The 72,089-nt window shown below is 42.2% G+C and overlaps 2 protein-coding genes and 1 long non-coding RNA gene across 7 annotated transcripts in view; 2 read left to right on the top strand and 1 right to left on the bottom strand.

Annotated features, from left to right (window-relative positions):
* LOC132891283 (uncharacterized) overlaps positions 1 to 722 on the top strand; it is a 2,020-nt gene extending 1,298 nt beyond the window's left edge. For all 4 annotated transcript variants that reach the window (XR_009655303.1, XR_009655302.1, XR_009655301.1 and 1 more), the window contains one exon: positions 373 to 722. This is a non-coding gene — a long non-coding RNA (uncharacterized LOC132891283). The remainder of the gene's footprint in view (positions 1 to 372) is intronic.
* A 12,909-nt stretch (positions 723 to 13,631) lies between these two features.
* gtf2f2b (general transcription factor IIF, polypeptide 2b) lies at positions 13,632 to 64,687 on the bottom strand. Of its 2 annotated transcripts, XM_060929915.1 has the most exons (8): positions 64,611 to 64,679; positions 64,422 to 64,495; positions 64,303 to 64,321; positions 63,466 to 63,610; positions 16,825 to 16,906; positions 16,633 to 16,732; positions 16,413 to 16,556; positions 13,632 to 13,807 (listed from the first exon to the last, which is right to left on the bottom strand). In XM_060929915.1, the coding sequence occupies exons 1-8, from the start codon at positions 64,677 to 64,679 to the stop codon at positions 13,667 to 13,669; spliced, it is 774 nt and encodes a 257-aa protein (XP_060785898.1). In that variant the 3' UTR covers positions 13,632 to 13,666. The 2 variants fall into 2 exon arrangements, with proteins under 2 accessions (XP_060785898.1, XP_060785897.1); XM_060929914.1 differs by lacking the exon at positions 64,303 to 64,321 and having other exon boundaries at positions 64,422 to 64,687.
* On the top strand, positions 55,207 to 56,643 carry kctd4 (potassium channel tetramerization domain containing 4). The gene has a single exon (XM_060929913.1). It carries the CDS (start codon positions 55,343 to 55,345, stop codon positions 56,117 to 56,119), a length of 777 nt encoding a protein of 258 aa, XP_060785896.1. The 5' UTR covers positions 55,207 to 55,342; the 3' UTR covers positions 56,120 to 56,643.
* Positions 64,688 to 72,089: the final 7,402 nt, after the last annotated feature.

Below are 72,089 nucleotides of genomic sequence, written 5' to 3'. Positions count from 1 at the left end.
TCAGATAAGAAGTTAATCAAGCAGTCCTGAGTGAGATGTGCAAGGATGAACCCCAAACTGCTGAGGTTATAACTAATGAAACTGCATGTATTACCTGAGCACATATATTGGTTCTCTTGAGTGTAAAGGACTGTAGGGGATTTTTTTTTTGTGTGTGTGTGAGAACCTCCACTTTTTGATGGAATTTGGTGTTGGGTTTTGTGGAACTACGGTCGTGGTGATACCAATACAGAACCTTATGTAAGTGGAGACTGGAAAAGTATGTGTATCACAGGGGTTCTGGAGGTATCCTACTCCCCTGTTTTCACTCAACATACTAGCATTGATTTTAAATAAAACTAAGGTAATTACTGTTTTTGTACTCTGTTACAGGTGCAGACTGGGATTGATCTACATCTCTGAACTTTGCATGCTATATTGGCTACAAGCTAAATTTTATACATTTAGAACTGGACCAGCAGTTCATTTGGAATTTGGTTCCAAGGAGAATGCAAAGTATTATGCAGATGGACTTAAACACCAGTGTAAACTAGATGTAATGGATGAAAAGCCAAATGAGGCATGTTGGAGGAGAGATACTAATTTATATTTTTTAAAAAGAAACCTGGAATGGCACTCTGGACCCTGCTGTTGTGCCAAGTGAGTTGATTTCATTGGTAGTAAATGAGTTGTTCATATTTAATTTTTAAAGTCTCTTTGTTAATAAATTGAACTGGATCTGGTCTGTTGCTTGTTCTTTTTTTAAAATAATTCACTAAAACGCAAGCAGAAATTCTATGACCTATAGAGAGCACCTCAAACATTGCTGAATAATCACAAATATTCTATAAAATCAGCATTAAAGAATTTAATTTCCACTCAAAGTAATTCCTTTTTTATTTTTAAAGTTAGGACTTTACATGATGTGCTATTCTCAATTATGTGCCATAAATTCTTTCCTTAAAGACATGATAGGTTATTCATTTCAGAAGGCTTTTTCCCCCCTCCCTTCTGAAACTTTTTTTACATCCTGCCAGCATTGAATAAACCAAGTGCACTGGCATTGAAACAATTTGATGGCCTATCTACCTACCTGTGTACACGCTGCTCAGTGCGCGCATGACCCTTGTCCTTCAGCGGTAGTCAGGCAGTGTGTGTTTATGCCTTTTGAAGGAGTACTGTAGCTTTGGGTAGAGCACTGAAGGGAGGAAGTGGGGTGATGTGGTCTCCTTCCCTAGATACTGAGTTTCTTCTTACGGGTTTCTCAAATTTACTAGCCTATCTTCATAAGGAATGCAAACATTTTTTCTTGGAAAACATTTTGTTCAGTTGCTAGGAACTGTTTATCCACATCCTTTTTCCCCTGGATCCCATACCACATAAAATCAAGCATTTACAACACCTATGTTCTTCCTGTAGTTTTATATGGACTAGAATGTGTCAACTGGACTTCTGCTGCACTACAGAAACTGGAAGTCTTTCAAAATCCTGTAATGAGACTTAGGACTAACATCAAGCTCTCAGACCATGTCAGAATTGAAGATCTTAAATAACTTAATTGCCACAAATCATCTCTGTCATCAAGAGTAAAGTACTCAAACTGTTTGGCCAAATAAAACGAATGGATTGTGGCATCAAGATCTGTTTGGAAGGCATGATTAATGAAAAGAGAAACAGGAGCTGGCAACCTAAGAGATGGATATATAATGTCACAGTATGAACAGGTCTTGATATAAATTCCCTGAATGCTCTTGCCAAAGATCGAGATCTATGGAAGCAACTGTCATGTTAGTGTGCATTCTGCCACAGCTGGAGATAACCGTTAATGATTTTCCCCTGGGGAATAAGTTTGATTAAATATCAATCCTTTTTTTCCCCCCTCCTGTTACTACCCAGAACAAAAGCAACACTTTTGTTGAAAGCTCTTTGAATATAACATGTATGAAACAGTTGGAAATTTGCCAGGAATTGGACCCTTGACCACACTGATCACCCACACAGTGAGGAGGATGGTGGAGAGAAAGAGCCTAAAGACCGGTCAAGACCAACCATGAAACTTAAAAGAATAAATAAAAATATGAATGTTCTTTCAAACAGCTTCTTATAAAAGTAACAAGAAAGAAACCCTTCTTTAGCGTGTCTCACAAATGCGAGCACCTGAACTTCACTTGGCATCATTAGAATTACACTTGGCATTGTGTGTTGTTGCGTGGAACAAAAATCAATTTTGGTTATGCAAACCTTCAGCATACTTGGTGGCAAAAGGGAACTGTACACTGGCATGCAAAAGTTTGGGCACCCTTACTGAATGTGTCCGTTACTGTGAATAGTTAAGTGAGCAGAAAATGAACTGATCACCAAAAGGTATAAAGGTAAAGATGACATTTCTTTTCAGTATTTTCTGCAAGACTTGTGTATTTTTTTGTACAATTGGAGAGTGAAAAAAGAAAAGGAACACCATGCAAAAGTTTGGGCACCCCAATACATTTGAGTTCTCAGGTAACTTTTACCAAGGTTCCAGACCTTAATTAGCTTATTGAGCTGTGACTTGTTCAAATTCTTCATTAGGAAAGATCAGATGATGCAGATTTCAAAGCTGTATAAATTCTCTGACTCCTCAAACTTGTCCCTAAAATCAACAGCCATGGGCTCCTCTAAGGCTACGTTTACATTAGACTGTATCTGTCTCGTTTTCTTCGCGGATGCACTGTCCGTTTACATTAAACCGCCTGGAAACGCCGGGAAACGGGAATCCGCCAGCGTCCACGTATTCAATCCAGATCGTGTCAGCTCCGGTGCTGTGTAAACATTGAGAATACGCGGATACGCTGTGCTGAGCTCTAGCTGGCGTCTCATTGGACAACGTCACTGTGACATCCACCTTCCTGATTCGCTGGCATTGGTCATGTGACGCGACTGCTGAAAAACGGCACGGACTTCCGCCTTGTATCACCTTTCATTAAAAAGTATAAAAGTATGAAAATACTGCAAATACTGATGCAAATACTGCCCATTGTGTAGTTATGATTGTCTTTAGGCTTGCCATCCTTCCACTTGCAAGTGGTAAGTGATGTGCGCTGGGATCACACACACAGCGGCTCAGTCCCGAATCACAGCTTGTTCACTTCACTCGCGTGCTCTGTGAACTGCGCAAGGCCGGAGTGCGCACCCTCCAGAGGGCACTCGCTGTTCAGGGCGGAGTGATTTGGAGCGCAGGATGCCTGCGGAGCCGAGCGTATCCGTGTATTGGTATTGCTGTGTGCACGCAAATCGTGTATTGGTGTTGCTGTGTGCACTAATCGTTTTAAAAACGTTAATCTGATGATCCGCTGATACGGTCTAATGTAAACATGGGCTAAGCAACTCCCTTGCATTCTGTATAATAAAATAATTGATGCTCACAAAGCAGGAGAAGGCTACAGGAACGTAGCAAAGTGTTTTCAGGTAGCTGTTTCCTCAGATTGTAATGTTATTAAGAAATGGCAGTTAACAGAAACAGTGGAGATCAAGGTGAGGTCTGGAAGATGAAGAAAACTTTCTGGAAGAACGGCTCGTTGGATTGCTAGAAAGGCAAATAAAAACCCCTGTTTGACTGCAAAAGACCTTCAGAAAGATTTAGCAGACCCTGCCATGGTGGTGCACTGTTCTACCGTGCAGCGACATCTGAACAAATATGACCTTCATGGGAGAGTCATCAGAAGAAAACCTTTCCTGTGTCCTAGCCACAAAATTCAGCATCTAAAGTTTGCAAATGAACATCTAAATAAGCCTGATGCATTTTGGAAACAAGTCCTGTGGACTAATGAAATCAAAATAGAAATTTTTGGCCATGGGAATGAGTCATCTTTAACTTTGTGCCTTTTGGAAATCATTTCATTTTCAACTTGCTTAACTGTTCACAGTAACAGCAATTTTGACCAGGGGGTGCCCAAACTTTTGCATACCACTGTATACAAAGAAAAATCACCAGGTACCTCTTCTAAGATATGGTGGAAAAATCATTGATGCATTCTGAATCACCACAGAAATGCTTAAACACCATGTTTTGCAAAGACTTAAACAACCAATTTTTTGTAAATCTGTTTAGTGCCAATGTCCATTGTTAAAAGCACTTGATAAATAAAATCGAATCCTAAAGAAAATCTGTGGTCTGAACTGGTCCACATGCACAGAGCTAATAACAAGGGAGGATGCAATGTTCTCTTTGAAGATCCTGCTACATCTGTCTACAATCCACTGTAGCAAAAGAATGGGGTTTTTTGTCCAAGCCATGTAATCAAATATTAATTGTAAGGGTACAGATAATCAGATCATTTTGAAACCAGTGGTAGAAAAACACATAAAATGGTTCAATAAAACTTATCTATTTTTTTTTTAAATATTCTCTCTGAGACAATCTCCCCCCTACAAGACTGTCATATATTTTTTATACACACACACACACACACACAGTGGTATGTAAAGGTTTGGGCACCCCTGGTCAAAATTGCTGTAACTGTGAACAGTTAAGTAAGTTGAAGACGAAATGATCTCCAAAAGGCATAAAAGATGACTCATTCCCTTTATATCTCATCTCATCTCATTATCTATAGCCGTTTTATCCTTCTACAGGGTCGCAGGCAAGCTGGAGCCTATCCCAGCTGACTATGGGCGAAAGGCGGGGTACACCCTGGACAAGTCGCCAGGTCATCACAGGGCTGACACATAGACACAGACAACCATTCACACTCACATTCACACCTACGCTCAATTTAGAGTCACCAGTTAACCTAACCTGCATGTCTTTGAACTGTGGGGGAAACCGGAGCACCCGGAGGAAACCCACGCGGACACGGGGAGAACATGCAAACTCCACACAGAAAGGCCCTCGCCGGCCCCGGGGCTCGAACCCAGGACCTTCTTGCTGTGAGGCGACAGCGCTAACCACTACACCACCGTGCCGCCCATTCCCTTTATATTTTAAGCAAAATCAATTTTTTTATTTTCATCTTTTACATTTTCAAAATGACAAAAAAGGAAAGGGGCCCAACGCAAAAAAAGTTTGGGCACCCTGCATAGTTTGTACCTAGTAACACCCCCTTTGGCAAGTATCACAGCTTGTAAGCACTTTGTAGCCAGCTAATAATCTTTCAGTTCTTACCTGAGGGATTTTCACACATTCGTCCCTGCAAAAGGCTTCCAGTTCTACAAGTTTCTTGGGCTGTCTTGCATGCACTGCTCTTTTGAAATCTATCCACAGATTTTCAATGATGTTTAGGTCAGGGGACTGTGAGGGCCATGGCAAAACCTTCAGCTTGTGTCTCTTGAGGTAGTCCACTGTAGATTTTGAGGTGTGTTTTGGATCATCAACTTATTGTAGGACCCATCCTCTTTTTAACTTCAACTTTTTTATAGATGTGTGATGTTTGCTTCCAGAATTTGCTGGTATTTATTCGGATCCATGCTTCCGTCGACCAATGAAATGTGCCCTGTGCCACTGACTGCAACACAACCCCAAAGCATGATCAATCCACACCCATGCTTCAGAGTTGGAGACGTGTTCTTTTCCTGGAATTTGGTACCCTTTTTTCTCCAAACATACCTTTGCACATTGTGGCCAAAAAGTTCTATTTTGATTTCATCAGTCCACAGGACTCGTTTCCAAAATGCATCAGGCTTATTTAGATGTTCATTGCAAACTTCAGACGCTGAATTTTGTGGCTAGGACACAGGAAAGGTTTTCTTCTGATGACTCTCCCATGAAGGTCATATTTGTTCAGGTGTCGCTGCATAGTAGAACAGTGCACCACCACTCCAGGGTCTGCTAAATCTTTCTGAAGGTCTTTTGCAGTAAAACAGGGGGTTTTATTTGCCTTTCTAGCAATCCAACGAGCTGTTCTTCCAGAAAGTTTTCTTCATCTTCCAGACCTCACCTTGATCTCCACTGTTTCTGTTAACTGCCATTTCTTAATAACATTACAATCTGAGGAAACAGCTACCTGAAAACACTGCTACGTTCTTGTAGCCTTCTCCTGCTTTGTGAGCATCAATTATTTTATTATACAGAACGCAAGGGAGTTGCTTAGAGGAGCCCATGGCTGTTGATTTTAGGGACAAGTTTGAGGAGTCAGAGAATTTATACAGCTTTGAAATCTGCACCATCTGACCTTTCCTAACGAAGAATTTGAACAAGCCACAGCTCAATAAACTAATTAAGGTCTGGAACCTTGGTAAAAGTTACCTGAGAACTCAAATGTATTGGGGTGCCCAAACTTTCGCATGGTGTTCCTTTTCGTTTTTCACTCTCCAATTGTACAAAACAAAAATACTACACAAATCTTGCAGAAAACGCTGAAATGCATCGTCTTTACCTTTATGCCTTTTGGTGATCAGTTCATCTTCTGCTCACTTAACTGTTCACAGTAACAGACATCTCCGGGTGCTCCGGTTTCCCCCCACAGTCCAAAGACATGCAGGTTAGGTTAACTGGTGACTCTAAATTGACCGTAGGTGTGAATGTGAGTGTGAATGGTTGTCTGTGTCTATGTGTCAGCCCTGTGATGACCTGGCGACTTGTCCAGGGTGTACCCCGCCTTTCACCCATAGTCAGCTGGGACAGTCTCCAGCTTGCCTGTGACCCTGTAGAAGGATAAAGCGGCTACAGATAATGAGATGAGTAACAGACATTTTCAGTAAAGGTGCCCAAACTTTTGCATGCCACTGTATATTTTATTTATACGAGAGCGAGAGGATATTAAATGGTGGTGAAGATATTTCACGAATGAGCGTAACAAACTTCATATCTTCAAGCCAACGTATAACATTCTTTATATTATATGGACACGCATCCACAAAAAATACACAAATTAATCAAAAGAATTTTAATTTTGAACCAGTTTACCATTTTGACAACACATGTCAATCAGTGGGAAAATACTGGAAGTGACATTATCGATATCCTCATGACTGAAGCTTCTGGAAAATATGTTATTCGGGTCCAGGATGTAATTTCTATGAGAAATGTGTAGTTGTGTCCATACTTTTGTCTGGTACTGTGTGTGTTAGTTATTTAGCGAGCGAAACAAAACATCAGTGTGTGGCTGGTGAAGGTTCGTTCACTCTCTGTAGTTTTCAAAATATTAAATTGGCTAGATTATTTACTGTTGTACTTGTGACTATTTGAAAAAAATTGGTTAACGTAAAAATAGTGTAGTCCTGCATTTTCTTCCCCAAAAGATTCCTAAGTATCTAGCCCAACAATGGGGAAAAGCATCTGGATGAGGAGTTGGCAAACTGAAAATAGCCAAGTAAGCATCATTCCCCTTATACACAGCCTCATCAATCCTGTATTTTTGTCAGAATAGTTCTGACTTCCATCCCAACCTCTTTTTCCTCCACCTCTACAAGACAACAAGGAAGAACAATGGTGAGTATTTATTTCATCAACAGACAGACATTCAGTGATGTTTTAAAGCCACTTTCTTCAGAATCATAAATATAACAAAAATACAGTGAAGCTTGAAAGTTTGTGAACCCTTTAGAATTTTCTATATTTCTCCATAAATATGACCTAAAACATCATCAGATTTTCACACAAGTCCTAAAAGTAGATAAAGAGAACCCAGTTAAACAAATGAGACAAAAATATTATACTTGGTCATTTATTTATTGAGGAAAATGATCCAATATTACATATCTGCGAGTGGCAAAAGTATGTGAACTAGGGCTGTCAAAAGATTAATTTTCTTGATCGCAACTAATCTCAGAAATTTCATAGTTAATCGCGATTAATCTTGATTTACTTTGCATGTGTAAAATTGATATTTTGCAGTAAGACCGTTCGAATCTAAAGTTAAACCCACAATGCAAAGTATTTCTGACCATTGTGTCTTAAATTGGAATAAAATGAAGACAGAGACAAAAGCAGAATTTATCTTTTGGCCTTTTTTATTTCAAAAAGAGTGTAGAGAAAGGAAAACAAGTATTAAGAATGAATGACTGGCTACTTTGGAGAAATTGTAAATAAATGAACACAAGAAAAAAATCAGAAAAAGTGCCATGTAGACCCACTTGTCTCTACTTCAGATTTGACTATGAACAATGTAATGTCAGGCCACTCTCTTCTTCAAAAATAAAATGTCACCATAAAAAAATAAATAACCATACAAAGCACTTCATAACTTAAATTCAAACAAACCATTCAGAGGTCCAGAAAACCGTTGCTTATCCATCACAAAAGAGGACTAAACTGAAGACAACAGCGTGTCCTTCCATGCCAATGCCAACGACTCGATGGAAACCACACGCTTCCGCTCGAGCTGCCTACGGATGCGTAGAAGGAACAAAAGACTAGCAAACTCGAAATAGCGCGTTTAACCGAAAATGAGTTTAATTAATACAACCAGAGGAGCTGCATGTGGATGGTAGAAGTGCGGAAAATGCTGGTAAACTCTGATCGCGATTAAAAAAAATATTCGCGATCACAATTTACATTAATCTAATCGCGATTAACGCGTTAATATTCCCAGCCCTAATGTGAACCTTTGCTTTCAGTATCTGGTGTGACCCCCTTGTGCAGCAATAACTGCAAATAAATTTTTCCGGTAACTGTTGATCAGTCCTGCACACCGGCTTGGAGGAATTTTAGCCCATTCCTCCGTACAGAACACCTTCAACTCTGGGATGTTGGTGGGTTTCCTCACATGAACTGCTCGCTTCAGGTCCTTCCACAACATTTCCATTGGATTAAGGTCAGGACTTTGACTTGGCCATTCCAAAACATTAACTTTATTCTTCTTTAACCATTCTTTGGTAGAGCGACTTGTGTGCTTAGGGTCGTTGTCTTGCTGCATGACCCACCTTCTCTTGAGATTCAGTTCATGGACAGGTGTCCTGACATTTTCCTTTAGAATTCGCTGGTATCATTCAGAATTCATTGTTCCATCAATGATGGCAAGCAGTCCTGGCCCAGATGCAGCAAAACAGGCCCAAACTATGGATACTACCACCACCATGTTTCACAGACGGGATAAAGTGCTTATGCTGGAATGCAGTGTTTTCCTTTCTCCAAACATAACGCTTCTCATTTAAACCAAAAAGTTCTATTTTGGTCTCATCCATCCACAAAACATTTTTCCAATAGCCTTCTGGCTTGTCCATGTGATCTTTAGCAAACTGCAGACGAGCAGCAATGTTCTTTTTGGAGAGCAGTGGCTTTCTCCTTGCAACCCAGCCATGCATACAGTCGTTGCTCAGTGTTCTCCTGATGGTAGACTCATGAACATTAGCCAATGTGAGAGAGGCCTTCAGTTGCTTAGAAGCTACCCTGGGGTCCTTTGTGACCTCGCCGACTATTACACGCCTTGCTCTTGGAGTGATCTTTGTTGGTCGACCACTCCTGGGGAGGGTAACAATGGTCTTGAATTTCCTCCATTTGTACACAGTCTGTCTGACTGTGGATTGGTGGAGTCCAAACTCTTTAGAGATGGTTTTGTAACCTTTTCCAGTCTGATGAGCATCAACAACGCTTTTTCTGAGGTCCTCAGAAATCTCCTTTGTTCGTGCCATGATGCACTTCCACAAACATGTGTTGTGAAGATCAGACTTTGATAGATCCCTGTTCTTTAAATAAAACAGGGTGCCCACTCACACCTGATTGTCATCCCATTGATTGAAAACACCTGACACTAATTTCACCTTCAAATTAACTGCTAATCCTACAGGTTCACATACTTTTGCCACTCACAGATATGTAATATTGGATAATTTTCCTCAATAAATAAATGACCAAGTATAATATTTTTGTCTCATTTGTTTAACTGGGTTCTCTTTATCTACTTTTAGGACTTGTGTGAAAATCTGCTGTTTTAGGTCAGATTTATGCAGAAATATAGAAAATTCTAAAGGGATCACAAACATTCAAGCACAACTGTAAATTAATAAAGTGGCTAGAAGCTAAAAATTTCATTTTTAATCATGTCCGATATATTGGTATCTATATTTTTTGTCTATATTTACAATTGCATTAAATGATGTGAACTATATGGCTTCAGGAAAAAAGTGTGACTTGAATGATTTCAGTTTGCCACCTGATGTAACTGGTGATTTATTATATAAGAGCAGCGTATTGAACCATTATTTACACCAGAAGTCTTGGAAAATGCATTTGACTTTGTAACAGAACATGGCAGAGTTTGTGTGATTTGTTGTGTCTCAAGGTATCATTCAATCTGAATGAAGAGCTGAGTTTGGTTGAACATTTGGGGGAGAGGACCGTGTCAGTGCAAGCGCCCAGAGAGCATCCGTTCACCATGCAGACTGTGGAGGATCAGACCCTGGCCATCTTTACCGAGAACTCCTCAGGTGAGGCTTGACATCAAAACACTTCTAATGGAAAGGAGGAGTCTTAAATAAAATTGAATGGAATCTACAGTAGTGGTGTGCAGCAAGGTAGCCATTAAAGGAGAGATCCACCATGGAAGGCTTCCAGATCAATGTTTATGCTTAATGTGTGATATTCAGTGGGGTCCAAGATTGACATTTTTTGTTTAAACGTCTTTCATGGACATGTTGGTCTGTTCTCTCTTTGGTTAACAGTTTCCTGCATTACCTACAATGCCATTCAGCCACTTGTTGATAGTTGTGCCAGTGGGAAATGGCCCTTATTTCATCGTTCCCTAAAGAGATCAGTGCAGCAGCACTTTAAATCTTTTAGTCTATCTAACTCTCTCACCTCTGTCTGTATACTGTGCTCACCAATCAGGGTCCAAAGATTCAACTTCCATGCTTCTGCTGTCCTCAGTTAAAGCCACTGTGTTTTCAACCAAAGCAATCAATTGGATTCCCATCAATCCCGTCGACTGCTTTGGTTGCCCACCATCCCCCCCAAAACTCTGTGCAAATTAATCATAGAGCTGCACTGTCCTCTGGAACCTGGAGTCAAGCTTTTGTTGTTTTTCCGTGTTGAATCAGTCGATCATCAGTATGATACTGAACATTGCTAAACAAATTGTGAGTGAGAAAAAGGAGCCAAGGGCGGCACGGTGGTGTAGTGGTTAGCGCTGTTGCCTCACAGCAAGAAGGTCCGGGTTCGAGCCCCGTGGCCGACGAGGGCCTTTCTGTGTGGAGTTTGCATGTTCTCTCCGTGTCCGCGTGGGTTTCCTCCAGGTGCTCCGGTTTCCCCCACAGTCCAAAGACATGCAGGTTAGGTTAACTGGTGACTCTAAATTGACCGTAGGTGTGTGTGTGAATGGTTGTCTGTGTTTATGTGTCAGCCCTGTGATGACCTGGCGACTTGTCCAGGGTGTACCCCGCCTTTCGCCCGTAGTCAGCTGGGATAGGCTCCAGCTTGCCTGCGACCCTGTAGAACAGGATAAAGCGGCTAGAGATAATGAGGTGAGAATGAGAAAAGGAGCCAACAGTGAAAGGTAATGATCACTTCTGTTTGAGTTCCCTGAAATTTTTTCACCTGTTAAACATACAGTGGTGCTTGAAAGTTTGTTAACCCTTTAGAATTTTCTATATTTCTGCATAAATATGACCTAAAACATCATCAGATTTTCACACAAGTCCTAAAAGTAGATAAACAGAACCCAGTTAAACAAATGAGACAAAAATATTATACTTGGTCATTTATTTATTGAGGAAAATGATCCAATATTACATATTTGTGAGTGGCAAAAGTATGTGAACCTTTGCTTTCAGTATCTGGTGTGACCCCCTTGTGCAGCAATAACTACAACTAAACGTTTCTGGTAACTGGTGATCAGTCCTGCACACCGGCTTCGAGGAATTTTAGCCCATTCCTCCGTACAGAACACCTTCAACTCTGGGATGTTGGTGGGTTTCCTCACATGAACTGCTCGCTTCAGGTCCTTCCACAACATTTCGATTGGATTAAGGTCAGGACTTTGACTTGGCCATTCCAAAACATTAACTTTATTCTTCTTTAACCATTCTTTGGTAGAACGACTTGTGTGCTTAGGGTCGTTGTCTTGCTGCATGACCCACCTTCTCTTGAGATTCAGTTCATGGACAGATGTCCTGACATTTTCCTTTAGAATTCACTGGTATAATTCAGAATTCATTGTTCCATCAATGATGGCAAGCTGTCCTGGCCCAGATGCAGCAAAACAGGCCCAAACCATGATACTACCACCACCATGTTTCACAGATAGGATAAGGTTTGTATACTGGAATGCAGTGTTTTCCTTTCTCCAAACATAACACTTCTCATTTAAACCAAAAAGTCCTATTTTAGTCTTATCCGTCCACAAAACATTTTCCCAACAGCCTTCTGGCTTGTCCACGTGATCTTTAGCAAACTGCAGATGAGCAGCAATGTTCTTTTTGGAGAGCAGTGGCTTTCTCCTTGCAACTCTGCCATGCACACCATTGTTGTTCAGTGTTCTCCTGATGGTGGACTCATGAACATTAGCCAATGTGAGAGAGGCCTTCAGTTGCTTAGAAGTTATCCTGGAGTCCTTTGTGACCTTGCTGACTATTACACGCCTTGCTCTTGGAGTGATCTTTGTTGGTCGACCACTCCTGGAGAGGGTAACAATGGTCTTGAATTTCCTCCATTTGTACACAATCTGTCTGACTGTGGATTGGTGGAGTCCAAACTCTTTAGAGATGGTTTTGTAATCTTTTCCAGCCTGATGAGCATCAACAACGCTTTTTCTGAGGTCCTCAGAAATATCCTTTGTTCGTGCCATGATGCGCTTCCACAAACATGTGTTGTGAAGATCAGACTTTGATTGATCTTGGTTCTTTAAATAAAACAGGGTGCCCACTCACACCTGATTGTCATCCCATTGATTGAAAACACCTGACTCTAATTTCACCTTCAAATTAACTGCTAATCCTAGAGGTTCACATACTTTTGCCACTCACAGATATGTAATATTGTATCATCATTTTCCTCAATAAATAAATGACCAAGTATAATATTTTTGTCTCCTTTGTTTAACTGGGTTCTCTTTATCTACTTTTAGGACTTGTGTGAAAATCTGATGTTGTTTTAGGTCATATTTATGCTAAAATGTAGAAAATTCTAAAGGGTTCACAAACTTTCAAGCACCACTGTATCTGCACTAGCAATGTCCTGCATCCACCAACAGATTAGCACTAGAATCTGTACACGCATTTCATATCGCAAATATCTGTAATATAATAAGGTAATCATATTTACTGTTTCATTGTGGAGTTTTCCTTTAAGGCATGCATGCAAGTTGTCTGAAACTCAGAATAGGTGTCCTTGAAATGCATCCAAAAGCTGAAGAATATTTCTCTTCATTTACAGTGTTACAGTGTGATGTACCTGAACATATTTAGAAGCTTGAGATACAAAATAATCCTCCAAATCTTGCACATCTTACACCAGACTTTGGGTTTGTGTCGCACCTTTAGTTGAAAATGAACAGTATCTTGTGGGTTTTGTTTTTTTAAATGCGCTAATTACACTTAAATTTAAACATAATCCATGTGTTGAGTAAATGTCCTGGTATGTTTAACAGTAGTGCACGAAAAACAAAAAAGTTATTAATCCCAGCAGTACATTTTATTTCCATTTCTGTTCAGAACTATCCCATTTCACACAAAATTATTCTAAATGGCATCTATTGCCCAAACAAAACTGACAAAAAGCAAACAAAATAAACAAAAATGTCACCTTAGTGTACAAGTGCAGCTATGGTCATGGTAAACGTTAAACCATTTTTTCTTCTTCCTCTTCTTCATTTTCACCTTCTTGGTAGTGGCGATATTCTGGTTTCAGCTCCCAGGTGCTTTTGTGAGGCCCTCTAGGATTGTAAACTGCAATCTCACGCAGAATTTCTTTCAGGTAAATCTAGGAATGTTTGACCTGGTTAGCAATCAGGAGTCATGTGTTTATCCATAAAAATGGTGCTATAATCAAGCAGCTGGTTTAAAAATGCTCACGATGATCCTTCTTCAGGATCTATAAAGCTTTGCTCCCTGATAGAGTGACTGGTTTCAAAATAGCTGGCTTCCAGCTGGCAACAACTGTTCATTCAAGCCCCCAAGAACAGGTGATATCTGGAGCTCGATGTCATTCGGTCACCACAGCAACAAATTTTTACATGAACACCATTAATATGACCGGTGACTACTGCAGTGTGGGGTTTTTTTTCCATTATTGTTAAAAATTGCTTCTGTAACAATAAATGAAAGGAGTTTCAGCAACGCTCCCTGCAAAAGAATAACTTTCCATTGTGCATGCAATTGTTTGATAAAACATGTATATGATACAGTTATGCATCCATAATGTTCCCAAAATCCTCCAGAAATGTCATTATTTCAAATCATAAGCATATTTTATGAATGTGATTCTGTATGGCTCTTATGCTGTTTATTTAACGGTTTCTTGAACTAGAAGTGTAGGTCAAGACTGCAATCTCACAGGACACAAGAAAAGAGGTTGCAGGAGTAGGTGGTCAGATATGAACCTCATGAGACAAAGCAATACCACTTTGACATGGGAGCATGTCAAATGCAATGGGCTGCTCGGTCCATCTTCAGCAAATGTTTTATCCTGGTTTGGGTCAGTGTAGATTAAATTGCCGATTTGTTAAATAATCTAAAATAACAGGGAGTGGGTGGGATTGGTTAAGAAGAAGTATTGAGTCCTTTATTATCACATGCACACTCAAGCACAGTGAAATTCATCCTCTACATTTAACCCATCTGAAGCAGTGAACACACGCTTTGAGACAATATCAAGGAATATTCTTATGTATACTACTATACACTTAAATTTTATTTACAGCAATTTGCTGTAATTACAAACAGTGTCCACTGGGGGTCAGTAGTTAGCATGGTTTTGACGACCATAGGCTTTAAAAGTTTCTATGCTCCTGATTAGTTTCATAATTCAGTATTATTGATACGAGTCATCCAAGTTCATGACATTTCCATCTCAAGTAGGGAGAAACCTAGACAGTATTCATGTGGTGGTTATACTTGAGAACGGCAAGAACCCTTAACAAATGATAATGCAATCAAAGAGCAGTACAAAGCCAACCTGAGGAGAAACTGTGCTCTAATCATGGCGCACTGCATTATAATACAAGGATCCAGAGCAACTCTCTCAGTGCCTTTTAATATCAAGCCATATTTGTTACAAATACTAATATGAATTGATATTACAACATTCTGAACATCTACAAGGTGCTCAGTAGCTCAGGAGCAGTAAAGCCTAGAGTGGTGGATTAGGATTCCAATTAAATTAGTGCTTCAGTATTTTAGAAATGTATGCATCAGCCTTGTGATAGGGCGGCACAGTAGTGTAGTGGTTAGCGCTGTCGCCTCACAGCAAGAAGGTCCTGGGTTCGAGCCCCATGGCCGGCGAGGGCCTTTCTGTGCGGAGTTTGCATGTTCTCCCCGTGTCCGCGTGGGTTTCCTCCGGGTGCTCCGGTTTCCCCCACAGTCCAAAGACATGCAGGTTAGGTTAACTGGTGACTCTAAATTGACCGTAGGTGTGAATGTGAATGGTTGTCTGTGTCTATGTGTCAGCCCTGTGATGACCTGGCGACTTGTCCAGGGTGTACCCCGCCTTTCGCCCATAGTCAGCTGGGATAGGCTCCAGCTTGCCTGCGACCCTGTAGAAGGATAAAGCGGCTAGAGATAATGAGATGAATGAGATGAGCCTTGTGATAGACTGCCATCGCATCCAGGGTGTACTCCCAACATTCTCCAGATCCACCTCAGCCCTGACCAGAATAAAGCAGTCACTGAAGATGAATAAATGATTGTATTGGATTCTACTGTTAAAGCTTTAGATATCATTGTGATCCTTCAAAATACAGCACTCGCAAGTTACTGTGCTTTAATACTGAGCTACAAACAAAATAAAACCAATTATGCGCATTAAACCAGCACAGGAAGGGTAAATTGGATTCGGAAATTTGGACCTCTCATGCATAAAATCAAAACAAGCATCTTATCCAGAGGTCATGTTCAGAAACCAATTAAATCCCTGCTCTGCATTACAAAACCCAGAACTATTTTAAGACACATTTTTAAACTCCCTGCACCAACCACTGGCTCACATCCATTTACAGAGCTGTGGGGTTTGCAAGGCACAGAGGTACAAGCCTGTGGGGTGTAAATCTATTGATACAGAATATGCATGTACACAGCTCATCATCGACTGCTTACATTACAAATGATTCTTTCTCTTTCATCTCTTCTGTGATGAAGTCTTTCGGAAATTATGTAAGGATTCAATCCCATTACACTGTCAAATTTATGTCCTGGAGGGAGCTTAATTTCTCCTGCATTACATTTAATTTGTATTTAGTTGCAGCATAAAAAGTAGAATATTACATTGACTGACTGAATACTGGAGTCTGACACCAAGTATATAATCATTATTTTTGAACATATTGGTTGGGCCACATGAGTCTGGCTGACTCAAGAACATTGTGACTCACCACAGGTTGCTTAGTGATCTCCACCAAGTCCTTAATGTTGTAATACTGGTGTTTCTCGAAAGCAGAGAAGAGCATTTCCAGAACTTTCTGCTTGTCAGCCCTGGCTCTCTTTCCTTCCTCTTTCTTTTTCTTCTCATATTCCACCTGTAAGTAGAGAACCCATGTAAGTACGTGCAAAACACAGATAAACACAAAGACAAAACTACAGAAGCACACCTACATTATAGGTGTGGTTAGACACAGGTTTGTAATTGGTGGTAATTGCTTTCTCCAGCTGCTGGGACAACCGGAGTGGCTTCATCGATTCCTTAATCTGTAGCCTGCAAACAATATGCTTAAGTTACTACCAATTTAAACTTTGCAGGTTTGAAGACTGAATACTAGTTGTCTAAACACCACTGGATATCCTCACTTCTTTAACTTCATGTAACTCTCATTGACTGCAGGCCTGCATTCAGCACGTTGTACCACCATGCCTTCAAGTGTAATCTGGTCTTTGAAGCAGAAAAAAAAAATCATCATTATTCATTAACGCGTGTTAAACATACAATAAATCCATTATGACTTGTATAAACAAACCCCAAACATTATATATTTAACGTTTTATATTGTTTTTTAAAAAAAGCCCTTTTCAACATCTATTTGTACCATGAATGTGTAGTGCCACTGGATAAAATTAGCAAGAGAAGTGCCGAATAATTCTTTTCAGAAACAAGTACCCTCAAATGTAGTGTTGGCATACAACCCCTTTTCAAAATTCAACTTGACATTTGCAATCTTGTGATTCAGACAGGTACTTTTTATGCTTCAATACTTGTGTTTTGTTGTTTTATTAATAGTGTTCTGACAAACCAGTGATACATTTAATCTACTGAGCCTCAATGAACTCTGCATAGAAAGCCATTATATTCCTCAGCAGGTACATCACTTGACATTTGTGTTGGGGAGGGGGGATGAGCCATCAGCATGACTGGGTGAGGGGGCACAAGGGCATGCATCCCCCTTACGGGTAAAAAAAAAAAAAAAAAAAACCTCAACCTCAATGTCTGTCATTACTTTTACAGTAAAGCACATAAGGCCCTGTAGTAGATGTCATCACAATTTCTTTTTAGCACAGATCTACGAATATAAAGTGTTATCCATCAGTTTACAACAGTTACAGAGCAATGGCTTTGTGACTTAGAATCTCTCCTTTATTAAAGTCATTTGTCCTAAGAATGTTACTCATTTACACAGACAACAGATTTGTTCAGTTTTAGTTGGTTCAAATCAGAATAAGTGTAACTTACAAGGGGCAACAAAACAGACATTTACTTATCAGCATAAATCTGCAACATCCCTTCATAAAATGACCCCAAAAAAGTCTCAACTGAAAGCTACAGTAGAACCCATTTAAAAAAAAAAAAAAAAAACTATTAACCTCCATCAAACCTGCTCCTTTTAGCCTGCTGCTGGTCTCCCTTTCCTCTCTCTCTCTCTCTCTCTCTCAGCACTTGCTGGCATTAAGCATTAAAACAATTAAAACTCTGATAATCTGAAACAAGCACGAATCATTAAATTCTGTATACGAGATTGAACTGGAAATGTTTTCTCACCAGACCGGGCTTACACAGAGCTGCTGATGCTGAAGAATTTTTGTATATCCGTCAAATAACCAAGGAAACTCAGGATTTGCAGCTTCAAATGAGAGGTTACTTGGGATCACAACTGTTACCACACAAGACACAAAAATCTCACATTATCTAGCAAGTTAACTTTTCTTTAGCAATAGGCTAATAAACAACCGCAAATAAGATTTTGGGTGGCACGGTGGTGTAGTGGTTAGCACTGCCGCCTCACAGCAAAAAGGTTCTGGGTTCAAGCCCAGTGGCCAACGGGGGGCCTTTCTGTGCGGAGTTTGTATGTTCTCCCCATGCCTGTGTGGGTTTCCTCCGGGTGCTCCGGTTTCCCCCACAGTCCAAAGACATGCAAGTTAGGTTAATTGGTGGCACTAAATTGACCGCGAGTGTGAATAGTCTCTGTGTCAGCCCTGCGATGACCTGTCGACTTGTCCAGGGTGTACCCCGCCTCTTGCCTGTAGTCAGCTGGGATAGGCTCCAGCTTGCCCGCAACCCTGCACAGGATAAGCGGCTACAGATAATGGATGGAAGGAAATTAGATTTTATTTTCAGTGTTTATTAGGCTATATATTGCCACAAATCAAATGTTAGGTAGGCATTTTAAGTACTTACTATTGAAGCTTACAGTGGTGCTTGAAAGTTTGTGAACCCTTTAGAATTTTCTATATTTCTGCATAAATATGGCCTAAAACATCAGATTTTCACACAAGTCCTAAAAGTAGATAAAGAGAACCTAGTTACACAAATGAGACAAAAATATTATACTTGGTCATTTATTTATTGAGGAAAATGATCCAATATTACATATCTATGAGTGGCAAAAGTATGTGAACCTTTGCTTTCAGTATCTGGTGTGACCCCCTTGTGCAGCAATAACCGCAACTAAACGTTTCCGGTAACTGTTGTTCAGTCCTGCACACCAGCTTGGGGGAATGTTAGCCCATTCCTCCAGAGAGAACAGCTTCAACTCTGGAATGTTGGTGGGTTTCCTCACATGAACTGCTCGCTTCAGGTCCTTCCACAACATTTCCATTGGATTAAGGTCAGGACTTTGACTTGGCCATTCCAAAACATTAACTTTGTTCTTCTTTAACCATTCTTTGGTAGAATGACTTGTGTGCTTAGGGTCGTTGTCTTGCTGCATGACCCACCTTCTTTTGAGATTCAGTTCATGGACAGATGTCCTGACATTTTCCTTTAGAATTCGCTGGTATAATTCAGAATTCATTGTTCCATCAATGATGGCAAGCAGTCCTGGCCCAGATGCAACAAAACAGGCCCAAACCATGATACTACTACCACCACCATGTTTCACAGATGGGATAAGGTTCTTATGCTGGAATGCAGGGTTTTCCTTTCTCCACACATAACGCTTCTCATTTAAACCAAAAGGTTCCATTTTGGTCTCATCTGTCCACAAACATTTTTCCAATAGCTTTCTGGCTTGTCCACGTGATCTTTAGCAAACTGCAGACAAGCAGCAATGTTCTTTTTGGAGAGCAGTGGCTTTCTCCTTGCAACCCTGCCATGCACACCATTGTTGTTCAGTGTTCTCCTGATGGTAGACTCATGAGCATTAGCCAGTGTGAGAGAGGCCTTCAGTTGCTTAGAAGTTACCCTGGGGTCCTTTGTGACCTCGCCGACTATTACACGCCTTGCTCTTGGAGTGATCTTTGTTGGTTGACCACTCCTGGGGAGGGTAACAATGGTCTTGAATTTCCTCCATTTGTACACAATCTGTGACTGTGGATTGGTGGAGTCCAAACTCTTTAGAGATGGTTTTGTAACCTTTTCCAGCCTGATGAGCATCAACAATGCTTTTTCTGAGGTCCTCAGAAACCTCCTTTGTTCGTGCCATGATGCACTTCCACAAACACGCAGTGTTTCCGCTATGTACAATTGGCTGCGACGGGCCGCCGCACCTTGATTTTTGCCGCCGCACCTTCAGGAATTCCTGAAGGGGGGCCGTGGCCCAGGTAACTTTTTTAAAATTATTTTTGAAAATTATTTAAAAAATAGGCTAAACCAGTATTTTTTGACGTTGAGCAGACTCGAGCCTGGCATGAACCGCTCCGACGCGCTATAATGACACCAATCTATCACCAGCCAATCAGGAGACTTAATCAAACGCATCCCCCGCCCACCAATCTATCACCAGCCAATCAGAAGACTTAATCAAACGCCTCTCCCACCCACTTGTGTCCGCGTCTGAGACGTTGAATTTTCACAGAAGGAGGGAAGTTGTTGACTGAGGTAAGACTGTGTGATAAATTAAACGAACGAATAAGAGAGGAATTTCAACATATAGGGCTTAAGTTTGTTACCGTTAAATAAGCATTGCTTGTACAGTAGCATTATGTCGTTACAACGTTGACCCACTTTTAACGTGCCGAGTACCGACTGTAGCCGGTAACAAATGCTAATTAGCTTGCTGTCAAAAGTGCAAAGACCTTAAATTGCTCTGTGTAAATTAGAAAATGGCGCAACTTCCTCTGTAGCCGTCAACTCAACTTGTCTTGAGTTTTGAGCCAATCACAACAGGGCAGCACTGTGGCCTGAGGTAAAACATGATAGTTTAAGTTTCTTTAAATTACAAAAATGAGTAACCCAATGACTGTCTCATATACTCTTCATATACTCATACTGTTTAAGTAATGCAATAAAACTAATCTTTAAAAGTGGAATTTACTCAAACTGTTTGCACAGAATGAACTTTGGGGTTAACAATGTAATAGTGTTGCAGTGTTCTGCAAATTTGCAATTTAATATTTCAGATCTTGAGACATGAAAGTGCCATTTTAAAAAATAAAAGGTCAGAAATGTTTTCTTTGTCGTCTATTTAGTTCATTTTATTTCCTCAATAATTTTCCTTGATAGAGAAATTGGTCTGGGCGCTTATGGGTTAATCAGTAGCCTGCATGCTAGTATATGTTCCATTTACAGTCAAACATTTTGATGTGCTCCAGGCTCAATTTTGATTCATCAAAAATCTGCGTAGTAGTACAGTCTGAAGATGCTCTTGCACATTCGGTGTCAATTGAACAAAAATTATGGGAGGATATAGGTTTAATAAGTTTTACAATTTTTGAAGTGAGTGATGGATTGATAAGTTTAGATGTGTTCAATATTTTCTTATCTTCAGACATAATATTGTAGATGTTTCTTTACCTGCTTGATAGTTTTGACCGGGACTCCAATCTTCCTCAGAAGAGTCATTAGTCCTTAAATTAAATTCATTATAGACATGAACTTAAAATCATTGTTTTATTTTATGGCCTCGGTGCCCTGGCTTTTGGCCTTCGTGCCCTCGGCATCAGCAGAGCGTTCGTTTTCCACACTTCGTCGACTGAAATCATACCTCCGATCCACAATGACACAAAAGAGACTGAATGACTTGATGAACTGCCATATTCACCGTGACATTCTGGAACAAACTGACATGACAGCCATCGCAAAGGAGTTCGTGCAGGCCAATGACAGACGCAGGCAGGCCTTTGGGAAGTTTTAAGGGTAAGTCATTGGTTACTTCTATTAGCACCGCCGAGTGCACTGCTTCCTCTGTTTTCAATGTTTCTATACTGCATTGGTACTGATACAAGCAAGTTGTTTGAGTTAGCCTACTACCGAGGTGCTTTTGTTGTGTACTGTTGGCTGTTTTAGCATTTTATTCCGCGCAGTTATGTGCTGGCATGTTGTGGGCTAAAGTCATGACCGATGGATTAATCTATGTATAGCCTTCTGTGCTGTTGGCTGTTTTTATCCTCGTACTGGAGTGGGACATCTGAGCGCAGGTCTTGCCACCGCACCTTCAAACATTTTCTAGGGGAAACACTGAACACGTGTTGTGAAGATCAGACTTTGATAGATCCCTGTTCTTGAAATAAAACAGGGTGCCCACCCACACCTGATTGTCATCCCATTGATTGAAAACACCTGACTAATTTCACCTTCAAATTAACTGCTAATCCTAGAGGTTCACATACTTTTGCCACTCACAAATATGTAATATTGGATAATTTTCCTCAATAAATAAATGACCAAGTGTAATATGTTTGTCTCATTTGTTTAACTGGGTTCTCTTTATCTACTTTTAGGACTTGTATGAAAATCTGATGTTTTAGATCATATTTATGCAGAAATATAGAAAATTCTAAAGAGTTCACAAACTTTCAAGCACCACTGTATCTATATCCCACATGAGCCACGATAAAACGCAAGTGTCCCTTCTTTATAGAGCGTGTGATACAAAAATGAAAAAGATAATGTTGCAAATCTCTCAGTGCTCTGAATGCAAAATCTGTGCATTAACATTTCCAGTCTCAACAGGCTCTTTTTTTGAAGGTGTATCTATGGTAATTCTGTGTTGTTTGTGGTGATTGTTCCAGTGAGCCGGTGAAAGGTTAATTTTCTCTGTCTTAATGTTGATGGATCATTTTCTTTAACAGTAAAAACAAATCAGGATTAGATTTTTTTTGAATAACTAATTATATCAAATATTTTAGAGATTTTACACTTCCAAGGCACATTTCTTTGGGTGGGGGGTTCTAGAGCAAGTTTTGCGAGGGCTAAATCCTCCCCAAAATATGCCTAGTGATGCCCATGCTCCTCAGCTCTTTGCTGCCTGCATTTCTTTTTAATTAATAAAGATGGCCGATTATCCAACCTCTACAGACCCTGTATAGTTCCCCTGACTGCAAGAATATGTATACGCGCACGCGCGTGCGCACAAAAAAAAAACAAAAAAAACCTCCCACCCACACAAATCTATATATTTAGTTTTTTCACTTTAGTCTCCCCATTCCAGTTTTATACTGCATAATGGCTCTTGTAAAGCACTTTGACTGAAAAGCGGCATATAAATACATTTTACTGACTTAACATGCAAGCATTCTTTTCTTTGTGCGAAACCCTTATCTACAGCACTGCGTGGTCCACACATCTGTGGTCTTGTGATTAAATGCCTTGATGTTTGATAAAAGTAAGTGTTCACGTATCAAACAATACCACTAAAGGTCATGGTTTTGAAGGCTCTCTGGTCTAACAGAAAACCTTTTAACAGCATCACAATTTCACCCACAAAATCCATCACCGGTCTTGCACACAATTATTAGCAATTACTGACTGACGAGTGCAGGAGTACTTGTTGGAGTGACTTAATAAATACACCCACTTCTATTTTGAAGCATCCATTTGCCTCACAGTAACACACCGCACAAGAGGCCATGCGATTTGGATTTGGGGAAAAAAAAAATGTTACACAAGAATGATCATAGAAACAATATCCAAAAAACCTCCAGTTATGTAGCAGGAGGCATTCACATCCACGCTGAATAGAGTTGGGGGTGGTGTGGGCTGCGAGCTGCCAAACCACTGCCGAGATGTTGGCAAGGTTAGAGGTCAATCTTCCACCCCCTCACAGGTTACCATCCGCTCTGCTCTGCCTGGGCTCAAAACAATCAAACATCTTGAGCCACACACACACACACACCAACCTGTATGCACCAGTGCCTTGAATCTCCAGACTTCTCGGTTCATTTGCATATGACTGCAGAAGATGAACATTTCAGAGCAACCTGAAGCATCTTCCCATCAGCCAATTCAGCCATCATGAACAGACATTGCTTCAGCTGTCTTTTTGTACAATGTATCACATACAGAGCTTTGTGATAAATTTTTCAGTGGGTTATTTATGCCTTCCAATTAATCTGAGAAACAATTTCTCACTTTGGGTTGCTTTTGGCACCCACTTTTAACTGTGAATATTGCTCTCTTGGGTTTCAATCTCAAACTCAGTAGATGCTGAGGAGAAGGCGGGGTGTCAACCATACTTTTCCATATAGAACTGGAAATATGAAGAGGGTTTAGGAAAGAAATACTGTTGTGAAACACCACAGGCATCTGAGCGGTCTCAGTTGGAAAAGGTGGAGGCAATCTTGATCATCTGTGTGACATTTTCTTTAGAATGTCTTCTCTTGTTGCCACCCACCACCTCCATGTTATGCAATGACGGTCAACTGTAATTTGCAGCTTCAAATGGCAAATGTCTCATGTAAAAGTCTTTCCTCCAACAACTGCCAATCAAGTGATTTAACCAACACCTCAGCAAACTATGAATAATTTAACAGCATTACCATTTATTAAAAAAAAAATAAAAATACTGGCACAGCAAATGATGACTGTCCTATAATTATCATCAATTACCCTTAAAAACCATTTAAAATTAGAGTGACATCTGGTCATGTGTGTACTCCGTTTTAAGAGAACTTTAGCTGAAATTTTTCACATTTTCATTTGTAACTCAATGGGTCATCACGTTCATATGTATGATCTGCATTGTGAAATCTATCACAATACACAGTAATTCGATAACATTTCCCCCCCCCCCGATTACTGCTAAAGGCCCACAACAGGGGCTTTCAAGGCCGGGGACACACAGCAGTGCAGTGTTGCTAGGTCAGAACTGAGAAGAGGCATCAGAGATGCCAAAGCAGCCTAGAGGAGGAGGATTGAGGGCCACTTTGATAACGCAGATCCCCGTCGGGCATGGCAGGGTATACGCCACATCACAACACAAGGCAACACCACCAACCTGACCACCAGCAGCAGTGCATCACTGGCAGAGCAACTCAACCACTTCTTTGGTCGTCATGAGAGAGACAGCATAAGGACCATCACGACCACTGCTCCAGCCACAGGCATGAGCTGCCTCATCATACAGTTTGCAGATGTCACACATACTCCGTAACAAACATACAGAAAGCAGCTGACAGCTGGCCTGGATGGTCTCCTAGGACGGGTCCTCAAAGTCTGTGCTGTGGAATTAACTGAGGGATTTACAACCAGAACGTCAAGGACGTAGTAGCTCATCTGGTCTGGCATCAAAACAACCATGACTATCAAACAGAACTGAAATGTGACAAATGTAGGAGAGGACAAACCTCCACAACAAATTGTTTACAACAGAAAAATCAACAAAGGACTAAATTGTGTTCCCCAAGGGAAGATCTATCCAAAACATCAATCAGAACTGAATTCACACAATAAATGAGAGAGGAGATACAGTTCTAGTCAGAAGAAAATTTGTTAAGTTGACCCAATTACTAATTTGTTAGCAAAAAAATTGACAATACAATGACCAAGTTTTGTGCACAAGGTCTAGTTCTTTCAAATAAAACAATCAGAACTGAAATCCATTGAGAACTGAGGGAGGAGACATGATTTAACTAAAAATAAAAGTTGGAAACAAAGTTGGAAACAAATTATTTACAACAAGAAAAAAATCAACAAACAACCAAGTTTTGTCCCCAGAGGGAAGATCTACCAAAAACATCGATCAGAACTGAAATCGGGTGAGAACTGCGAGAGGAGATACACTTCTAATGAGAAGTCCCAAAATTCGTGAAGTTGACCTAATTAGCAGTTTGTTAGCAAAAATTTGACGATACAATGACCAAGCGTTGTACAGAATGACTAGTTCTTTCGAACAAAACAATCAGAACTGAATCAGTTCACATACACAGGGTTTCGTCTAAACGGGGGAACAGGGGCGCTGCGCCCTCTTACTCTCGGCGTGCGCCCCCTTACCGACTCCGTGAAAACATCCCAGCAACACTACGTGACAATGTGTCTGATCATCAAATACGTTATAATTGCTCCAAAAATATTCCAATCATAGTAGATACACCACCAGACGGTGCAAAAACAATCCGAATTGGCGTTTTCCAGACTGAGGCGCCATGTTGTTTAGTTGTTTACTTGTCGTGGCTGCTCTCGCGAGATTTAACATGGGTTACATACAAGGTCAGCTGACTTGTAGAGCGAGATTTCTCGAGACTGAATGACCTTTCACCCACCGGCGCAGGAGCTTTTGACAGAAGTAGTTGCGAGTTGTTTTTGTTGACACTTGTCATCCCGCGGCACGAAGCGGAAGAAAGCCAAAGACTGTCCGGGGCAGAAGATGATTACTTCTTTCTTTTTCAATGTTGACAGACAATTTGTTACAATTTCCCTCTCAGATAGCTAGCCTCAGAATGTCCCATTGGAGCATTTTTCAAAGGCTTTGCACGGCGGGGGGGGGGGGGGGGGGGGGGGGGACAACCGGCACCATCTCCCCCCCTGCTTCACTCCCTCGCCATGGTGAGCGCCCTCATACTAAATTTTTCTAGAAAAAACCCTGCATACAGAACCAACAGATCAACGGATGGCGCCCTCCCCACTGTACTGCACCACCTAGAACAACAAGGAGCATGTGCACGATTGTGGTTTGTGGATTACTACTCTGCATTTAACACAATCCTCCCCAGCAGACTGGTCCACAAGATGTCTGACCTAGGCCTCAATCATAATATCTGCCTGTGGATACTGGACTTTTTAAGTCACCAGCCACAATCAGACAGGATGGGTCCTCACCGCTTCTCCACTCTCTCACTCAGCACAGGAGCCCCACAGGGCTGAGCTCTTTCCTGTACACACATGACTGCATACCAATCACACAAACACCATTTTAAAGTGGGTCTGATCATTGGAGATGAATCTGCCTACAGAGAGGAGGTTCAGGGGCTGACAGACTGATGTGCTGAGAACAACTTCGCTCTGAATACCAAAAAGACCAAGGAGCTGATAATTGATTTCAGAAGACATCAGGATGTTCACCTGTCACTGAGCATAAATGGAGAAGAGGTAGACAGAGTCTCTAGTTTCAGATTCCTGGGTACACACATCAGAGGACCTTACACGGACATATAACACACACTGCCTTATTAAGAAAGCATAACAAAGAGACACTATTTACAGAAAACTCTCAGGAAAATCAACCTGGTCCAATAGCTGTTGATGTCCTTCTACTGCTGTACCACTGAGACTTTCCTCACACACGGCATCTTGACATGGTATGGTAACAGCTCTGTAACATAAGAAGGGACTGCAAAGAGTCAAAGACTGCACACACAAAATAAAATAAAAAATTAACAACCATCAACAAGCAATTGCCTGCTCTTGAGAACATGTACACATCCCACTGCTTGCAGAGAACACACTGCATTCTAAAGGACTCATCCCACCCTGCCCATCAGCTGTTTAAATGTCTGCCCTCAGGCAAACATTACAGATCAATCAAAGCACGCACCACAAGATTCAAAAACAGTTTCTATCCCAAATATATCACCACACTCAACTCTGCTCTGAAGTCTTTCTCACACACAACAAATCAATAAGGTCAAGCTACCCACATTTTGTGCAATATTTATACTTAGATAAATCACCATAATATATTACCAAGTGCAATATCCTTCACAAGCACTTAGTTTCACTGTGCTTAAGCACGTGATGTGAATGTCTGTACATTTGTAAATCTTTCATGTTTGTAGATTTTGTCTGCATCTTTGTAAATCCTTATGTCTGAACATCTTTCATGTTCGTAAATCTTGAATCTTTTATGTATATATCTGAGGACCATTTTGTAAGGCAGTGCACTGAATTTTGTTGTGCATCTTACACAATGACAAAGCAATCTTGACAGCAGTAATTAAAACATAGCTCAGATAAGCTGTTACTCATAGATCAAAATGTCACAAATTTAATATACAGAATATGCAAAGTAAAGAGTATGAATTTAACATTTACTGTGAAAGTCAGCATCAAGTGTCTCTCCACATTAAGCAGGTCTATCTTACTAGTGGTTTCAAAAAGGCTTTCTGTAAACATGAGTTAATTAACACATGGTCACATGGGCTGTACATTACTGTTAAACCATCAGACCTTTCCTAAGAGCTGGATACTGATGCAGTGCCTTAGAACTGCCTGAAAACTAAGGCTACATCCACACGACAACGGCAACGAGATTTTATTAATATATATTTTATATATATACAGTGGGGCAAAAAAGTATTTAGCCAGCCACCAATTGTGCAAGTTCTCCCACTTAAAAAGATGAGAGAGGCCTGTAGTTTTCATCATAGGTACACTTCAACTATGAGAGACAGTATGGGGGAAAAGAATCCAGGAAATTACATTGTAGGATTTTAATGAATTAATTGGTAAATTCCTCGGTAAAATAAGTATTTGGTCACCTACAAACAAGCACAATTTCTGGCTCTCACAGACCTGTAACATCTTCTTTAAGAGGCTCCTCTGTCCTCCACTCGTTACCTGTATTAATGGCACCTGTTTGAACTCGTTATCAGTATAAAAGACACCTGTCCACAATCTCAAACAGTCACACTCCAAACTCCACTATGGCCAAGACCAAAGAGCTGTCAAAGGACACCAGAAACAAAATTGTAGACCTGCACCAGGCTGGGAAGACTGAATCTGCACAGCTTGGTGTGAAGAAATCAACTGTGAGAGCAATTATTAGAAAATGGAAGACATACAAGACCATTGATAATCTCCCTCGATCTGGGGCTCCACGCAAGATCTCACCCCATGGGGTCAAAATGACCACAAAAACGGTGAGCAAAAATCCCAGAACCACACGGGGGGACCTAGTGAATGACCTGCAGAGAGCTGGGACCAAAGTAACAAAGGCTACCATCAGTAACACACTACGCCGCCAGGGACTCAAATCCTGCAGTGCCAGACGTGTCCCCCTGCTTAAGCCAGTACATGTCCAGGCCCGTCTGAAGTTTGCTAGAGAGCATTTGGATGATCCAGAAGAGGATTGGGAGAATGTCATATGGTCAGATGAAACCAAAATAGAACTTTTTGGTAAAAACTCAACTTGTCGTGTTTGGAGGAGAAAGAATGCTGAGTTGCATCCAAAGAACACCATACCTACTGTGAAGCATGGGGGTGGAAACATCATACTTTGGGGCTGTTTTTCTGCAAAGGGACCAGGACGACTGATCCGTGTAAAGGAAAGAATGAATGGGGCCATGTATCGTGAGATTTTGAGTGAAAACCTCCTTCCATCAGCAAGGGCATTGAAGATGAAACGTGGCTGGGTCTTTCAGCATGACAATGATCCCAAACACACTGCCCGGGCAATGAAGGAGTGGCTTCGTAAGAAGCATTTCAAGGTCCTGGAGTGGCCTAGCCAGTCTCCAGATCTCAACCCCATAGAAAATCTTTGGAGGGAGTTGAAAGTCCATGTTGCCCAGCGACAGCCCCAAAACATCACTGCTCTAGAGGAGATCTGCATGGAGGAATGGGCCAAAATACCAGCAACAGTGTGTGAAAACCTTGTGAAGACTTACAGAAAACTTTTGACCTCTGTCATTGCCAACAAAGGGTATATAAGAAAGTACTGAGATTAACTTTTGTTATTGACCAAATACTTATTTCCCACCATAATTTGCAAATAAATTCTTTAAAAATCAGACAATGTGATTTTCTGGATTTTTTTTTCTCATTTTGTCTCTCATAGTTGAGGTATACCTATGATGAAAATTACAGGCCTCTCTCATCTTTTTAAGTGGGATAATTTGCACAATTGGTGACTGACTAAATACTTTTTTGCCCCACTGTGTGTATGTATATATATATATATATATATATATATATATATATATATATCGCGTCCACATGGGCAACGGATCAGTAAAATATCAGGTACATATGGCAACGCAACGCTTGCTGAAAACGATGCAATACACATGCCACACCTCTACGTGCGCTGTAAGACAGTCCCATCGGAGACACCAGAACAATAGAAGAAGTAGGATGCATGCGCATGAACCCCTTCTTCTACCCGGCGTGAAGCACTCTCAGGAACAAACACACAACAACAAGAAGATGGCTGCGACTACGCGAGGAAATCGTGCCTTCTGTGTGTACAAATTAGTTTTATTAGTGTGCATAGTTTTATATAACTTAATTTTCTTATTGTGTGTGAACATTTTGAAAAGCATTTTTATATAATTTATATAACATTGTGTGAACATTTTGAAAAGCATTTTTATATAATTTATATAACTTATATTGTGTGTGAACATTTTGAAAAGCAGTCTTATCCAATAAAAAAAAGAAATTCAAGAAATGGTTCAGTTATTTGTTTATTTAAAAGAAAAGCTGTATACAAAAGTGAATGCAATGCAGTGGTTCATACAAAACAGCGAGAGTGCTGCTTGTTCTAGTCATGTGGTTGTGACGTCATCGTAAACAAATCCGTTCTACTCATCCAGACGACTTCGCAACGGCGCCGTTGCCAGATTTTTCCACTCTGGAACCCGTTCTCAAAAAATATCGTTTTGGGGCACCCAAAACGCCGGTGCCGTGTGGACGCCAGGCCGAAACGATAAACAATTTTATCAGATTCACCTGAATCCGTTGCCGTGTGGACAGCCTCTAAGTAGATGTGGAACACAAATGTACTGTTAACGGGTGGGGAACAATTCATCTAGGGACTAAAGGAAGCAAGTAGAATCTAGTCCTTGTAACTAATTTGGGGGGGACACACCAAAAAAAAAAAAAACCACCCAAAAACTTAAAATATGCTTCAAAACGGAAGGAAGCTATGGAAAAGAAAAAAAAAAAAAAAAAACATTTGACCTTGCTGTTTGGATCAATTCCAAACATCTAAAAAAGTTCATCTGCTGGTTACAATGATAAGTCAACCACTTACTCTTGAAATACCGGGCAGTTGAACAGATGGGCAGGCAACCTGAAAACAATCCCTCCACAACTCAGTGGCAGAGGCATAAAGGTTAAAAATGTATGGATACTAGGGTTTTGTAAAACCCACACCCACCCGACCTGTTACGAGAGCCATCCTACAACACCACACAACCCACAAAATATGCATTAATCAACCACCCATAAACCATCAACTTTAGCCAAACAGTGATGCTTTAGCACTTTTTGAACTGCCCAAACCCGAGAAATATTTTTTTCTAGAAAGCTTGCCATCAACTTGGGTATCACTACTAGGTGTGTAACAATATACATATTTTCAGGTTTGATAAAATTTTTTGCTTGAAATAAAATATATTAATCTGAAAGAACTTTATTTACACTACACAAACTGATCTGGTTGTGTAAAATTTAAATATATAAAACTGAAAATATAATCTATAAAATAGAAGCCTTTATTTTGTCACATACATTGAAGTACAGTGAAATTTTTTTCCTCGTATATCCCAGTTGATTAGGAAGTTAGGAACAGATATGATATGTTAGCCTTAGAGCAGAGAGGGTTAAGGCCGTGCTCAAGGTGGTAGTGCATGGCAGTGGTTTTAAATAGTGGTTTTATTTAACTAAAATGAAGGGTGGCATGGTGGTGTAGTGGTTAGCACTGTTGCCTCACAGCAAGAAGGTTCTGGGTTCAAGCCCAGTGGCTGACGGGGCCTAATGTGTTTTAAGGACATTAGACACTGGATGCTTATTAATTTCCTTCTGCTTAACTCTGACAAGACTGAAGTACTTGTACTAGGACCACATATAGCTAGAAGTAAGTTTTCTGATTACACAGTAACTCTGGATGGCCTTTGTGTTTCTTCACGTGCAGCAGTAAAAGACCTCGGGGTGATTATTGACCCCAGTCTTTCATTCGAAACTCACATTGATAACATTACCCGGATAGCTTTCTTTCATCTCAGAAATATTGCTAAGATAAGAAATTTAATGGTCACTACATGATGCGGAAAAACTAGTTCATGCTTTTGTTACCTCCAGGTTGGATTATTGTAATGTCTTACTGTCTGGATGTCCCAATAAGTGCATAAACAAGCTCCAATTAGTTCAAAATGCAGCAGCAAGAGTCCTTACTAGAACTAGAAAATATGACCACATCACCCGTCTTATCCACACTGCACTGGCTCCCAATCAAATTTCGTATTGATTATAAAATACTACTATTGACCTTTAAAGCACTAAATGGTCTCGCACCACAGTACCTGAGTGAACTTCTGCTCCTCTATGACCCACCACGCCTACTTGATGGTATGTTTTCGTCGCGTTTGTCCATCCCGAGGCGCACATACAGCCGTGGGACTCTGACATTGGCAACGCTTTTTTCTGTAAGTTAAACCCGGCACACGCTAAGGGGCTACATGACCTCGGCCTACTCCGGCGGCCCGCTTTGACATCGACCCCCACTACTCAGAGGAAGCGCCGTAGGCGGTGCGAGAGGAAGCAGAAGCAGGGAAAGCGCGGGGGTATCTGAGCCAGGCTAATGGCTAATCCACACAAGCTGGCTATACCGTCAATCATACTCGCCAATGTATGCTCCTTGGATAACAAAATGGATTATATTCACCTTTTGAGAGCGACCCAGCAAGCTGTGAGAGAGTGCTGCGTTTTTGTGTTCACGGAAACATGGCTCAACGACAGCATACCGGACTCCGCCATCCAGCTCGACCAGCTAATATGCTATCGAGCAGACCGAGCCCTCATTGAAGGAGGTAAGACCCGCGGCGGCGGGGTCTGTGTTTACATCAGGGATGCTTGGTGGCAGGACGCTGTGGTAGTTTGCAGACACTGTTCACTCCTTGTGGAGTTTATGATCATCAAATGCCGGCCCTTCTATCTACCGAGGGAGTTTTCTGCCATCCTGCTTGTTGCAGTTTACATTCCTCCCAGCTGCAACAACAACGATAGGGACAAGGCACTGAGTGAACTGACAGCCCATCCAGAGGGACTTCTCATCGTAGCTGGGGATTTCAACCACGCAAATCTCAAAACAGTGTTTCCTCAGTTATATCAACACATTTACTTTACAACACGGGGAAACAACACACTGGACCAGGTTTATACTACACTCACTACGTTTACATGCACATGGAGAGAATCGAATTTCTGCCGTTGCTCGAGTGAAATCGAAGTTCAAAATGCCATGTATACACCTTAATTCGGCTGAAATTGAACCGAACTTGATTTCTCGGAATCGAGCTACACGACCTAGTTTATGCGATTTCTGCCGAGCTACTTTGTGCATGTATACCCTATCGAGCTAGTTGTCGAGCTACTTCCGGAAGTGACGAGTGACGAGACCACAAGCGGGAAACACAACAGCCTCGGTCGGCATGACAACAGTAGTAGCGAGCAGCAGAAGAGGTCAGGAGGAACAAACGGAGAAGAGAAAATGGCGATGTAGAGCTCTCTGAAGTGTGGGTGGAGCACAGAGGACGGCAGGACAAAGCTTCTGGTACTAATAGGCTTTTTATTGTCAGACTTTTCAGTTTAACAGCCTACTTTTATTCTTGAGAGAAACACACACACGCGCACGCTGTGTTCTAGTCCCGGGATGAGCTGTCCCCTCTGCCTCCTTAAATAGGGCGCGGTTACTGGGAAGACACACAAACACAGGTTAATTACCGTCAGGTGTAGTGGTTCTGCCACTCACCTTCCCTGGCTCCGCCCTCCTGTCACAGACCGGCGCTTGACCACGCCCCCACTGCCACAGGCAAGCAGAAACGTGCACTTCTGGAGCAATGAGGAGACAGAGTTCATGCTCATTCAGCTTAAGGAGTTGAATATATTAAAATTCATGGACGGGAGAAAAACGCGCAATGGAGAACACGGAACTGATAACTTTGTTTACACTCTTGAATAGCTCTTCTTCATGACGACAACCGGAAGTGTACCAACACGATGGGGCATGTTGCGCCACCTGTGGCTCGGGTGCACAATGCACCTCACACAATAGCCCGATTTCAGTTGTGTGCATGTACGATTGGATTTCTCTGGCACCCTGCTGGGACCTTCAGCTCGATTACCGACAGCAGCTCGATTTGGATGTGCATGTAAACGTAGTCACTGAGAAGAGCATTACAAGGCCTCACCCCTCCCCCATCTCGGTGCTTCAGACCACATCACTGTTATGCTAATGCCAGCATACAGGCCGAAGGTCAAAGTCACCAGACCGGTCCAGAAGCAGGTACGGGTGTGGCCAGAGGGTGCTTCCTCAGCACTTCAGGACTGCTTTAACATCACAGACTGGGACATGTTTAAGCAGGCAGCCACTTACAATCACCAGATCAACATCCAGGAGTATTCAGACACTGTTACAGCCTACATTAGTAAATGCACTGATGTCGTCACAGACATTAAGACCATCACAGTACGGGCCAACTAGAAACCATGGCTGACGGGGGAAGTCTATTGGTTACTGAAAGGTTGGAACGCTGCTTTCAGAGCAGGTGATTAGGCTGGTCTGAGATCAGCAAGAGCCAACTTGTCCCGTGGCATCAGACTAGCAAAGAAGCAGTACAGTAGCAGGATAACCCATCATTTCACTGACAGCAGAGACACAAGGAGCCTGTGGCAGGGGATACAGACCATCACGGACTATAAACCTCAACCACAGACCTGTGACAAGGACATCACTCTGCTGAACAGTCTAAATAACTTCTTTGGACGGTTTGAAGCCAACAACAGCATGCCTGCACAGAAAACACCACCCCTTCCAGATGACCAGATGCTGTCCCTGTCTCCAGCCAGTGTGAGGAGATCCCTCTCCAGGATCAACACCCGCAAAGCTGTAGGACCTGACAACATTCCAGGTCGTGTACTAAAGGACTGTGCAAAGGAGCTCACAGAAGTGCTCACAGACATCAACACCTCCCTGAGCCAAGCTACTGTCCCCACCTGCTTCAAGAGCACCATCATCATCCCTGTTCCAAAGAAGGCCTCTCCATCCTGCTTCAATGACTACCGCCCTGTGGCACTGACCCCCATCATTATGAAGTGCTTCGAGCGGTTAGTCATGCAGCATATCAAATCCATCCTCCCGCCCTCCATGGACCTGTACCAATTTGCATATCGGGCCCATCGGGCCCATCGGTCCACTGATGATGCAATCTCCACCGCTCTCCACTCAGCTCTCACTCACCTGGACACTAAGGACTCTTACATGCAGATGCTGTTCTTAGACTTTAGTTCAGCATTTAACACAATCATCCCCCAGCAGCTGATACAGAAACTGGACTGTCTAGGACTAAACACCTCCCTCTGCAACTGGTTGCTGGACTTCCTGACCGGAAGACCACAGGCAGTCCGGGTCGGCAACAACACATCCAGCACCATCATTCTGAACACAGGGGCTCCCCCAAGGATGTGTGCTCAGCCCCCTTCTCTTCACCCTGCTGACCCACGACTGCACACCAACACACAACAGCAACCTCTTCATCAAGTCTGCGGATGACACAGCTGTGGTGGGACTCATTAACAACAATGATGAGTCATACTACAGGGACGAGGTGAGCCAACTGGCCGCGTGGTGCAGAGACAACAATCTCTCTCTTAATGTGGAGAAGACGAAGGAGATGGTTGTCGACTTCTGGAGAGCCTCCACCCAGCATCCTCCACTGACCATCAATGGTGCCGCTGTGGAGAGAGTGAGCAGCACCAAGTTCCTGGGTGTGTACCTCACCGAGGATCTCTCCTGGAGCAGCAACACTGCATCGCTGGCCAGGAAAGCTCAGCAGCGCCTCTACTTCCTCCGCAGACTGAAAAGAGCTAGAGCACCAGCCCCTATCATGCAGACCTTCTACCGCAGAACCATCGAGAGCATCCTGACCAGCTGCATCACTGTGCGGTACGGCGGCTGTACTGCATCCTGCCGGAAGACCCTGCAGCGCATAGTGAGAGCAGCTGAGAAGATTGTCGGTGTCCCCCTACCCTCCCTTCAGGATATTTACAACACACGCCTGGCCTGCAGAGCACTCAGCATTGCGGGCAACTCCACCCATCCCAAGCACCACTTCTTCAGCCTCCTGCCTTCTGGGAGGAGAATGAGAAGCCTCCGGGTGAGAACCAGCAGACTGAGAGACAGCTTCATCCACCAAGCCGTCAGGATGCTGAACTCCCTCCCAGGCCAGTACCCCCTTCCCTTAATACACAAACCAAATGTCACCAGCCACTTTAACGAACTATAACGGAATTCAATTGCACTATGTTAAAACTGTTTACGGAGGCACTGTCGAGCAGCTAATGGAGTAGGTCGTGAGTTGGGTGAGCTCTGCAGAAAATATGATTTAAATTTTTTTTTGGCGCCTTACATCAACAGTAAGATACAAGAAAACCATCTAAAGCACCACCTAAGGTTTTGGATGAACCCCCGTCTCTCTCATTTCCACTTTCTCCTTGTAAATGGCAAGTAGAACTAACCTGCGTAAGTACAGCTACATCGCTGCTAGCAAGACAGGTGCTGTTACACCTAGCAACATGTCCGAGCCCACTGAGCAAAATGTGATAGATATGAAAACTGAGATACTTTCTTCTCTCAAAACAGAGATAACTAGTATTTTCCAAGCAGAACTGAAGAGTGCGCTCACTGCTGAGTTTAATATGATTAAGTTGGAGCTACAAGCACTTAAAACAGACAGACATTGCAAACAACACCGCGGCATTGTGAGCCGACATGGAAAAAGTTAAAACGACAGTGTCGGACATGGAACAAGGCCTCTCTGCCTGCTCAGATGAGATAACATCACTGCAGGACGCCGTGCAAAAACTCGAGAGAAATGTGGAGACTCTACAGGGAAAATGTTTGGACATGGAGGGCAGAATGAGGAGGTCAAACATCCGCATCCTGAATGTGGCTGAAGAGGCTCGGTCAAGTTCCCCGGCCTCTGTCTCGAAGTTAATCAAAGAGGCCTTGAAAATGGATAAAGATGTGCTGATTGACAGATCCCATCGCACTCTCCAGCCAAAGAGATCAGCTGGAAAGCCCCGAGCAATAATCGCAAGGCTACACTATCATCAGGACTGTGTTGAGATCCTTCGCCGGGCCAGGGAAGCCGGTCCCCTGCAGTATAACGGAGCCACTATTTTCGTGTTCCCCGACTATCCACCGAGCATTGCTCGAGCAAGATCGGCTTTTAACGAGGTCAGAAGGCTGCTTCGAGGACGGGACAACGTTCGTTATGACATCCTACATCCAGCCCGGCTCCGCATTACACATAATGGGACCGAGAAAACGTTCCAGGACGCGGCTGAGGCTATGGCGTATGTGAAAGCAAACATCTGAGCTTTCCCTCTTTAGACTTGTGTCTCTCTCCACAATGGTCACCTTCGTTTTATTTCCTCAAGAATGTAGAATGACCAAGAAATGCCCAGAGAGGTTGGATTTTTGTTCTGTGTTTTCTTATTTTTTGGATAAGAGTCTGTTTTCTGTGAATTATGTAAAGACCTGAAACTTGCTTTATATGTTTAGTGAACTGGTCCTCTCCTCTCTTTATTAGGGCCCGAGCCCTATAGGGCGAAGGCCCTATTGTTCTTGTAAGAGTTCACTATTATTATTCTTCCGTCTTCTTCTTTATTTTTCTCCGCTGTTGGGCCATTTTCGGGGCGCTTGCCATGGGCGAAAACGCACGAAATTTGGCACCACTTCCGAGAATTGCCACCGCTACTCAGACCCAAAAGCCCAAACTTGGCCGGGGTTCATGGCCTCTATAGCGCCCCCTAAGTCGTTGTGATTTTGGTCTCCCGCATTAAGGTGCCTGGTTGCCATATAGTTTGTAGTAGTGGCATGCCATTTGGTACGCATATGTATCTCACTAACCCGGACAAAAATGTAATGCCAATGCATTAGCCACGCCCAACAGGAAGTGAGGTAATTTCACTTTTGTGCGAAATGCATGGCCACGAAGACGGCGCAACTCCTCCTAGACCGTTCATAGGAATGTCACCAAAATTGATACACGTCATCTACAGACATGGCTGACAAAAGTTACTAAATACGTTTCACGTAGGATAAACCGTTCAGAAGTTATACGTCAATCAATTTTCACTTCAAAATTTTACATGCTAAAAAATTCATAACAAATCTTCTAATTGCTCAAAACTGCTCATACTTCACACGCACGTCACTCATTGGGCTTCTGACATGTTACCCAATTTCTGTGATATTTCGCCACTGGGGGCGCTATTTTTGGGCAAAAAATCCAATCTTTCCTCAAATTTGGTCACACTTCACGGCCACCCTCTTACTACCTCCCATGTCATGTATACCACATTTTGGGAATTTTTGTCCATGGGGGGCGCTGTTTTTGGCCGACGCAATTGCTCCAAAACGGGTTTTTGGTAAATAATTCCATAATGCTTTTCCTTCACACCACTACCTTTTGATAGTACGTTGCTGTTGTAGACACTTATTTTTCCAACTCATGATCGCTCATGCACAGCATAGCGCCACCTACTGACATGGGAAAAACCAAAAAATTTATTCTTCAAAAATCTATATCTCATCTTCTATTTACTCAATTGACATCAAACTTCATACGCAAACTCTTCATAGCTCACCTGACATATACGCCAAATTTTGTGCACTTTCGCCCCTGGGGGTGCTGGTTATGGCAAAAATGATATTGCAGCTTCTCATTTGTCAAACTTGGCAAGCAAACTCTTTACAAGACCCTTATTGGGGCGCTTGCCATGGTCGACAACGCACGAAATTTGGCTCCTTTTTCTTAGACTGCCACCGCTACTGAGAACCAGAAGCCCAGATCCAGGCGGGCCTCAGGGCCTCTATAGCGCCCACCGTGCACCGTACAGTGCGAGACCCTATTGTTGCCATGTGTCCAATTCTGTGCTTTGTCGCCATTGTGGGAGTAATGTCTCTTGCCGAACAAGCTGTGGAAGGTATTTCGCGGGGACGCATGCCCACGCCCCCCTTGGCCGCTGGCGCGAGGGCCCGTCGAGGCCGCTTGCGGCTTTAATTATTTTTATTATTTCCATTTTTTATTTTTCTATTAGTCTTCATGACTCTCATTTGATTAGTCATTTATATATTGCATATATGGACATGGAAACAATATTTGGACTATTTAGGGGAGATGAGTGTAATCACCACCTGATTCTGATGACCACAGCCAATAATTTGTCAAATTAACCATTTGAATCATTAGTCATTTTTGTTATATAATTGTACTCAGGGACACAGAATGATTAAGAAATCCCAGGGGGTGCTTGATTATTGTTTAATAGGCGCCACCTTTACTTTTTTTTTTTATTAAAAAAATGTCAAAACCTTAAAATTACTTGTTGAAATTTTATAAGAGCAGAGCAATCTGTTAGACTAGTAGTTCCTCATACAAGTACTTAATATGTGGATATTTTTGCGAGGGGTTTAGTAGTCACTGTGTTCTTTTAAGTGACAGGGGAAGGGAAACCATTGCACCAAAGTTTTACTTTTTTTTCTCTTATCTTTCTTTTTTCTCCGTCAATATGTTAGAGGAGGGGTCCCTCTTTACACATGCTCAACTAACCAAGACCATCATACACTACTGTATCTTGGAATGTATGTTCTCTACAACAGACTATGGCTAGGCCACATCATGTGAATGTGAATAAATCAAGAGGTTGTCAGGTCACCTTTGTTAGCTGGAACGTGAAATCCTTAAACCATCCAGTAAAATGTAAAAAAGTAATTTCACATCTGAATCAGCTTAATGCAGGGATTGCCTTCCTCCAAGAAACCCACTTGACCACCTTTGATCATTTTAGACTAAGAGGGGGGTGGGTGGATCAACTTTACCATTCAAATTTTCATTCCAAATCTAGAGGAACTGCCATTCTCATCAATAAAAACGTTCCATTTGTTATGTCCAATGTAGAGGCAGATTCTGCAGGTCGTTATATAATAGTGGTAGGCAAATTAAATAACACCCCTATCATAGTAGCAAATCTGTATGCACCAAATTGGGATGACTGTACTTTTTTTACTAGTTTTTTTTCCGCATCTTCCTAATATTGAGGTATTTCACCTGACGTCACAGGGTCACGTGACGCCCCAGTGTCCGCCATTTTGAAGGTCAAGCTAGCTAATGTCAACAACATAGTAGCTACAGTAGCATGTTACTGTAGCAATGTTTACGTTCAGTCATTTGGATGACTGTTAAAACCTTTCAGTCTCAAGTTTTTCCTTTACTGTATTTACTAGTTTACTGTAATTATGATCCGGCAGCTATTTACACCGGATCCAGTGTAAATAGCTGCCGGAGCGCGCTCCGGCTTGCTCCCCCTCAAATTAAGCAGCGCGCTCCGGCTTGCTCCCGGAGTGCTCCGGAGCAAGCCGGAGCGCGCTGCTTAATTTGAGGGGGAGCAAGCCGGAGCGCGCTCCGGCAGCTATTTACACTGGATCCGGTGTAAATAGCTGCCGGATCATAATTACAGTAAACTAGTAAATACAGTAAAGGAAAAACTTGAGACTGAAAGGTTTTAACAGTCATCCAAATGACTGAACGTAAACATTGCTACAGTAACATACTAGCTACTATGTTGTTGACATTAGCTAGTGCTAACAGCTAGCTGCTAGTACACTGCTACAACACAGACACCGACCCTAATAATACAGTTCTTGGTCATTGCCTGGTAACAGCAAATTTATAACGGGCCATGTCTCAACAGACTAAGAAGTTATTTCAATGACATTTAATAACATTTTGTTTATCCTGAGGACCGAAAGTAAATGAAAATGTGAACAAACCTTAGCTGTAATAAGATGGCGACCACCGGCTCCAGGGACGACCCACTGATGTAGGCATGTTACCCAGCCTGACACAAAATATTTGTAGGCATCCAAACTCTTATACGCTTTCAGATCAATACCTGTGTATGGCGATGGGTTTTTAACGACATAGGTATACAGATCATGTGGGCCGAAGTCAGGTAAAGACGAGGGCTTCGTGTACTTCCATACATCAGTGAACAATCCTGGTGGAAGCAGGTAAACGTCGTTCTCTAAGCCTGCTAACCTCAATTTTTGCAAATACCTCTCCCTCTGCTCGCCCTGTAAATGCCCTACTTCGCTGGATAGTGAAGGTGTCTTCTGCATCTCGCTCCTTTTTCTTTTATGTTTTTCATTTGTCGCCTTCCTCGCATTCAAACTGATTCGAGCCGTGACGTCCAAAATGGCAGCCTAACGATGCATCACATGACTTGGTCACGTGGGTGAAAAACCTCAATAGACACACATCATCTCATATTAGGAGGAGACATGAACTGTGCGTTATCATCCACTCTAGATCGCAGCTCACCTGCAGTCCATTTTCCAAGGAAGAATTTATTACTGTGGTCAGGTCCATGCAAAATGGGAAATCCCCTGGACTGGATGGATATCCGAGTGAATTCTTTAAAAAAAAAATTTGCCAATGAACTTGCTCCAATCCTACTTCTAGTCTATGAAGAATCATTTGACTCTGGCTCACTACCTGAAACTACGAGACAAGCTGTTATATCATTAATCCATAAAAAAGGTAAAAACAAACTAGAATGTAGTTCTTTTCGACCAATCTCTTTATTGAATGTTGACAGTAAATTGTTAGCCAAAATGTTATCCCTCCGCTTAGAAAATGTTCTACCCTCTGTGGTTTCCGATGATCAGACTGGTTTTATTAAAAATCAGTCATTTTTTAATATACGCAGATTAATGAATATCCTTTTGTGGCAGTTCAGTATGCGTGGGTGGAGCACAGAGGACGGCAGGACAGAGATCAGGTTCAAAATAGGCTTTATTGCCACACTTTTCAGTGAACAATCTGAACACCAAACAGACACACACACACACACACACACAACCAGCGTCTAGTTCAGGGATGAGCTCCTCTGCTCTCGCTCTCCCTACCTAAATAGGGCGCGGTCACTGGGAAGACACACACAAACACAGGTTAATTGCCGTCAGGTGTAGTGATTCTGCCACTTACCTTCCCTGACTCTGCCCTCCTGTCACAGACCGGCGCTTGACCACACCCCCGCTGCCACACCTTTATAATCCCACTCCACAAGACACTCCTGAGGTGCTTTTATCACTCGATGCTGAGAAAGCGTTTGATTGGGTGGAGTGGGATTACCTCTTTTACACTCTAAAAAAATTTGGATTTAGTGCAAAGTTCGTATCTTGGATTCATGTTCTCTATTCTCTCCCATTAGCAGCGATTTGTACAAACAATAACTTATCCTCCTTCTTCCCATTGCGCCGTGGGACCAGGCAAGGCTGCCCTCTATCGCCACTCCTATTCGCTCTGGCGATTGAACCTCTAGCGATTGCCCTACGTGACAATATCTTAATCAAAGGCATACAGAGGAATAACACTGAACATAAGGTATCCCTTTACGCGGACGATATGCTTTTGTACTTATCTGAACCATTAAGCAGCCTACCATTAACACTTGCCCTGTCAGATACATTTGGGAAAATATCTGGTTACAAAATAAACACACAAAAAAGTGAGCTTATGCCTATAAATCTTGCTGCCGAACAGACTGTGCTTAATTCACTGCCCTTTAAAATAAGTAAAGATAAATTTAAATATTTAGGTATCTGGGTTACACATAATTTTAAGCATCTCTACAAAGCCAATTTCCCCCCACTTGTCCAATCTATGAAAAATGATCTTGATCGCTGGAATCTATTACCATTAGGAGGCAGAATTAATACTATTAAAATGATTGTGCTACCTAGATTTTTGTATCTGTTCCAGTGTATTCCTATCTTTTTGACAAAATCCTTTTTTTTGTTTATTGATAAATTATCTTCATTCATCTGGAATAAAAAAATTCCACGAATACAAAACATTTTACAGCAGCACTGTGAACATGGAGGACTATCTTTACCCAACTTACAATATTATTACTGGTCGGCTAACATACACGCTATGGTACATTGGCTTAATCCATCACAAGATAGTGACCCAAAGTGGTTGCGGCTGGAAAAGTCGACATGTGAACCTGCCTCTTTACATGCTTTACTTTGCTCTAAGCTCCCACTATTAGAACCTATATCCAGATATTCTATAAACCCAGTTGTTAAGCACTCCTTGAAGATATGGGCACAGTTCAGACGAGCATTTTCACTTAATAACTTGTTAATTAATGCCCCTATATCGAGAAACAATATGTTTAAACCTTCCATCATAGACGGATCCTTTGATATCTGGACCAGGAAAGGATTAGTTACTTTAAAAGACCTCTATATTGATAAGAATTTTGCATCATTTGAGCAACTGAGATTGAAATATGAAATTCCCAACACACACTTCAAGTACCTGCAACTTCGCAACTTTGTTTCCTCAGAATTGGCTCAATTTCCAGCTATGCCGCCTTGACTCTCTTTTAGAGCTTAGCTCCAACCATAAAGGGCTTATCAGAAAAATTTACACGTCACTCATTTCTTATGACATAGAACCCTTGACACGTTTAAAAAACCAATGGGAAGAAGAGTTAGGCATGGAAATTACTGAGGATATGTGGGATTCCACATTAGATGGGATACATTCATCTTCAATTTGCTTAAGACATAAAGTAATACAGTTCAAGATTGTACAGAGGTTACACTGGTCTAAAGCGAGACTGGCAAAGCTGACACCCTGACTGTGACCGCTGTGGAGCAGCAATAGACACTATCACACATGTTCTGGATCTGCCCAAAATTAACAGAGTTCTGGCAATCTATATTCAAATTCTTTTCTGACCCATTAGGAATACCCATGGAACCTCTTGCCATAACAGCAATTTTTGGTGTAGTACCGCAGGATTTCTGCCCCACTCGACATAGCAAAAACATGATGGCCTTTGCTGTGCTACTGGCTAGAAGACTCGTATTGCTTAAATGGAAAGATAAATCTCCTCCAACCTTCAATCAGTGGATCAGAGACCTTCTGCACCATTTGACTTTAGAAAAAATCCGCTATACCACAAGAGGCTGTGCCCTCAATTTCTATACTATATGGCAACCAGTTTTAGATCATGTTGAAAAGATGAATGCCTCAGATATCTTAAATGTGTAGATGTAACCCCTCCTTTTTTTGTGTGTGTGTGAGATTGTTTGTTTTGTTTTATTTTTTTTTTTTAATTATGTACAATTATTATTGAACCTGTGCTGTATTATGGATTTGTGGTGGTGCAGTGGGGTGGGGTTGTTTGTGGGGTGGGATTGTATTGAAATGCATGTCAAACTGTATCTTTTATAACTGGAAAAAACAAAAACACTTTGTTTAAAAAAAAAAAAAGTTTACAATACTGTCTACACAGGTATTTTTTTGTTAATTGCACTATATAGAAACTGTTTACATTTTTCACATATTTGCCATATTTATACTTGCACTGAAAATTCTGCTCATACTGCCTTTTTTTGCACTATATAAAAACTGTTTACAACACTTTACACTTTATACATCTTTAATCTTTGATAGACTTCACTGCTACACTGTTTATACGGTCATATCTGCCATATTTAGGGCCCGAGCCCTATAGGGCGAAGGCCCTATTGTTCTTGTAAGAGTTCACTATTATTAGGGCCCGAGCCCTATAGGGCGAAGGCCCTATTGTTCTTGTAAGAGTTCACTATTATTATTCTTCTTTATTTTTCTCCGCTGTTGGGCCATTTTCGGGGCGCTTGCCATGGGCGAAAACGCGCGAAATTTGGCGCCACTTCCGAGAATTGCCACCGCTACTCAGAACCAAAAGCCCACACTTGGCCGGGGCTCAGGGCCTCTATAGCGCCCCCTAAGTCGCTGTGATTTTGGCATCCCGCATTAAGGTGCCTGGTTGCCATTTAGTTTGTAGTAGTGGCATGCCATTTGGTATGCATATGTATCTCACTAAGCCGGACAAAAATGTAATGCCAATGCATTAGCCACGCCCAACAGGAAGTGAGGTAATTTCACTTTTGTGTGAAATGCATGGCCACGAAGATGGCGCAACTCCTCCTAGACCGTTCATAGGAATGTCACCAAAATTGATACACATCATCTACAGACATGGCTGACAAAAGTTACTAAATACGTTTCACGTAGGATAAACCGTTCAGAAGTTATACGTCCATCAATTTTCACTTCAAAATTTTACATGCTAAAAAATTCATAACAAATCTTCTAATTGCTCAACACTGCTCATACTTCACACGCTAATCACTCATTGGGCTTCTGACATGTTACCCAATTTCTGTGATATTTCGCCACTGGGGGCGCTATTTTTGGGCAAAAAATCCAATCTTTCCTCAAATTTGGTCAAACTTCACGGCCAGCCTCTTACTACCTCCCATGTCATGTATACCACATTTTGGGAATTTTCGTCCATGGGGGGCGCTGTTTTTGGCCGACGCAATTTCTCCAAAACGGGTTTTTGGTCAATAATTCCATAATGCTTTTCCTTCACACCACTACCTTGTGATAGTGCGTTGCTGTTGTGGACCCTTATTTTTCCATCTCATAATCACTCATGTACAGCATAGCGCCACCTACTGACATGGGAAAAACCAAAAAATTTATTCTTCAAAAATCTATATCTCATCTTCTGTTTACTCAATTGTCATCAAACTTCATACACAAACTCTTCATAGCTCACCTGACATGTACGCCAAATTTTGTGCACTTTCGCCCCTGGGGGTGCTGGTTATGGCAGAAATGATATTGCAGCTTCTGATTTGTCAAACTTGGCAAGCAAACTCTTTACAAGACCCTTTTTGGGGCGCTTGCCATGGTCGACATCGCACGAAATTTGGCTCCTTTTTCTTAGACTCCCACCGCTACTGAGAACCAGAAGCCCAGATCCAGGCGGGCCTCAGGGCCTCTTTAGCGCCCCCTAACTCATTGTGATTTTGGCCTCCCGCATTAAGGTGCCTGGTTGCCATGTAGTTTGTAGTAGTGGCATGCCATTTGGTACGCATATGTATCTCACTAAGCCGGACAAAAATGTAATGCCTATGCATTAGCCAAGCCCTACAGGAAGTGAGGTAATTTCACTTTTGTGCGAAATGCATGGCCACGAAGACGGCGCAACTCCTCCTAGACCGTTCATAGGAATGTCACCAAAACTGATACACATCATCTACAGACACGGCTGACAAAAGTTCCTAAATACGTTTCACGTAGAATAAACCGTTCAGAAGTTATACGTCAATCAATTTTCAATGCAAAATTTTACATGCTTAAAAATTCATAACATATCTTCAAATTGCTCAAAACTGCTCATACTTCACACGCAAATCACTCATTGGGCATCTGACATGTTACCCAATTTCTGTGATTTTTCGCCACTGGGGGCGCTATTTTTGGGCAAAAAATCCAATCTTTCCTCAAATTTGGTCAAACTTCACGGCCACCCTCTTACTACCTCCCATGTCATGGACACCACATTTTGGGAATTTTCGTCCATGGGGGGCGCTGTTTTTGGCCAACGCAATTGCTCCGAAACAGGTTTTTGGTAAATAATTCCATAACGCTTCTCCTTCACACCACTACCTTGTGATAGTACGTTGCTGTTGTAGACACTTATTTTTCCAACTCATAATCGCTCATGTGCAGCATAGCGCCACCTACTGACATGGGAGAAACCAAAAAATTTATTCTTCAAAAATCAATATCTCATCTTCTATTTTCTCAATCTTGATCAAACTTGATACGCACACTCTTAACAGGTCACCTGACATATGTGCCAAATTTTGTGAACTTTTGCCACTGGGGGCGCTGTTTTCAGGCAACAATTTATATCTCGGCTTCTGATTGGTCAAACTTGATCAAACTTTACAAAACAACTCTTCATAGGTCCCTTGACATGTATACCAAATTTGGTGAACTTTCACCACTGGGGGCGCTCATTGCGCTGTAGCAGTTGCAGGAGAGGTGTTTACAATCATGAGGCACCAGGAGTATGTTGTTTTGGTTGCCTTAAACACACATGACTTGTGGACCACTGGGGGCGCTCATTGCACTGTAGCAGTTGCAGGAGAGGTGTTTACAATCATGAGGCACCAGGAGTATGTTGTTTTGGTTGCCTTAAACACACATGACTTGTGGGGAATGGGTAGGCAGTCGGGAGCAAGTGTTGTAGCGTTACATACAGACTAATAGATGTCTAACAGAAGACAATCCTATGTAGCTATAGCTTGGTGACTGATGAGGTAAATACATTAATTTGGTTGGGAAGCCATGGCATAAAATGTTCTGTCCATGACAACATCTCAGCGCACCGTGTACTCTGTGTCCAATTCTGTGCTTTGTCACCATTGTGGGAGTAATGTCTCTTGCCAAAGAAGCTGTGGAAGGTATTTCGCGGGGACGCATGCCCCCGCCCCCCTTGGCCGCTGGCGCGAGGGCCCGTCGAGGCCGCTTGCGGCTTTAATTAGGGCCCGAGCCCGAATGGGCGAAGGCCCTATTGTTCTTGTAAGAGTTCACTATTATTATTCTTCCGTCTTCTTCTTTATTTTTCTCCGCTGTTGGGCCATTTTCGGGGCGCTTGCCATGGGCGAAAACGCACGAAATTTGGCACCAGTTCCGAGAATTGCCACCGCTACTCAGAACCAGAAGCCCCAACCTTGGCCGGGGCTCAGGGCCTCTATAGCGCCCCCTAAGTCGTTGTGATTTTGGTCTCCCGCATTAAGGTGCCTGGCTGCCTTGTAGTTTGTAGTAGTGGCATGCCATTTGGTACGCATATGTATCTCACTAAGCCGGACAAAAATGTAATGCCAATGCATTAGCCACGCCCAACAGGAAGTGAGGTACTTTCACTTTTGTGCGAAATCCATGGCCACGAAGACGGCGCAACTCCTCCTAGACCGTTCATAGGAATGTCACCAAAATTGATTCACATCATCTACAGACATGGCTGACAAAAGTTACTAAATACGTTTCACGTAGCATAAACCGTTCAGAAGTTTTATGTCAATCAATTTTCAATGCAAAATTTTACATGCTTAAAAATTCATAAATATTCTAATTGCTCAAAACTGCTCATACTTCACACGCTAATCACTCATTGGGCTTCTGACATGTTACCCAATTTCTGTGATATTTCGCCACTGGGGGCGCTATTTTTGGGCAAAAAATCCAATCTTTCCTCAAATTTGGTCAAACTTCACGGCCACCCTCTTACTACCTCCCATGTCATGTGTACCACATTTTGGGAATTTTCGTCCATGGGGGGCGCTGTTTTTGGCCGCCGCAATTGCTCCGACACGGGTTTTTGGTAAATAATTCCATAGTGCTTTTCCTTCACACCACTACCTTGTGGTTATGTCTCTTGCCGAAGAAGCTGTGGAAGGTATTTCGCGGGGACGCCTGCCCCCGCCCCCCTTGGCCGCTGGCGCGAGGGCCCGTCGAGGCCGCTTGCGGCTTTAATTATTCTTCCGTCTTCTTCTTCTTCTTCTTCTTTATTTTTCTCCGCTGTTGGGCCATTTTCGGGGCGCTTGCCATGGGCGAAAACGCACGAAATTTGGCGCCAGTTCCGAGAATTGCCACCGCTACTCAGAACCAAAAGCCCAAACTTGGCCGGGGCTCAGGGCCTCTATAGCGCCCCCTAAGTCGTTGTGATTTTGGTCTCCCGCATTAAGGTGCCTGGTTGCCATGTAGTTTGTAGTAGTGGCATGCCATTTGGTACGCATATGTATCTCACTAAGCCGGACAAAAAAGTAATGCCAATGCATTAGCCACGCCCAACAGGAAGTGAGGTAATTTCACTTTTGTGCGAAATGCATGGCCACGAAGACGGCGCAACTCCTCCTAGACCGTTCATAGGAATGTCTCCAAAATTGATACACATCATCTACAGACATGGCTGACAAAAGTTACTAAATACGTTTCACGTAGCATTAGCCGTTCAGAAGTTTTACGTCAATCAATTTTCAATGCAAAATTTTACATGCTTAAAAATTCATAACAAATCTAATTGCTCAAAACTGCTCATACTTCACACGCAAATCACTCATTGGGCTTCTGACATGTTACGCAATTTCTGTGATATGTCGCCACTGGGGGCGCTATTTTTGGGCAAAAAATCCAATCTTTCCTCAAATTTGGTCAAACTTCACGGCCACCCTCTTACTACCTCCCATGTCATGTACACCACATTTTGGGAATTTTCGTCCATGGGGGGCGCTGTTTTTGGCCGACGCAATTGCTCCAAAACGGGTTTTTGGTGAATAATTCCATTATGCTTTTCCTTCACACCACTACCTTGTGATAGTGCGTTGCTGTTGTAGACACTTATTTTTCCAACTCATAATCGCTCATGTACAGCATAGCGCCACCTACTGACATGGGAAAAACCAAAAAATTTATTCTTCAAAAATCTATATCTCATCTTCTATTTACTCAATTGTCATCAAACTTCATATGCAAACTCTTCATAGCTCACCTGACATGTACGCCAAATTTTGTGCACTTTCGCCCCTGGGGGTGCTGGTTATGGCAGAAATGATATTGCAGCTTCAGATTTGTCAAACTTGGCAGGCAAACTCTTTACAAGACCCTTATTGGGGCGCTTGCCATGGTCGACATCGCACGAAATTTGGCTCCTTTTTCTTAGACTGCCACCGCTACTGAGAACCAGAAGCCCAGATCCAGGCGGGCCTCAGGGCCTCTATAGCGCCCCCTAACTCGTTGTGATTTTGGCCTCCCGCATTAAGGTGCCTGGTTGCCATGTAGTTTGTAGTGGTGGCATGCCATTTGGTACGCATATGTATCTCTCTAAGCCGGTCAAAAATGTAATGCCAATGCATTAGCCACGCCCTACAGGAAGTGAGGTAATTTCACTTTTGTGCGAAATGCATGGCCACAAAGACGGCGCAACTCCTCCTAGACCGTTCATAGGAATGTCACCAAAATTGATACACGTCATCTACAGACATGGCTGACAAAAGTTCCTAAATACTTTTCACGTAGCATAAACCGTTCAGAAGTTATACGTCAATCAATTTTCACTGCAAAATTTTACATGCTTAAAAATTCATAACAAGTCTTCAAATTGCTCAAAACTGCTCATACTTCACACGCAAATCACGCATTGGGCATCTGACATGTTACCCAATTTCTGTGATATTTCGCCACTGGGGGCGCTATTTTTGGGCAAAAAATCCAATCTTTCCTCAAATTTGGTCAAACTTCACGGCCACCCTCTTACTACCTCCCATGTCATGTACACCACATTTTGGGAATTTTCGTCCATGGGGGGGCGCTGTTTTTGGCCAACGCAATTGCTCCAAAACAGGTTTTTGGTAAATAATTCCATAATGCTTCTCCTTCACACCACTACCTTGTGATAGTACGTTGCTGTTGTAGACACTTATTTTTCCAACTCATAATCGCTCATGTACAGCATAGCGCCACCTACTGACATGGGAAAAACCAAAAAATGTATTCTTCAAAAATCAATATCTCATCTTCTATTTCCTCAATCTTGATCAAACTTGATACGCACACTCTTTACAGGTCACCTGACATATGTGCCAAATTTTGTGAACTTTTGCCACTGGGGGCGCTGTTTTCAGGCAACAATTTATATCTCGGCTTCTGATTGGTCAAACTTCATCAAACTTGACAAAACAACTCTTCATACGTCCCTTGACATGTATACCACATTTGGTGAACTGTCACCACTGGGGGCGCTCATTGCGCTGTATCAGTTGCAGGAGAGGTGTTTACAATCATGAGGCACCAGGAGTATGTTGTTTTGGTTGCCTTAAACACACATGACTTGTGGGGAATGGGTAGGCAGTCGGGAGCAAGTGTTGTAGCGTTACATACAGACTAATAGATGTATAACAGAAGACAATCCTATGTAGCTACAGCTTGGTGACTGATGAGGTAAATTCATTAATTTGGTTGGGAAGCCATGGCATAAAATGTTCTGTCCATGACAACATCTCAGCGCACCGTGTACTCTGTGTCCAATTCTGTGCTTTGTCGCCATTGTGGGAGTAATGTCTCTTGCCGAAGAAGCTGTGGAAGGTGTTTCGCGGGGACGCATGCCACCGCCCCCCTTGGCCGCTGGCGCGAGGGCCCGTCGAGGCCGCTTGCGGCTTTAATTATACTTGCACTGTAAATTCTGCTCATACTGCCATTTATTTAATTTATATTTATACTGATAATTACTATACTGTCAGACTGCTGTTCCTGTTTACATTGTTCATTCTGTTTATATTGTCATTCGTCACATTTATACCGTTAATTCTGTTCACACTGCCACATTTGCACTTTCTGGATTGCCACTGTCTTGTCTTTTCTTAGATAGCTTTAGCTTGTGTGTGTAACCCCCCTCAATTCTCTGTATGTCCTGCACATATGGCATTATTGACACTAAAGTTGACTTGAACTTGTACTTCGATCAAAAGGTGCAGGCTATCTGCTGGTACCTCATATAGTGAAGGCTACATCAGGGGGCAGAGCCTTTTCTTACAAAGCCCCACAGTTATGGAACAGCCTTCCAAGTAATGTTCAGGAATCAGACACAGTCTCAGCATTTAAGTCTAGGCTGAAAACATATCTGTTTAGTCAAGCCTTTTGTTAATGGTGTTTATGAGGTAAAGGTGTAGATCTGGAGGGTCCTTAGACAGAGTGTTTTGGTAAACTGGGATGTATGGATGCTGTCAGTCCCCACTCGCTTGCTCACTCGAGTTTGTTGACAGTGTAGTGGCTGCTGCTTTATGTCCTGGGGCTCCCTCATGCCTGTGTTACCTTCTAGCGCTCCCCTTTTAGTTATGCTGTCATAGTTAGTTGCCAGAGTCCCTGCTTGTACTCAGTACAATATGTATACTGTTCCTACTTATTCAGGTGACATTGGGCATACCTAACAACCTGTGTTTTTCTCTCCCTCTCTCCCCCCCCCCCCCCCAAATCTGTCCCTCCGAGTTACATGGAGTCAACAGGAAATCTTTTGGTGGAGGGGGTGGAGACCTCGACTGGCTCTCGTAGCCTGCAGGGAATCGGCCATCAGACATTCTGCCGCATGTCCCAGACCCGGTGAAATGTAACTGAATTGTCTTGGCCAGCCCTAAGGGTCCCATCTGCATCTGCCTGCACTCACTCTGATCTATAATTCCAACTGTCTCATTGTTGAGGAGTGTGCTCCCATCATCCAATCAAGCATCCAGCCAGAGTAGGTCATGATATTTTTTTAACCACATTAATATGCCATTGTTGTGTATTATGCCTGATGTCAGGACTCTCATCTCTGCGAGCCTACCACACAGACTTAATACTTGTGTTATTTTTAGACATTGACACCTGTTGCCTACACTTATTCAGGTGATATTGGGCATACCCAACAACCTGTGTTTTCTCTCCCTCTCTCCCCCCCCCCACCAAAATCTGTCCCTCTGAGTTACATGTCGGTCCTGGGATCAAGATGCTGACCTCTTCTGCTCCTCGGACCTGCTTGATCCATCCTGGTGCCCTGTGTCTGGTTGGAGTCTCATCGCATTGCTCCTGTGGAGGACAGCCCCATGAGGACAGTTGAAAGTTACACCTGGAGGATGCTCTGGACTCTTACAGTGATGCTTTTATGGCTGAGGACTATAGTTGACTTGCTAACTTTAGGACTGCAGTTGTCATGAACAGTTTTGCACTCAAGTTTCCATCAGTGAAGAGTTTATAACATCAACGAAACTGTCTTCATGTTAAAACTGTTAATATTATAGTCATGCTGTCTGTTGTTGCCCATATGAGGATGGGTTCCCTTTGGAGTCTGGTTCCTCTCGAGGTTTCTTCCTCATGTGGTCTGAGGGAGTTTTTCCTTGCCACCGTCACCACAGGCTTGCTCATTGAGGATAGATTAGGGATAAAATTAGCTCATGTTTTAAGTCGTTCAAATTCTGTAAAGCTGCTTTGCGACAATGTTTATTGTTAAAAGCGCTATACAAATAAACTTGACTTGACTTTGTGTGTGGAGTTTGCACGTTCTCTGCTGGGTTTCCTCCGGGTGCTCCGGTTTCCCCCCCACACAGTTCAAAGACATGTGGTTAGGTTAACATGGGGCGGCCTTGGACTGAAGTGCCCTTGAGCAAGGCACCTAACCCCCAGCTGCTCCCCGGGCGCTGTAGCATAGCTGCCCACTGCTCTGGGTGTGTGTGTGTGTGTGTGTGTGCGCGCGCACACATGCGTGTTCACTGCTTCAGATGGGTTAAATGCAGAGGATGAATTTCACTGTGCTCGAGTGTGCATGTGACAAAGTGGTCTTCTTCCAAGTCTTTTTGGCATCTTGTATTTTGGCTGGGAAATACAAATTATGTGCCCAAAATTGAAAAAAAAAAATGACCAGTGACCAACTGGTGATTATGGCTGTGTTGTTTGACCGTAACTTTTTCTGCACTGATTCCAGGTTCTCTCCCAACTTCAAAAAAAAAAAATATATGTGTCAGTAGGTAGATTGCCTGTAAATTGCCCCTAGGTGTGAATGTGTGCAAGAACTCCTATTCAGAGTGTATTCCTGCCTCAAGCTGCATGTTCCTGGGATAGACTCCAGATCCACTACAACCTTGATCAGGATAATCCCAACCACTCAAATTCAGAATTAACTTCAGAAAAACAAACTATTTGCGCATAATATTACCAAACCCCTTCTACTAAAGTCTGTTCACTTGGCAGCCATTTTGGCAACAATTATGAGCAGTTATTTTCTGTCAAGGACCAAGCTCGTATGTCCTTGAATGGAATGAGACGCATACAAGAAACAAACTGATGAGATGACATTTCAAATATGGATCTCAAAAAGCTCTTGGTCTTAAGATATGACAAAAATTGTGCAATTATGTGTAGACTTTGGCTCCTACAAACACAAGCAAATTGCAATGTAAGAAATAAATATTACAAACATAAAATGTGTCTGCATTACTAAGCATTACACTGCATTATTCATGCTTCAAGCAGTGGCTTGTCTCTACTCGTACCATCTCTAAGACAACTTTCTCACCTATTACTGTATTCTGAGTTTCTGACCGTATACACACAGATACCTAGTTTTCAGTCACCTACAGTAAAAGATCAACAGGAGTATCGATGATTGTAAAACAATGTTGATGTTTTGAATGTTACTCTTTTAAATGTTCATCAAAATCATGATACCCTCAGTATTTGCCAGATTTACCAATGGTACCCAGTACCTGTGCCAAGTCTCTTTTTCAATGCTGTATTGAAAGTGTTTGTAAATGCCTGGCTTTGATTTCCTATAATGCTGAAGGAAGGCACTTGAGACCTGCTACTACTTCACACATAAGAGCCCTAAAAAGCTCATAAGGAGCATGTCAAAGCTGGAGCTACTTCTTACTCTACGCGTTCAAAATATTACAGTCCCTTATGATTAGGGAAAATAGATGTCCTCTGTGTCTGAAGCAACAGAATTTAGAAATGACATACAAAATACTGCATGGTATGAAAAAATTATATAGGTGATTTTAAGTTGTTATAAACAACAACAATGTTGAAGTTACACCTTCAATCCTAGTCTTGTTACTACTCTCAAAAAGCACACTGTTGCCATGTTGATGCCAAAGAGCTCAGCTCTCCTGACCCAGGGCAAAACAGATCATTTGAACTGACTAACAAATCGTCAGTGTTGACAGACACAGCCGACAGAAACGCCTCAGTAGCCAACTGCAGGAGAATGATGCAGGAGACACATTAACACAACAGTCTGTAGAAAGGCATGTCTCCTTAGCAGCAAACAGACGTTGCTTAGGCCATCTTATTATCAGCCCACATTCTTATGATAATATTACAAAAAGAAAGAATATTGAGTCCTAACCCGGGCGAATGTTTTCATAGGCTAATGACAGTATAGTATCGCTTGTGTAACATATTCTGAGGCAGCTTGAGGTCAATTATATGACAAACACTTCTTCAGCCAGCGCACAGTTATGAATCAAAGCATCAACCTTAAGTGATTATCCGAGTGCTAGCATCCACAGTAGGATGTATACAAGCATCATAAAGAAGATCCAGTCTTTCCCTTTTAGACTTCATAGTGAACCAGCTACACTTATGCCTTCTGAAAGATGAGAAACAAAGTAATTTACATAAACATGCCAATGCACTGTTCTCAATCTGGCCATGTTTATTTACAAAACTGCCAATAGTCACTATAAGTGCACAACACGAACAGACGGCCATCTAAAGCAAAGACTCTGAAATAAAGAGAACTAAAATGCATGTAAACTTTAACATGAATATAGCCCCCATTTCCAGTGGCTCAATTTAAGCCCAATGTTTTAATCCAAGTCGAGGCTGTTTGGCCAGGTTCTCTGAGCTCACAAGGTGCTATTCATCTAATCACATCTGTTTCATTTCAGCCAAATGAGTGCTGATTGCTGAACCAGAGCGGAGGAGCACATCGGAGTATAGAAATTATTAAATCCAGCCTATAAAAGTGGATTGGAGGTAGGGCTGTACCCCCCCCGCACTCTCACTCTCTCTCTCTCTCCACTGACGCAGACAAACCCGCCCTTAACAGCCCTCCTCCTCCTCGTGCGAGTGTGTAAGCGTTTGTGACCGTGCTCGCATGTTCTTGCATGCGTGTTTGTGTGGCTGCGAAAGGCTCTGGCACTTGCTGGCAGGGCTCAGTGCTCCCGCACTCAATGCCAGCGCCGCTGCTATTTGCTTGCTCGCCCGCACACACACAAACATACTCCTCCCCCCCATACACACAGTCAGGCTGGGCTCGGGAAACGGCATGGAATGGAATCTCAGAAGAATGGAAAGCGAGCTAAGGCAGATCAATCCAGACTTGCTGCAGCCCAGCAAGAGCTTTAAGAAGCCCTCCTCAGGCACCATCACTCTCAATGTAGGGGGTTACTTGTATGCAGCACAGCGGCAAACTCTAGCCAAACACCATGGCTCTCTACTTGAAGAGCTTGTCAGTGGTAAGAAAGCTGTGCAGCATGTAGACTCTATGGGCAACATGTTTATTGATCGTGATGGGCCTGTTTTCCGTCACATTTTGAATTTCTTGAGGACCGGAGAGCTAATCCTGCCAGATGACTTCAAGGAACTGGCACTTCTACGGCGCGAGGCCGACTTCTACCGGCTGAATGAGCTGGCCCAGGCGCTGCAAGAGTGGGAGCAGCAACAGGCAGGTCAGCGCGAGCCTGCCTTCCTAGAGGTGACCGACAGCCACGAGCGCTCACATGGCCTCAAAGTCTACTGCAGTGATGGAACCTTCATCGAGAAAGTCAAAGCACGCCTGGTGCAGATCTCCAAGAGTCGTCTGGATGACTTCCCTGAGGAGTTTGTGGTCTCATCCAACATCATCCAGTTCCGGCACTTCATCAAGTCTGAGCAGGGTTCGCGTCTGGTGCTCAAGGAGGACAGCACCTTCCTGTGCACTCTGGAGACGCTCAAGCTTGAAACAGTCATGATGGCTCTTAGAGCAGGCTTTCGTCTGCTCACCTGCCTGGACAGTAGCCGGGGATCGGTAGTGCAATGTGAGGCTCTGCATTTTGTCAAGTGACCCAAACCAGCACAAAAGTGCCCATCAGCGCACATTGATGTTTCCAGCCATCAGCACAGGAGCTGCACTGCGTTTTAAAGAGAACATTCTGCAATTTATGCTGCTTCTGTATTCCTCCAGCTTCTACTAACCAGCCTTGAGAAGTAAAAAGAGGTGTTATGTATTGTGTTTTCTTCTGGCATACTCTGTATAGTCTTTCATTTCACACAAATTAGCTTCTTTTTTTTTTAAAGCAAGACAAAGAGCATATGGATAATGGTTTCTGAATTGCAATGTATTATAGAAAACCTTTTGACTTCTTTCTAGAATCTACTCAGATAAGAGGAACTGGTTTGGGTTCAGGTTCAGAACAGGTTACATACCGTAGGTACAGCTACCGTGATGTCTGATCAACAGGTTGAAATACATAATGCATGTGCAAATATTTATTCAACTTTGGGAGCAAATGTTGTAATTGCTGGTGTTGTGAAAAAAAGTAAAGTTGACAGCAAAATCTTTTTCGGAACCTGTGAATGTTTTGCAAAATAAAGATTATAAGTAGTAAATTGTACTACAAGCCTTTTTAATGTTTTATAGTATTTGATTTGTTTGCTTTTAAAGAAAATAAGTTGATTTTGCTTGATTAGTTATGAATATAAACAGTAATAAAATGGCCATCTATATACTAGTAAGAGAGGCTGTGTATACTCTTATATACAAAGTTGCATGGGTTCAGCATAGACGTAGATAAAACTCATTTCCCGAGTAAGACTGAAGTCAGAGACTACACTGTGTCCTAAATAAGTCTGCAATATTCTGTATGACCTAAAAACAGAGGGCCATTGTGCGACGATTATTAAAATTTCTCCTCAAGCACTGATCCTAATTTAAAACAGTCAAGCTTTTACTTTGTGACATAGCATAACATACAAGATACCATATACAGAAGCTATACAACTATCCATGTATACACGGATCACCTATTCACGATTACCTAATACAACAAAAGCTTTCAATATACTTCTAACGTCTGACCTTTCTTACCAGTCATCATTTTATCAATGATGTGCTTGAAAAAAATAATGACCGGCATTAACTTATTGTGCCATCAACTTTTCCATAATGACAACATAAAATTCAAATAGCAGAGTAATACTATAGACATTAATAAAATCCATTTATATCTATACAGCTATGAATACCAACCACACAAACACGCTCGTGAATGTTGACGAATACATTTGTTTGACGCCAACGTAAACTGGGTTACAGCCCAAAGCTAGTCATTTTCAAATGAAGTAACTTTGGACATATGGCTACACCCACAACAAGGCAGACTGCATCTCCACACACAAAAATACATCTGTTTCCATAGAATCGGTCCTGCACCCATCTCCCGCTAATGAGTCACAATGAATAGTTGACACTTGAGGAGACAGAATCATCCACATCCCCACAGTTTGTCGTGAGAACATCAAACTGGATTTCATTTTTAATTGCAGATAAGGGTCATTCATTTTTGATGAGAGACCGTGGGGCTTATTAGCCATTATCCATGGCTGATGATGCAGTTCTAACCCGCAGGCATCAGGGCAACTAACACCTTGTGGTGTGGGTGGCGGGGTGGGGGGGAGGTTGAGCACATTTATTTCAGATGCAAGATCCATTAACTGCTCAAATATTCATGGATTAGTCTCACATCCATTTGCTGCCAGGCAAGACACCTACATTACAACAAAAGCCCACTGATTCTTATCAAGTGTTCCGAGGGCAACATGACTAATATCATTATAATAATTAATTGGTCAAGCTACCATGTGACTTCAAGGTGGCACATATCCTTGAGGGATCTCAAACATTTATATCGGTACACAGGGAGGCAGTCAGGATGGAGATGTGATTTGATTTCTTTCCATGCATGTACATATTAGTAAGGTTATTACCTTGCATAAATGTAAGGCCATCACCATCTGGAGGTCAAAGAAATTAAATCACTGTCATTTATTCCTTTGTTAATGGATTGATCACATTTACACCAAGCTTGCAGACAAATATTACACACCACAAAATCAAGCATAATATATTCTAACACAACACACACACACCACAAAGGCCACTCTCAACTGGCAACATGCCAAACTAAATATGTTGGTTTCAAATTCCTTGTGCATTAAAACTAAATGTGGTCTTACCACGCATAGGAAAAGCAAAAAGCCTGCCCACACAGTAGTGCGGTCTTGTAAAGATACAGCATCTTACGCAGAGGCGTAATGATAAACTGTGCATTTCTCAATTAACCAGGGATGAATATCACACATGAAATTGCACATCAACTCTGTCAACAAAGCTTTGATGTCACTGTATAATAATTATACTAGTTGAACACTACTCACCACCTTTATGAAGAGGAATAACTTTTAGTTTTCTGGATTTTAGGAGGAAATAATGACCATGACTCCTTACAAATATACTGATCATGGATCAAATGGAGAAGGCTCAAAACAAAACAGAACTGTAAAGTAATTGCAAATTAATTCAGATGGTCTGAACCACAACTGTTTCTCCTATAGCAGTGTTTCACAAATGTGCACTGCTGAAAGAAAGAGAAATTTTGGACGTCACATTTTAACACCAGAGGGACCAGAACCTTAAATAGAATCTTAAACAGATCACAAGTAGTGTTTTGCATTAATAATGTGAAGTGCAAGATTGGTGAGAATAGATGAGTGTGAAAAATACAAACCCTCAAAATTAAAGAGGAAAAAAAACAACTAAAATTATTAACCTTGCTCTTCTTATTTTAAATAATAATTAAACAAGATTGGCTTTATGGAGATTCATTTAACAACTTCTAGATGGAAATCAATATGCTGTAATACAACACCGCGCATGCTGCATAGCTGAAATGATTCAGAATTCCTGACCACATAATGATCATCTTATTAAACAACACTGAATAACACTACTGTCATGATCAGGATACATCATAACTGTATAATGATCAGTGGCTGTAACCTCTACACAAGTGGACAGTGACGATCCTGATACGGAGCTTGGCAATATGCTAATACAGAGTCTCTAATCTGCTACTATGTCTTGTATATTTACCTCTTTAAAACATACTTCAGGCTAATGCTGTTCTCCAAACACAGAAAAATTGAGAAAATGACTGAAGAAAAAAAAAAAAAAAGACAATTAAAGCCCCACTAAACCTCGTGCGCTAATTATCTCAGTCATCTGACTCCTCTATATTCTATTCCTTTCTATTTCAGGTCACAGAAGGGGGGAAAAAATCTGTGTTACTCTGTGTGGCATCATTTAAGACTTTTTATGGACCCAGTTCTCAATAACTGTTGTTTTAAATAAGTACTGTAATTGTAAAATGCCTTTCAATGCATGTGCATGCTTCAGCATTCTGCCTTTTTCTCTAGCCTGGCCACTCACTACATGTGCCTACGTGAGTCAAGGAAAGTTGACTTCCCAGCCTGTCACTGGGTGAGGGGCAGTGCTGTTAACGAGCAACATCTCACATTTAACACTTTATTAAAGCTTCAGAAGCACATCCATTCACCACCACTCGCTCAACACACACACCCCTAACAAACCACAAGCCTGTTCACTTCAGGAAGAGGGGGAAAAAAAAAATCCACCGTTTCCATAGCTTCAGCTCTTTTTCAAATGCTTCACAAAACACAGACACACATTTCAATATTTTAACTCAATTTGTAGCCTAGGGCTCTCTGAATTAATGTGTGTGGGGCACCATGGATATAACCACTAGTCCAGGTCCATTCTAGCTAATCTTGTTGCATTTAGCACAACAAGCAAAGACTACAGACATCTACAATAACACACAGAGAAAACAATCCCAGGTAAAAAGAAGCTTTTATTTGTCACACATATACTTAAGCACACAGTGAAATGTAACCCATCTGAAGCAGTGAACACATACATACACACACAGTGAGCAATGAGTACACACACATACCTAGAGCAGTGGGCAGGTATGCTACAGCACCCAGGGAGCAGTTGTGGGTTAGTGCCCATGAGCAAGGGCACTTCAGCCCAACCTTCAGGCCATAGCTACCCCATGTTAACTTAACCAGGCTTGTAGTACTCGAGTCCAGGACTCAGACTCAAGTCCAACTCGTGCCCCAATTTAAAGGACTCGTGACTTGACTTGGACTTGAGCACTGATGACTCGAACAGGTGCATTAACTGCATTCGGGCTTGTAAATTGGAGATGAGGACTTATGATTTTTTCTTTTAACGTGACAATTTGACATAAGATATTTATATCTACAATAAATTTATACTAATTTTGTGCAAGAGAATGCACATTCACCTGTTCATGTGTCATGTTCAGGAACAAACTAACGTTAATGGCGCTAAAACGCCTGGAGAGAATGCCCCAGGATTGTCCGCTTTGCTTATACAGACTTCTCATGCAGTGGGAAAAAAATGCACTGCTGTCTCATCTCATCTCATTATCTCTAGCCACTTTATCCTGTTCTACAGGGTCGCAGGCAAGCTGGATCCCAGCTGACTACGGGCGAAAGGCAGGGTACACCCTGGACAAGTCGCCAGGTCATCACAGGGCTGACACATAGACATAGACAACCATTTACACTCACACCTACGCTCAATTTAGAGTCACCAGTTAACCTAACCTGCATGTCTTTGGACTGTGGGGGAAACCAGAGCACCCGGAGGAAACCCACGCGGACACAGGGAGAACATGCAAACTCCACACAGAAAGGCCCTCGCCGGCCACGGGGCTCGAACCCGGACCTTCTTGCTATGAGGCAACAGCGCTAACCACTACACCACCATGCTGCCCCATGCACTGCTGTATGTTCCATATATAGAAGACCTATCGAGGAGACGATGGGGACAACCTCGAACTTCGATCGTCATTTGGCAAGACTCCACTCAGAGAAGTAAGTGACATGCTATGTTCACTGCTGTGTTGATAGCAGGGCTTGCTTGCTGACCGATGAACTAGTGAGTGTTAACCCTCTCTCATGTTAGTGGCCCTGTTGATAGCAGGGCTTGTGTCAGATTCAACTCGGATCAGTAATGGACTCGACTCAAAATTTTCTTTAATGACTTGGACTTTACTCAAACTTGAGCATTGGGGACTCAAGCCTGAACTTGGACTCGAGGTTTAGGTGACTTGACTATAACACGGAACCTAACCGCATGTCTTTGAACTGTGGGGGAAACTGGAGCACCCAGAAGAAACCCACACAGACACAGGGAGAACAAGCAAACTCCACACAGAAAGGCCCCCATCGGCCACTGGGCTCGAACCCAGAACCTTCTTGCTGTGAGGCGACAGTGCTAACCACTACACCACCGTGCTACCCAAACAAAGGTTTGATAGGAAACAAGTCTCAAGTTTAACAGCTATGATTCCCTCACTTTTGGTAATTATTCAATTATTCATACAAATAGCTTCATGAAAATATGTAATGAAACATTTACTGCCTAGCAAGAAATGTTTTATAGTCCTGGTGGACTATAAAATATAAATCTAAAACTTTAAATCCTCTCCAACTGAACCTAGGTTTAAGGGAGACTGCAACGAATAGTTTTGGCCATATCAGAAAACTTACCAGATTCAACTAGTATAATTGTTCAAGCTCAATCAATGCATCAAATTCAGAATAATTCAGCAGTATTGCAGTCTAAAAGAGGCTTTTACTTTCTAATTTAATTGCTGTAACCCATCTATTGCATGTGTGTGTGGTGGGGGGGGGGGGGGGGGAATTTGTTAAAAACAAACAAACGTATTGCATTGAAGAACCATGTGTCTGTAGATTCTCTGAGAAATTCTTAGAGGGTTTGGCAGCTTTAAGCAGTTATACTCTGGAGCATTTGAAGAAGTGTTTCTCACCCTGAAATACTTCAATTCATAACTTGCCTGGAAAAATATTCCCCCTCCCTTACCACCCCCATAGGCCAGAGAAAGCTTTTAACTGAAGCGAGAGCCTCTATTCATTGCCAACTTCGGTGGCTAACCTGTTGCTTAGCAACCACTTAATCAATACCTGCGGCTTGCAAGAGCTAGGCAGACGGCTGCAAAAATATTCATAAGCAACGAGAACAAAGAGAGAACTATGCAACGTTTTGCTGCATTTGATTTCAGTCAATCACTATTTATGCTTAAATAATACCCTACTGGTAAATCACACATCATATCAGTGTATTAGGATTTTTGGATATTGCTACCAACGCACAGTACCAAAAATGGTCATGGCGTTGCAATAACCACACACACACATGCATACATACACAAGATACTGTTCATTTTCAACTAAAGGTTCAACACAAACCCAAAGTCTGGTTTAAGATGTGCAAGATTTGGAGGATTGTTTTGTATCTAAAGCTTCTAAATATGTTCAGGTACATCACACTGTAACACTATAAATGAAAAGAAATATTCTTGAGCTTTTGGATGCATTTCAAGGACACTATTCTGAGTTTCAGACAACTGGCATGTATGCCTTAAAGGAAAACTCCACAATGAAACAGTAAATATGATTACCTTATTATATTACAGATATTCGCGATATGAAATGGGTTTATAGATTCTAGTGCTAATCTGTTGGTGGACGCAGGGCATTGCTAGTGCAGATATGTTAAGCAGGTGAAAAAATTTCAGGGAACTCAAACAGAAGTGATAATCACCTTTCACTGTTGGCTCCTTTTCTCACTCATTCGTTTAGCAATGTTCAGTGTCATACTGATGATCGACTGATTCAACACAGAATTAGGAAAAACAACAAAAGCTTGACTCCAGGTTCCAGAGGACAGTGCAGCGCTATGATTAATTTGCACAGAATTTTGGGGGGGATGGTGGACAACCAAAGCAGTCGATGGGATTGATGGGAATCCAATTGATTGCTTTGGTTGAAAACACAGTGGTTTTAACTGAGGACAGCAGAAGCATGGAAGTTGAATTTTTGGACCCTGATCTGTGAGCACAGTATACAGATAGAGGTGAGAGAGTTAGACAGAAATTAAAGTGCTGCTGCACTGATCTCTTTAGGTAACGATGAAATAAAGGCCATTTCCCACTGGCACAACTATCAACAAGTGGCTGAATGTACTGCAGATAATGCAGGAAACTGTTAACCAAAGAGAGGACAGACCAACATGTCCATGAAAGACGTCGAAACAAAAAATGTCAATTTTGGAACCCACTGAATATCACATATTAAGCATAAACATTGATCTGGAAGCCTTCCATGGTGGCTCTCTCCTTTAATGGCTACCCTGCTACACACCACTACTGTAGATTCCATTCAATTTTATTTAAGACTCCTCCTTTCCATCAGAAGTGTTTTGATGTCAAGCCTCACCTGAAGAGTTCTCAGTAAAGACGGACAGGGTCTGATCCCCCACAGTCTGCATGGTGAACGGATGCTCTCTGGGCGCTCGCACTGACAACGTCTTCTCCCCCGAATGTTCAACCAAACTCAGCTCTTCATTCAGATTGAATGATACCTTGAGACACAATAAATCACCCAAACTGCCATGTTGTCACAAAGTCAAATGTATTTTCCAAGGCTTCTGGTGTAAATAATAGTTCAATACGCTGTTCTTACATAATAAATTACCAGTTACATCAGGTGGCAAACTGAAATCATTCAAGTCACATTTTTTTTTAACCACCACGAACTGTGTTGGATGTAGTTATGGTTTTTGTCTCCATGTTTGTTTGTCTGTACCTAACACAACTCAAAAAGTAATAAGCAGCTTTTGATGAAATTAAGGAAAGTGGACCACGGGCCAAGGAACAATTGATTACATTTTGATGCAAGTCCAGATATGTATGCAGATCCAGGATTTTGTCTATTCCCAATGTAACTCAAGAAGTAGTGAAATGATTTTGAGGAAATTTAGTGTACAGCTTTTATGTTATTCTAGGTTCAAATGATCCGATTTTGATGATGATGATGATGAGTGGTTTGGCGGAGGTATGCATTCTACTGAGTGCTCTTCTAGTATTTTCTGAAGCCATATAGTTCATCACTTTAAATGACTGCAATTGTAAATATAGGCAAACAATATAGATGCCAGTATATCTGACATGATTTTAAAAATGCAATTTTAGCTGTTAACCACTTTATTTGTTATTTTTGAAGAAAGTGGCTTTAAAACATCACTGAATGTCTGTTGATGAAATAAATACTCACCATTGTTTTTCCTTGTTGTCTTGTAGAGGTGGAGGAAAAGGAGGTTGGGATGGAAGTCAGAAATATTCTGACAAAAATACAGGATTGATGAGGCTGTGTATGAGGGGAATGATGCTTACTTGGCTATTTTCAGTTTGCCAACTTCTCCTCGTCCAGATGCTTTTCCCCATTGTTGGGCTAGATACTTAGGAATCTATTGGGGAAGAAAATACAGGACTACAACATTTTTATGTCGACCAATTCTTTCATATAGTCACGAGTACTACAATAAATAATCTAGCCAGTTTGTTTGCTTTTTTAAAACGAACCTTCACTAGCCAAACGCCAGTGTTTTGTTTGGCTCTTGTTAAATCGACGTCGTGGCCTTTATCAGACATGACTTCAGACACTCAGGGGGTAAAATGGAAACCCGGAAAACACCAGGTCACTTTACGATTATTATATAATAGTAAGGTGCCCTGCTCATGTGTTTGAGACGTTGCCCAAAGTGTAGTGTGTGTGTGTATATACTGACACCTAGTGGTCGTTTTGAAGGACATGTTTAACAGCGAATCCAAATAAAACGCAAGGCTGTTATTGAGTCACAGTGTAGCCTTGCTTCAGCACGACGTCATACATTGGTGTAAACTTTATCTTATAAACAGCACTATGAACATTAAGGCAAGACAATACAGGTGGAAACGGCTATTTTTATCACTTTTTTTTAGTCCTGGATAAATTGCATTGAACATGTTTTCTCTTAAAGCTTATAGCCTACTTAGATACAACAAAAAAGTACAAAAACAATGTTCTTTCTCAATAAAACAATCAGTAGTTCAAGTGAGTATATTACTTCAGTATGTCATATCTGCTAGTTGCAAAGCTTAAACATTAACTTAATAATAATAATAATAATAATAATAATAAGGGAAAGAATGTTTTCACAACCCAGTTTGTCAACTATGTTACAGCCAAACTGGACGTCATTACAGTCATTTGATTAAATCCTGAACTTCAAGTAAAATACAATTTTAACTGCTCTTGAGTCTGTTACACCATATATACAAACACTTTTTTAAATAATTTGAAGATTTTTTTTCCAGGCGGCACGGTGGTGCAGTGGTTAGCGCTGTCGCCTCACAGCAAGAAGGTCCGGGTTCGAGCCCCGTGGCCGGCGAGGGCCTTTCTGTGTGGAGTTTGCATGTTCTCTGCGTGGGTTTCCTCCGGGTGCTCCGGTTTCCCCCACAGTCCAAAGACATGCAGGTTAGGTTACCTGGTGACTCTAAATTGGTCGTAGGTGTGAATGTGAGTGTGAATGGTTGTCTGTGTCTATGTGTCAGCCCTGTGATGACCTGGCGACTTGTCCAGGGTGTACCCCGCCTTTCACCCGTAGTCAGCTGGGATAGGCTCCAGCTCTCCAGCTTGCCTGCGACCCTGTAGAACAGGATAAAGCGGCTAGAGATAATGAGATGAGAGGTTTTTTTTTCCAGCTATACATATGTTCAGCACTGTCATCAAGGACAGGAATATTTTTATTATAAAACTACCATACAGGTCATTTTGATAGTTTTGCGAGATGTCTTCAAGCTGTGTGGATGGACAGTATGCTTTGAAGGATATCAGAAGCAGCATTTTATTTATTTTAAATGTGAAAACATGAAGTGTAACATAGTTAACAATGAATGTCACACAGGTTATGGCCTGCCTCTTACTGCTTCTCCAAACATGCTGACCTTCTTACAGGAGCAGCATCCTGACCAGCCCTATATCTCCGCTACAGACATCTATTTCAATCTATTGGATTTTTAAAAAATGTGCTCAGGGAGAAAGAGAAAGTGTGTCCATATGAATAATGTGTGTTGTGACATAGGTAGACTGATAATGATGTGATAATCATTATCACAAAACTGCCATCATGCTGACACACACTCTTCTGCGCTGGACTCATGTGGAACATTGCTCTCTCTCTTTCTCCTGCACTGGACTCATGTGAAACATTCTCTCTCTCTTGCACTGGACTCATGTGGAACATTGGACACAGTGCACATATGTATATATTCTGTATATTTTTGTCCTTTTTTCTCCATTGCCATAGCACTATCTTCCCCCTGACAACTGCACTATTATCATGTACCATATCACACTATTATTGTTCCAGTTCCACCATACCTACAGCTACCTCACTTCATTGTCACTTTATATGGCTCTACACCACTAGGTTATACACACCATTAATGGATGTAGTGTCACTACCAATTCTTGTTGTTTGTTGCGGTCGTTTGTGAGCAATTGTCCTTATTTAGCTCTGTCTTTCTGTTATATTTTTATTACATTCTATATTATATTTTCTAATTATGTCTTCCATTATATTTTATTCTTTTTTTTTCACTTAGCCTACATTTATCTATATTTTACTCTGTAGTTGAGCTGCTGCAACACCTGAATTTCCCCTCATGGGGATCAATAAAGGAATGTCTCATAATTATGACAGATGATGGAGACTACAGGTTAAAATAGTTGACAATTTCCCTATTTTGACTCATAATTACAATGGTAGGCCTTGCTAGGCTGACTGACTGACTACATGTCACTTTATTGAACAGGTTAATTTGAGCATATAATTGAGTTTAAAAAAAATGTAAACCATAATGTATGTAACAGAGCTGAGGGTAAATTGATGTATTCATTGACAATATGCTATTATATAGATAAGGTGTTATTTTAAAAAATAAAATAAGACACTCTCCACAGTATGTTCAACATGTGTGCCATGTTTGTGCTTCCCCCATGTCGCCTGTACCTAAATCCACCATTGACAACAATCAAAGTAATTAAAAAAAAGGAAACCATTTAACTACACAACCTACCCAGGACAGAAGCACAAAAAAATAAAGGAAAAAATATCAAAACAGTCAACAAAATCCGGCAGACAAAATGCTGTGAGTCTAAAACGCTCCCCACGGATTTTTGGTTTTGAAACCGTGCTCAGGATAAAGCAAAACCGCGTCGCAAGTGTGACGTCACAGAACTGCGCCCAGCGGGAACCGAATAGAATATGAGAAATAGTATTTTCTTTCTTTCTTTCTTTCTTTTATTTATTTATTCATCCATCAGTGCATTAATTTATTTACTGACAAACATTTTTTCTGTAACACTTCATTTTGTAGAGGAAAACTAATGTTTGGACATCTAAAATGTGTTTTTACTGACTTGATAATGTAGAAGTCATAAAATAAAAAATCTCTAACAAAGTTTGTACGAAAAAAAATTTCATTTATAAAATTCTGAAACCCAACTAAGTAATGTGGAAACACATTAAACTATATTGTGTATTTAAAACAGTTTTTCTCGAATTATTTCCATATTCAGAATAAAGAATTGCAGTTTAGATGACCTACATTCATTAAAACTTTATATATTCATCACTTAAATATAATCAAAATCAGGTTTATTGGCAGGGCGGCACGGTGGTGTAGTGGTTAGCGCTGTCGCCTCACAGCAAGAAGGTCCGGGTTCGAGCCCCGGGGCCGGCGAGGGCCTTTCTGTGCGGAGTTTGCATGTTCTCCCCGTGTCTGCGTGGGTTTCCTCCAGGTGCGTCGGTTTCCCCCACAGTCCAAAGACATGCAGGTTAGGTTAACTGGTGACTCTAAATTGACCGTAGGTGTGAATGTGAGTGTGAATGGTTGTCTATGTGTCAGCCCTGTGATGGCCTGGCGACTTGTCCAGGGTGTACCCCGCCTTTCGCCCGTAGTCAGCTGGGAGAGGCTCCTGCGACCCTGTAGAAGGATAAAGCGGCTAGAGATAATGAGATGAGATGAGGTTTATTGGCCAAGTATGTTGACACACACACAAGGAATTTGATTCCAGCAGTTTTAGATTAGATTCAACTTTATTTTCATTGCACATGTCACAGGTACAAGGCAATGAAATGCAGATTGCATCTAACCAGAAGTGCATAGCAGTAAGTGTAATATACAAATATAAATATACAGGAATTACAGGGGTGGCACGGTGGTGTAGTGGTTAGCGCTGTCGCCTCACAGCAAGAAGGTCCTGGGTTCGAGCCCCGGGGCCGGCGAGGGCCTTTCTGTGTGGAGTTTGCAGGTTCTCCCCGTGTCCGCGTGGGTTTCCTCCGGGTGCTCCGGTTTCCCCCACAGTCCAAAGACATGCAGGTTAGGTTAACTGGTCTAACTACGGTCTAAATTGACCGTAGGTGTTAATGTGAGTGTGAATGGTTGTCTGTGTCTATGTGTCAGCCCTGTGATGACCTGGCGACTTGTCCAGGGTGTACCCCGCCCTTCGCCCATAGTCAGCTGGGATAGGCTCCAGCTTGCCTACGACCCTGTAGAACAGGATAAAGCGGCTAGAGATAATGAGATGAGATGAGATAATGAGATGAGGAATTACAGGGTATGGAATGGTATAATGATATGATAGATATTTACAGTATGTACAAATGTGCAATATGAATGAACTATAGTGTAATGTATGATATATAGATATTTGCAGTATATACAAAACACGGTATGAATAAACAGTAGTGCAAATGGTGATAGTGCAGTGAAGTCAGTTCAAGTCAATTCAGTTTGTTGTGGGGGGGCAGAGTTCAGCAGGAAGACAGCTGAAGGAAAAAAACTGTTCCTGAACCTGGTGGTTTTGGTCTGAAGGCTCCTGTAGCACCTTCCAGAGGGCAGGAGAGTGAACAGTTTGTGTGCTGGATGGCAGGAGTCTTTCTTGATGTTTATGGCTCTCCTGAGACATTGCTTCCTGTAGATGTCCTCAATAGCAGGAAGTGAGGCTCCCACGACACGCTGGGCGATCTTCACCATGCTCTGCAGTGCCTTCCGGTCCAAGACAGAGCAGTTCCCATACCAGACTGTAATACAGTTGGTTAGGATGCTCTCGATGGTACAGCGGTAGAAGTTCACTAGGATGTTTGAAGAGAGGTGGTTTTTCTTCAGAGTCCTCAAGAAAAAGAGACATTGGTGAGCCTTCTTGACCAAGTTGGAGCAGTTGGTTGTCCAGGTGAGGTCCTGCGAGATGTGGATCCCCAGGAATTTGAAGCTGGTCACATGCTCCACTGCTGCACCATTGATGTGGATGGGTGTGTGTGTGTCAGCATTCCTCCTGAAGTCCACAATGATCTCCTTGGTCTTATTGGTGTTGAGCAGGAGGTTGTTCTCACTGCACCACACAGCCAGGCGGTCCACCTCCTCCCTGTAGGCTGACTCATTGTTGTCCTTGATGAGGCCTATCACTGTGGTATCATCCGCAAACTTGATGATGGTGTTAGTGTAATGTACAGGTCTGCAGTCATGAGTAAAAAGAGAGTAGAGGAACGGGCTCATCACACAGCCTTGTGGTATGCCGGTGTTTAGGATGAGGGTGGAGGAGCAGTGATGGTTTAAATGAACATGTTGGGGCCTGTTGGTTAGAAAATCCAACAGCCAGTTGCAGATGGGAGTACTGATGCCCAGATCTGTGAGTTTGGTGATGAGCTCAGAGGGGATGACAGTGTTAAATGCTGAACTGAAGTCTATGAACAGCATTCTGGCATATGTGTTGCCATTGTCCAGGTGCGAGAGGACAGAGTGCAGTGCTATGGAGACTGCATCTTCTGTGCTTCTGTTCTTGTGGTAGGCAAATTATTGGGGGTCCAGGGTGGGGGGAAGACAGGATTTGAGATGTGCTAGGACCAGCTCTCTAAACACTTTGTAATGATGGGGGTGAATGCTACTAGATGGTAGTCGTTGAGACATGCTGGAGTGGAGTGTTTTGGTACTGGCACGATGGAGGTGGTCTTGAAGCAGGTCAGAACAACAGCATGGGCCAAAGACATGTTGAATAAGTCCGTCAGGACCCCCGCCAGCTCCCCAGCACATGCTCTGAGCATACGTCCAGGGATGTCATCAGGGCCTGCAGCTTTATGTGGGTTGATCCTGCTCAGCACTGCTTTGACATCAGTGGGGGAGAGTATTTGGGGTTGGTGGTCTGTAGTCAGTCTTGCCCTGGATGCAGACTCCTGGTTGTCCTTCTCAAACCGAGCATAGAAATTGTTGAGCTCGTTGAGAAAGGAGATATCAGAGGATGGGAGGGAAGGGTTGTTGGACTTGTAGTCACTGATGACCTGAATGCCTTGCCACATACATCGGGGGTGGGAGTTGGAGAAATGCTCCTCAACCTTCTGTTTGTAGCAGTGCTTGGCCTTCTTGATGCCACGCTTCGGGTCAGCTCTGGCTGTACTGTAGGCTTGTACATCTCCTGATCTGAAGGCAGTGTTGCAGGCTTTCAGCAGTAGACGAACATCTCTGTTCATCCAGGGTTTCTGATTTGGGTACAAAGTGATCAATTTCTGGGTGGTGACGTTGTCTATGGTGGTGGAGATGTAGTCCAGTACAGAGGAAGCGTAGCTCTCACTGTCTGTGTGAGAGTGACAAGTTGCTTGAATGGCAAACATATTCCAATCTATATGTTTGAATTGGTCCTGCAGCACAGAGTCTGTCCCCTCTGGCCACACTTTTATTGTCTTCACTATGGGTTTCACACATTGGTCCTGTATTGCTACAGACTGTTGATGTCTGTAGCAATACAGAAAAAGAAGAAAATGTGTATATGTATTGTACATGTATCTGTATAGACAATATAGAAATTATGCAATCTACAATATCAGCAATATAGACAGTACACAATATACAGACATTGTGCAGGTTCTATATAAGAGACACAAATAGCACAGTTGCAAATGGCAAAGATGGTTCAGGTCAGCTATTTATGAGGGTGATGGCATGGGGAAAGAAGCTGCTCCTATGTCTAGTAGTTTTGGTGTGCGATGTTCTAGCACCTGCTGGAAGGGAGGAGTTGGAACAGCTTGTGACCAGGGTGTAAGGCGTCATTAATGATTTTCTCTGCCTGCTTCCTGGTGTGTGAGATATACAAGTCATGGAGACTGGCCAGGAAGCCCCAATGATTATTTCTGCTGTCCTTAATGTTCGCTGCAGTCTGTTCTTGTCCTGTTTTGTGGCTGCTCCGAACCAGACTGTGATGGATGTGCACAGGACAGATTCAATGACTGTGGTGTAGAACTGTGTCAGCAGCTCCTGCAACAGACCATACTTTCTGAGTTGCTGCAGAAAGTACATCCTCTTTTGGGCATTTTTGAGGATGGAGTTGATCTTAGACTCCCACTTCAAGTCTTGTGAAATGGTAGCTCCCAGGAATGTAAAGGTCTCCACAGTTGACACAGGACTGTTGGATATTGTGAAGGGGAGCATCACAGAGGGGTGTCTCCTGAAGTCCACTATCATCTCCACCGTCTCGAGCATGTTTAGCTCCAGGTTATTCTGACTGCAACAGAGCACCAACCGTTCAACCTACTGCCTGTATGCAGACTGGTTGTCATTTTGGACAAGTCCTACAATTGTAGTGTCACCTGCAAATTTCAAGAGTGTAACAATTGGGTCCATGGAGGTGCAGTCATTGGTGTAAAGGGAGAAGAGCAGTGGGGAGAGTACACATCCTTGAGGAGCACCAGTGCTGACTGACCACATGCCAGAAGTGGGTTGCCACAGCCTCACCTGCTGTTTCCTGCCTGTCAGGAAGCTGGTGATCCACTGACATATAGCAGGTGAGACATTGAGCTGGGACAGTTTGGAGGACAGGATTTCTGGAATGATGATGAATGCTGAGCTGAAATCTACAAACAGGATTCTTACATAGGTCCCTGGGCAGTCACGATTTTGAAGGATGTAGTGCAGTCCCATGTTGATTGCATCATCCATTGACCTGTTTATCCTGTAAGCAAACTGTAG

This window comes from Neoarius graeffei, chromosome 9 (genome assembly GCF_027579695.1).
Source record: "Neoarius graeffei isolate fNeoGra1 chromosome 9, fNeoGra1.pri, whole genome shotgun sequence".
Classification (NCBI taxonomy): Eukaryota; Metazoa; Chordata; class Actinopteri; order Siluriformes; family Ariidae; genus Neoarius; species Neoarius graeffei.
Note: the sequence above shows the minus strand (reverse complement) of the source record. Positions and strands in the feature narration are given on the sequence as shown.

Bases quoted from the DNA above. Each gene is read 5' to 3' on its own strand.
- kctd4 (XM_060929913.1), top strand. From the start codon at position 55,343: ATGGAATGGAATCTCAGAAGAATGGAAAGCGAGCTAAGGCAGATCAAT.
- gtf2f2b (XM_060929915.1), bottom strand. From the start codon at position 64,679: ATGTCTGATAAAGGCCACGACGTCGATTTAACAAGAGCCAAACAAAAC. The intron at 16,907-63,465 runs GTGAGGCTTGAC...TCTGCTTCAAAG, and splicing joins CTTTACTGAGAACTCTTCAG to ACCAGATTACACTTGAAGGC. The intron at 13,808-16,412 runs GTGAGTCACAAT...AAACATTCCTAG, and splicing joins AGATCACTAAGCAACCTGTG to ATTTACCTGAAAGAAATTCT.